General features: G+C 42.9%; 2 protein-coding genes across 2 annotated transcripts; one reads left to right on the top strand and one right to left on the bottom strand.

Moving 5' to 3' along the window:
• Positions 1-3,779: 3,779 nt before the first annotated feature.
• zgc:158868 (uncharacterized protein LOC791147 homolog) lies at positions 3,780-6,313 on the bottom strand. The gene is made up of 6 exons (XM_064928941.1): positions 6,128-6,313; positions 5,760-5,814; positions 4,908-5,122; positions 4,451-4,618; positions 4,218-4,328; positions 3,780-4,080 (listed from the first exon to the last, which is right to left on the bottom strand). The coding sequence occupies exons 1-6, from the start codon at positions 6,266-6,268 to the stop codon at positions 3,967-3,969; spliced, it is 804 nt and encodes a 267-aa protein (XP_064785013.1). The 5' UTR covers positions 6,269-6,313; the 3' UTR covers positions 3,780-3,966.
• Positions 6,314-24,381: 18,068 nt separating this feature from the next.
• On the top strand, positions 24,382-61,220 carry LOC135509386 (partitioning defective 6 homolog alpha-like). Its single transcript, XM_064930009.1, has 3 exons — positions 24,382-24,625; positions 33,466-33,688; positions 56,698-61,220. Exons 1-3 carry the CDS (start codon positions 24,530-24,532, stop codon positions 57,603-57,605), a joined length of 1,227 nt encoding a protein of 408 aa, XP_064786081.1. The 5' UTR covers positions 24,382-24,529; the 3' UTR covers positions 57,606-61,220.
• The last annotated feature ends 10,869 nt before the right edge of the window (positions 61,221-72,089 follow it).

Raw genomic sequence — 72,089 nt, 5'->3', positions numbered from 1 at the left:
TGGAGTCTTACAATGTTTATTAATCCAAAGGGGTAGGCAAGAGAATGGTTGTGGACAGGCAAAAGGTCAAAACCTGATCAGAGTCCAGGAGGTACAGAGTGGCAGGCAGGCTCAAGGTCAGGACAGGCAGAATGGTCAGGCAGGCGGGTACGGAGTCCAGAAACAGGCAAGGGTCAAAACCGTGAGGACTAGAAAAAAAAAGGAGAATGTCAAAAACAGGAAAACCTCTGGTTGATTTGGAAACATACAAGACAAACTGGCACAGAGAGACAGGAAACACAGGGATAAATACACTGGGGAAAATAAGCAACACCTGGAGGGGGTGGAGACAATCACAAGGACAGGTGAAACAGATCAGGGTGTGACACATTTTGCTGTAGGTTTGTATTTACTAGTTAACAAAAAATCATGTATGTCACATAAAATATATTCACCCCACCCTGTATTGTAATCAAAACTTACCAGAAAGCATGTAGTCCTTGGTTCAGACAGTGTAGTAGTGTGGGCTCAATAGCATCTCATTAGTGTGCAAGATCTTGAGAATCAGCTGTACATGTGATTCCATTGAATTGGAGATAGTTTAACCAAAATATGCCACAAGACCTAGAATTGCCTTATGTGTATCCCACAAAAAAGGTTCACTGTTATAAGCTTTTTTAAATGAATTTAAGCAACATTCCCAAAATTCCGGGGCTTAACTTCCTATAGAAAAAATTTCGTAAAGATTATCACACCCAGGGCCTTGAGTTTAGTGACGAGCAAGAGATGTTGTGCTGCCGGAGTGTGAGGTCGCAGCGCTCCCTTACTATTTTCAAGTTGAGAATACAACTGGTAAAAATATTTATATAATATTTCTATTTCCATATAATAAGTCCGTATTATATAATAATATTCAATAGGCTGATCGAGAAATTTTTTGGCGCTCCCGCATCTAAAAAAAAAAATAGTACTACTGTCATGACTCCCGCCGAAGTTGGCTCCCCCGCCTGTTCGGGTGGTGCTCGGCGGTCGTCGTCACCGATCCCTTTTTCTTTTCGGTTAGTTTTGTCTCAATTGTTACACCTGTTCCTATTTTGTGTGTGCTTGATTTGCTTCCCCATTTCGCGTGTGGAACCCGCCCCTTTATTGTGCGGGATTATTTTGTTATTCACGTTGTGTCGTTGGTGCGTTGGACCTTGTTACCCGTTGTTTTGGGTTGGTCAGTGGTTTGCGCATTTCATTTTGGTGCCGCATTAAAATGCATCTTTCTCCTGGACCTCTCTGCGCCTGAGTCCTCGCTACACACCTAGCCAGCCGTGACAACTATTCCACTGGTGACGAGTTTAGAGGGCACTAACCTAGCTTCCTATCCAGGAGCGATAGTTGACTTTCTTGGTCTCAGGCAAATTATACACACACTGTTATCATTTGATCAAGGAATCAATAGCCTTGCAAAACAGAAAAAGTTCAAGGTCTTGATTGGTTGATGGCTGTAAGTAACGTTAAACAAACATTCCACAGCTGAACCACGGAATGATCCAGGATTATTTATTTTTTTGAACATGGTAGAGGCGGGAAGCTGAACCTACAAGTAATGGTGCATAATACTGTCTTCAGATACAGTTTTCATGGATACAATACAGATTCCCTGGGTGAGAGATTCCTTTCTGAATGTTAGTTTGTTCATGTGGGAGGTTGGAAGACAGGCGGCCACCCTTTCTCTTCCATGAAAGCCCTCCTAATATAGAGAAACTCTGCCAAAAACAATTGGACAACGAGAGTGCAACACCGAAAGTCGGGGGGGAGGTGGGCACTGTCAGTCCAGTTTCTTCCACTGGCCAACTCCAACTGGAATATCCAAGGCTGGCTCCGAACCACCCAAAACCAGTGAGCTAATGATTAAACAACAGGACCGTGGGACAGAAAAACAGTCACATTTTTCAGTTGCCACATAGTTAACACAGTGAAATGGAAAGCCATAACAAAGTGTAGGGCTTGGGTTTAAACACCCCCAGGTTTAAACACCCCACTCCTAGAATTTTAGACATTTTATTTCAATACTTTCCCTGGATGACACTTGTCTAACTAAAAATGACATTTGTCTCAAACTTTTTCGTTACTCCAACAAAATTATTTTGGGGTACACTGATCTAATATTTTGTCATTTAGAAAAAGTTCTAGATATCATCTAATTAAGTTAGATCTATAATCTTTATATATATACACTACCATTTAAAAGTTTTGGGTCACTTAGAAATGTCCTTGTTTTTCTCCATTAAAATAACATCAAATTGATACAGTGTAGACATTGTTAATGTTGTAAATGATTATTGTAGCTGGAAATGGCAGATTGTTTTATGGAATATCTACATCGGTGTACAGAGGCCCATTATCAGCAACCATCACTCCTGTATTCAATGGCATGTTGTGTTAGCTAATCCAAATGTATCATTTTAAAAGGCTACGTGATCATTAGAAAACCCTTCTGCAATTATATTAGCACAGCTGAAAACTGTTATGCTGATTAAAGAAGCAATAACACTGGCCATCTTTAGACTAGTTGAGTATCTGGAGCATCAGCATTTGTGGGTTTGATTACAGACTCAAAATGTCCAGAAACGTACTTTCTTCTGAAACTCGTCAGTCTATTCTTGTTCTGAGAAATGAAGGCTATTCCATACTAGAAATTGCAAAGAAACTGAAGATCCCGTACAATGATGTGTACTACTCCCTTCACAGAACAGAGCAAACTGTCTCTAACCAGAATAGAAAGAGGAGTGGGAGGCCCTGGTGCACAACTGAGCAAGAGGACAAGTACATTAGAGTGGCTTGTTTGAGAAACAGATGCCTCACAAGTCCTCAATGGCAGCTTCATTAAATAGTACTCGCAAAACACCTGTCTTAAAGTCAACAGTGAAGAGGCGACTCCGGGATACTGGCCTACTAGGTAGAGTTGCAAAGAAAAAGCCATATCTCAGACAGGCCAATAAAAATTAAATATTAAGATGGGCAAAAAAAACAGACACTGGACATAGAAACTCTACCTAGAAGGCCAGCAGCCTGGAGTCGCCTCTTCACTGTTGACGTTGAGACTGGTGTTTTGCGGGTACTATTTAATGAAGCTGCCAGTTGAGGACTTCTGTTTCTTCTGAGGCGTCTGTTTCTCAAACTAAACACTAATGTACTTGTCCTCTTGCTCAGTTGTGCACCGGGGTCTCCCACTCCTCTTTCTATTCTGGTTAGAGCCAGTTTGCTCTGTTCTGTGAAGGGAGTAGTACCCAGCGTTGTACGAGGAGTAGGGGTGTCGATAAATCTTTTTTTTAAGTGTAAAAAAATAATGCAAATATGTCAATCTGCATCACCTCTTTATGTTTCCATCATCTGTCTTTCACCCATCCCCACTGGGCACGCACTCGTTGAATCAACGTTGTTTCCAAGACATTTCAATGACATTATGTTGAATCAACGTGGAATAGTTGTTGAATTGAGCGGTTGGTCCTTCCATATTTTCCTGTTTTTCATTTCATTCTGCCACTGATCTGCTGTGATAGAGTGATGCCCATCACAGGGACAGTTACAGGAAAACACATCTATTTCCATTGTGCTCAACTTTAGGATGGCTCATCATTTTGCCCATTAGTTTATAGTTTAACAGTTCTTATATAGTCATAACGAGTGCATTTTTTGGATAAGCCAGACAAAGTAAAGTGACAAGTTATTGTATCAACAAATTATATGATAAATGCTGTTGGCACATTTTGTTTTGTGTCCCAAATAATGATAAGCTGTTTTTTAGAGGATTCCAAATGATCAATGAGAGTCTTGCAGTCAGTTTATTGAGTTAAGAAATTGAATCCGAATGAAAAATGAAATTACAGACTCGCCTTTAGGAAGACAAAAAATTATTCAGTCATACTAAGAGATTTTTCACAGAACTCAGAAGTCTAAGTCTATTGGTCCCAGAGACTGGACCATTGGCCTGGAACATCACCATGGGATACCATTCCCTTCCCAGTCCATAAGGCTGCCATTGTGCTTCTCTGTGAGGGTTGACATCACATGCAGAATGCCTTTGGCACTGTCCTCAGTCGTCACCGGTGCCTGTCGAACAGAAACCCATCACAGACAAACAGTTTTAGATCTGTGCCATTCTGCTATGACTCTAGTCCTACCTCATTCTACACTTATAAACAAATATGTATTTTTACACCCCCCCCCGTCCCCCCCCCGTTACTCACATTTGGGCCTCCCATGTCAGTTTTCACCCAGCCAGGGTGAATGGCCATGACCAGAATCCCATCCCTCTGGAAGTCCTCTGCCAGGCAACATGTCAGCATGTTCAGTGCTGCCTAGTGGAGAATAGGACAAAATAAATCACTTTATCCACATCTTCCTTATTCAGCATGTTCCTCTATCAGCCAGAAGAGTGTTAAGGATCAAATTAGAAGTAGGCCTACTGATGGTGGCATACCTTGCTGGCTCTGTAAGGATACATAGGGGCCATGGAGAAAGTCTCACGACACTTCTCAACCGAGGACAGCAGAGTGGAGATGTTGATGATGGCTGCCCTGCTACAGGACATCCCTGTTGTCACAGGACCTGATTGGTCAGCTGCCTTCTGCAGGTATGACCTGAACTCCTGGAAGAAAAGACAGATACAGAAGTCATTTTCTTAATCTCAGTGTCAATACAACGTCAATACATCAAAGATTTGGATCTTGTAACTTTTTCATACACCTTTGCCCTTTAGAAATTGATCCCCCCCAAAAATGTGTAGCATGTATTCATTGAGAGATTTATAGAGAGCAGATAACTCAAAGTACAACTTAACAACATTCCTGAGAAGGGAGTAATTAAACAATGAAACAGTAAGACAAAAGCCTAGTCTTCTGAAGCACTTCATGTAATAGTGCATGTACAGGATCGACCTTAGCGATGAGCATGGGTCCCACTGCGTTGGTGACAAACAAATCCACCATCTCCTTCTTGCTCGTCACTGCCAGTGTGCCAGGGGGGTTATTCCCGTTGTTCACGGCAGGGCCATTAATGGCAGCGTTGTTAATGATCAGATTCAGGCTGCCGTCAATCAGTTTATCACCGACTACCCTGGAGGCCTCGGATATACTGACTGGGTCTGCAACGTCTGTCAACACAACATTTTTTAAATGTAGACGTTTAGGAAGGAAGTATAGCTCAATCAGCTCTTGTTGTCACCCTATAAGAAATAATTTTTTTGCACCAAGTTGTCTCGTGTTATCTCTGTGTGTAAGGGAGTGCGTAACTGGCGGCAGGGAAGTTAGGCGCAGGAGAGCAAAACTGGGTAATCAACGGAGCAGTTTTTTTCATAAAACCACCGGAACCAGAACCACAAACAAATAGGTACAAAACCAGTTGCGCACCAGAGAAAATGTGCACATGCACTTACAATAAACAATTCCGCACAAAGACATGGGGGGAACAGAGGGTTAAATACACAACATGTAATGAGGGAAATGAGACCAGGTGTGTTGGAAGACAAGACAAAACAAAAGGAAAATGAAAAGTTGATTGATGATGGCTCGAAGACTGCCGAGCGCCGCCCGAACAAGGAGAGGAACCGACTTCGGCGGAAGTCGTGACACTGTGTATTTTTATGGCAGGTCACAATATGCAAAATATAAGCCTCAACATGGGACATTTGGGCTATTGGACATTTTATTTTACAACATGTTCATTGAAATTGCAATAGAGGTCAAATTTGTTTTTGTGTTTTCATAAAGCCAAAGTAGCAGAAACCTTACCCAATCTCACAATAGTGAGCAGTTGGGGATGCCTCTGCGCCAGCTCCTTCAGTGCCTTAAAGAAGGAGCAAATGTGTTGGGTCAGGGCAGGCTAAATTCTAGGATCTTGATTCACTCCAACAATTTCCATAGAGAATTAAGTGGATATACAAAGTCACGTGCTAATGAATCTTTCCAATTCAAATGTACAGTACTTAGAGAGAATCTACGTATTATATTTAACTCAAATATCTTGCTACATAAAACAGAAACCATGCTCAATTTTCTACTGTTGCCAACCTCTACATACTCTGTGCCATGCATTAGGCTCTGGAGCTCTCTGATACTTTGCTACTTTCTGTAAACTGGCCTTAGAGGCTGTGGACTACCTGAGCTCCATATAGATCTCGACACGAGGCAAAGATCTGGGCTGGAGCACTGGTGGACTCTGCCAGCTGACGGACTAGCTCTAGACCGATTCCCCGGTTAGACCCTGTCACCAGAACACTGCCTCCTATCCTAGCCGCCATAGTCGCTGTCTGCCTATTGAATGAATTTATCCCACACTGACACTGTCCTTATGATTATGTGTAATGTATGTGCGGGCGGGAACAGTATTTAGAGTTCATAGTTAATCTTTACCTATGTTAATGTTTAATCTGCATGGGCTGCACCTTAGTACCAGCGTCATCCCATTTCACAAATAATGCCCTGCACACTCACTATTCAGCAAGGATTTGGACAACAGACTCTTTAGGGCAAGACCAGTAGGAAACGAAAGATGGATAATTACCAGGAAAATGGTAGTTGTGAAATACATACAATATTTATTTTATACTGAACAAAAATAGAAACACAAAATGTGTTGGTCCCATGTTTCATGAGCTGAAACATAAGATACATAAGATGTTCCTCAAATTGTGTGCACAAATTTGTTTACATCCCTGTTATTGAGCATTTATCCTATGCCAAGATAATCCATCCACCTGATAGGTGTGGCATATCAAGAAGCTGATTAAACAGCATGATCATTACACAGGTGCACCTTGTCCTGGGGACAATAAAAGGCCACTAAAATGTGCAGTTGTGTCACACAACACAATGCCACAGATGTCTGAAGTTTTTATTTATTTTACCTTTATTTAACTAGGCAAGTCAGTTAAGAACAAATTCTTATTTTCAATGACGGCCTAGGAACAGTGGGTTAACTCATTCTGATTGGCTGGGCCTGGCTCCCAAGTGGGTGGGCCTATGCCCTTCCAGGCCCACCCATGGCTGTGCTCCTGCCCAGTCGTGTGAAATCCATAGATTAGGACCTAACACACTGTTTTAAATGACTGATTTCCTTATATGCACTGTAGCTCAGTAAAAAACATTTCAATTTCGTTTTAATATTATTTAGTTTCGGTGTTTGGGATAGAAAGTAGCCTATGCATGGGAGGCTAGGAGCTATTTATGAGTTGTATCCCTGTAGTTTCCTTGGGGTGGGGGGGGTAGTCCCTCCTTGACACTGGGGGGCAGTAAAACATAAGGTAACGGGCCAGGACCATAGACTTGGCTCGACATAACATCTCTGTATATGTGTCATGATGGTGTCTGTGAGAGGACGGGCAGCGCCATTAAGGCAATCTCCATCTTGAAATAGTAATTGTTATTTTTCACAAGTAAAATTCATTGGCTGATCCCTTTTGTCACGACTCCTACCGGGTCATCATGTCATGCCAACCCGGTCATCAGGAGGGATTAGCCAATGAAGTTGGAAGTCCCGCCCAGTTGACTAAGTCAAAATGGTGAAAGTATTCAAAGGCGCTACCCATGCTAATACAGGCTTTTGTCCAATAGAGGACTCCATACAACTGGCCAGGACATGGTTAGGTTTAAATTATAAATCAATCCTTATGTAACTTGGATTTAAAGAATAAGTACCTAGACTGGTGCAAGATATATGGTGGAAGAATATTGCCCATGTTGCCCATTTGCCCATGTTTACACCAATCCAATCCAATGCCTTTTCTTTGATTTTAGTAGTACTTGTAAGAAGAATGAAGTACCTTTACCCGACAGAAAGAGAGGGAAAATCATGGCACATTTGACATGTTATGTAATATTAAACATGTATCCCTGACTATCCCCTTCAAATAGTGTTAATAAAAACAGCTGCAACAGCAAAAGCATAAGCAATACAAAATGTCTTCACAAATCAGTTCACAGCCAGCTAATTTGCGTGTGTGTGTGTGCACGTGTGTGCGCCAAGGTTATAGTAAACAAAACCTGAAACTAAAATAAAAAATAATTGAAAAGCTAAAACTATACTGAACCAAATAAATTAGTTTTATTCTTCTATTTATGTACTGCTGGACCAAATCGGAGAGATGGATAGAAGCAAGCCCATGTAATACTTTGTAGGTTAGCAGTAAAACCTTGAAACCAGCCCTAGTCTTAACAGGAAGACAGTGTAGAGGCTAGCACTGAAGCAATATGATCACATTTTTGGTTCTAGTCAAGATTCTAGCAGCCGTGTTCAGCACTAACTGAATCCCTGGGACCATGTCTCAGGACTACCTGACCTGATGACTCCTTGCTGTCCCCAGTCCACCTGGTATTGCTGCTGCTCCAGTTTCAAACTTTTCTGCCTACAGCTATGGAACCCTGACCAGTTCACTGGATGTGCTACTTTGTCCCGGGAACTGCTGTTTTCGACTCTCTCCCTACCGCACCTGCTGTCGAACTGAATGCTCGGCTATGAAAAGCCAACTGACATTTAACCTGAGGTGCTGACCCTCTACAACCACTGTGATTATTATTATTTGACGCTGCTGGTCATCTATGAACATCTTGGCCATGTACTGTTATAATCTCCACCCAGCATAGCCAGAAGAGGACTGGCCACCCCCCAGGGCCTGGTTTCTCTCTAGGTTTCTTCCTAGGTTCCTGCCTTTCTAGGGAGTTTATCACCTGCATTGCTTGCTGTTTGGGGTTTCAGGCTGGGTTTCTGTATAGCACTTTGTGACATTAGCTGATGTAAAAAAAAGGCTTTATAAATACATTTGATTGATTGAACTGGAGAACAAACAGCCCTTTCAGTCAGGTAACCATGGTGACATTTCACATTCCAGTTACAACACTCAAATGTCAAGAATAAGACTTGTTTTCACCATTCATGTTTGGCACTTTTTAAAGTCGATGGTCAAGGAAATATGTCAGTGCAAATGAAGAATATCTAAGTTATGTAACAGAATGGAACATACAGTGGGTCATCCCGGGAGAAGATTTAAGTTGTAAATGAATCTTGAATCCTCACACAGTCATGATGAATCACATTGAAAAGTTGCAGATTTATGGATGAGTAAAAAATTTAAAAAAAAAAAGAAGCGATCAGATAAGCTAACTACTTTTTATCTTCAAGGGACCTAAACTGCTGAACAAACTTAGGTATGCTGTGGCATGCTAGGCATTTCAACCAGACAAAAAAATATTACAAGAAGGAGTGCATACAAGCCTGTATTCTCCTTTGGGCAACCTGACTGATTTTAGGCCATCCATAAGTAGTTCTCTCTCACTACTGTCTCTATGCCCTAGTTTGCCTCCTACAAAGTATATTAGAGTCGCCCATCACTGTCAAACATTACACAGAGTTGTCTCTTTATTTTGATGCTTGACTCAGAAACATCTGAATCCTCCAGTAAAAGACATGTGGGACCTCAACAGTAACTTGCCTTGCACTCGATACAGTGATATTGTTATGTCCATCGTTAGTGGTAGAATGACCGGACCAAGGTGCAGCGTGGTAGGCGTACATTTTCTTCATTAAAATGTTCCACCACCCACAAAAAAAAAATAATAAATAATAATAAATATCAACATAACGCTTCAGATTTCAACAAACAAAGACAAGATCCCACAACCTAAATGTGGGGAAAAAGGGCTGCCTAAGTATGATCCCCAATCAGAGACAACGATAGACAGCTGCCTCTGATTGGGAACCACACTCGGACAAAAACAAAGAAACAGAAAACATAGAATGCCCACCCAAATCACACCCTGACCTAGCCAAATAGAGAAATAAAAAGGCTCTCTAAGGTCAGGGCGTGACAGATATACCATACAGGAATCGTTTGAGTGAAGCCCAGAGGAATGCTAGGTAGGTAGCCAGGCTGCTCTGAGTCAGCGGGTTGGTCTGGTAACCTGCTGAGAGGTGTGGAAGTCAGAGAGCTGAGGGAATGCAGGGCCCAGAGCGGACAGGCTGGTCTGACAACATTACTCCCCCCCTTCTAGAGCACGTGTCAAACTCATTCCACAGAAGGCCAAGTTTCTATGAGTTTTCACTCCTGCCTTGGACTTGATTGATGAACTAAGGTCACTAATTAGTAAGGAACGCCAGGTGTTAATTGAAAGGAAAAACAAAAACCCGCAGACACTCAGCCCTCCGTGGAATGAGTTTGACACCTCTTTTCTAGAGCATTCCACATTACTTCCTTCAGAACTCTGAGCCCTGTACAGGATCCACCTGCATCATCCACCTTGCGTCTTTTTACTGGGGGATGGCTGGGCTATGTCTATTTACAGTACTAATATATACTTTCATTCAATGAAAAAAAGTTGTATCTTATGAATCACTTGCTGCTTGCTGTGCCACACTAACATTGGTGTCTCTCTGAAATCCTTTAACCCTGACGAGTCTTCAGCACTATTGTTACAAGTATTCTAAACTCACTTTTGCTCAGGTAGTGGTGGTGGTAATAATATGCTCCGGTAAGTTACAGGAAAGGTAGAGCATATTCAGATACTGTTCCCTATAAAATCTTTTCAGAGAAAAGGTGTGGAGACAACTTTGCCAATTAAGTAAGTTAATCATCTAATTTATAAATATTATCTTTGAGGAGGATGTGAAAATGTGAATAACCAGAGAGGTGGCAGTGAACAGGTAGAAACCACACCAGTGTGTGAGTGACAGCTGCTGAATACAGCAATAGGAATCACAACGATGAGACTGAGAACCGCCCTCCATTGTCTGTTTGGCAGCAGGATATGAATAGAGGCATCTCAAAGAAACATCTCCTGAATGTCATCACCTGTCCCATCCACCAGTCTACCAGCTATCACAGGGCTCTAGGTTTTTGTTAGTGCTCGTGCTTCTGATAGATAGGCTCCTCGAAACTCTGTAGCATTTGCCCAGTAGTTTACTGTAGTTTCTTCAAATTAGAGATGTCAGACATCACACGTAAACTAATATCATATCACTTTGTTTTGGAAGAATTTTGCATTTCAGGATACCAGTTAATTTCAGTCACTAAAGAGTGAATAACATCCCTGTTAGATGAGAATGTTTTTCCATGGCAATCACCAGAAGGACAGGGAGACAGGCGTGGGAGTATTATATATCTTATCAACATTACTGCTCAGCAGCCTGACATGGCTGACTCACATAGCTCACATACTCAAGGAAACAACCAGAGGAAAGTCTGATGGAAGTTGTCCTGAAAACAGATCCAACTTCTCTCTCAAGGGTGTGGCTATGAAGGTGAAACTGCAAACATGTAGAGTTTCTCTGACATGCACCCTTTCCTCTTGGGTGATGGAGGCTTTTCATGAGGAGAATCTGTTTCTCTGCAGCCTGTACCATATTAAATATAATATGTGTGTTCAGGTGAGTAGGTAGGCTTGCATGCATTTACAGGAAGCTTCCTCTGAGAAGAGCTCAGGAAATTGCTTGGCCCCCTTGGCAGCGGTGTGAAGATCAAAGCACTGGCAGGCGTTAGGCAACATCCACTGAGGTTGCAGGATTATTGTCTCTCTTCACTCCTGCATTCCTGCTCTCTCTATCATCTGAGACACTGTGGGACCAGTGGAGGGGGTGAAGGGTGGCAGAGCTCCACACTACTGCATATGAGTGTGCTTCTACAGATTTGGTCGGGTGAATTACATTGATGGTTTCCCTGTCAGCTTTTAGTCAGGATGTTGTCATTGTCCCAGTCTGAACAGGTTGAACTGTGAATGAAGAGATATATGGTACAAAATACAGGGGTGAAACAGAGAAGGTTCAATCACAAACGTCTCCTTAATTAATTATTGCATTAGCTATGCACAAAAGGAACAATCTAATCCTTAGTATCCTAATCTGTAAAGCTTTGAGGGATTTACATAATTTAGTAGAGGCCATGCCATACCAAACCCATGTTCCTTTGTCAGAGACACACACAGAGTGGTACTGTTTTTCAGCCTCTCGGTCCCAGCTTTGATGCACCTGTACTGACCTTGCCTTCTGGATGATAGAGAGGTGAACAGGCAGCGGTTCGGGTGGTTGATGTCCTTGATGATATTTTTGGCCTTCCTGTGACATCGGGTGCTGCATGTTTCCTGGAGGGCAGGTAGTTTGCCCCCGGTAATGCGTTGGGCAGACCGCACCACCCCCTGGAGAGCCTTGCATTTGCGAGCGATGCAGTTGCAGTACCAGGCGGTGATACAGCCCGACAGGATGTTTTTAATTGTGCATCTGTAAAAATGGTTTTAGGTAACAAGCCACATTTCTTTCGCTTCCTGAGGTTGAATAGGCTCTGTTGCGCCTTTTTCACCACACTGTCTGTGTGAGTGGTCCATTTCAGTTTGCAGTGATGTGTAAGCTAAGGAACTTGAAGATTTCCACCTCCTCCACTGCGGTCCCGTCGATGTAGCTAGGGGGGTGCACCCTCTGCTGTTTCCTGAATTCCAAGATCATCTCCTTTGTTTTGTTGACATTGAGTGAGAGGTTGTTTTCCAGGCACCACACTCCCAGAGCCCTCACCTCCTCCCTGCATGCTGTCTCATCATCGTTGGTAATCAAGCCTACTACTGCTGTGTCCTCTGCAAACTTGATGATTGAGTTGGAGGCGTGCTTGGCCATGCAGTCATTGGTGAACAGGGAGTACAGGAGGGGGCTGAGCACGCACCCTTATGGGACCCCAGTGTTGAGGATCTGCATAGTGGAGGTGATGTTTCCTACCTTTAACACCTGGGGGCCCAGTTTCACAGGGCAGGGTTCAGACTCAGGGCCTCAAGCTTAATGATGAGCTTGGAGGGTACTATGGTGTTGAATGCTGAGCTAATAAACAGCATTCTTACATAGGTATTCCCCTTGTCCAGATGGATAGAGCAGTGTGCAGAGTGATGACGTTTGCATCGTCTGTGGATCTATTGGGGCGGTAAGCAAATTGGAGTGGGTCTAGGATGACAGGTAAGGTAGAGGTGATATGATCCTTTATTAGTCTCTCAAGTCACTTCATGATGAAAGAGGTGAGTGCTACGGGGCGATCGTCATGAAGTTCAGTTACCTTTGCCTTCTTGGGTACAGGAACAATGGTGGCCATCTTGAAACATGTGGGGACAGCAGACTGGGATATGGAGAGATTGAATATGCCTATAAACACACCAACCAGGTGGCCTGCGCATGCTCTGAGGACGCGGCTAGGGATGCCGTCTGGACCAGCAGCCTTGTTAGGGTAAACACGTGAGGGTAAACTCACATCGGTCACGGAGAACAACAGCCCACAGTCCTTGGTAGCAGGCCGTGTCGGTGGCACTGTGTTATCCTCAAAGCGTGCGAAGAATGTGTTTAGCCTGTCCGGAAGCAAGATGTCGGTCTCGGCGATGTGGCTGGTTTTCTTTTGTAGTCCATGATTGTCTGTAGTCCCTTCCACATACTTCCCGTGTCTGAGCCGTTGAATTGCAACTCCACTTTATTGCTATACTGATGTTTAGCTTGTTTGATTGCCTTACTGTGGTGTGGTGTGGGGGCTGTGCTTTGGCAAAGTGGGTGGGGTTATATCCTTCCTGTTTGGCCCTGTCCGGGGGTGTCCTCGGGTGGGGCCACAGTGTCTCCTGACCCCTCCTGTCTCAGCCTCCAGTATTTATGCTGCAGTAGTTTATGTGTCGGGGGGCTGGGGTCAGTTTGTTATATCTGGAGTACTTCTCCTGTCCAATTCGGTGTCCTGTGTGAATCTAAGTGTGCGTTCTCTAATTCTCTCCTTCTCTCTCTCGGAGGACCTGAGCCCTAGGACCATGCCCCAGGACTACCTGACATGATGACGCCTTGCTGTCCCCAGTCCACCTGGCCATGCTGCTGCTCCAGTTTCAACTGTTCTACCTTATTATTATTCGACCATGCTGGTCATTTATGAACATTTGAACATCTTGGCCATGTTCTGTTATAATCTCCACCCGGAACAGCCGGAAGAGGACTGGCCACCCCACATATGCTCTCTCTAATTCTCTTTCTTTCTCTCTCTCGGAGGACCTGAGCCCTAGCACCATGCCCCAGGACTACCTGACATGATGACTCCTTGCTGTCCCCAGTCCACCTGGCCGTGCTGCTGCTCCAGTTTCAACTGTTCTGCCTTATTATTATTGGACCATGCTGGTCATTTATGAACATTTGAACATCTTGGCCATGTTCTGTTATAATCTCTACCCGGCACAGCCAGAAGAGGACTGGCCACCCCACATAGCCTGGTTCCTCTCTAGGTTTCTTCCTAGGTTTTGGCCTTTCTAGGGAGTTTTTCCTAACCACCGTGCTTCTACACCTGCATTGCTTGCTGTTTGGGGTTTTAGGCTGGGTTTCTGTACAGCACTTTGAGATATCAGCTGATGTACGAAGGGCTATATAAATAAATTTGATTTGATTCGATTTTTTTGATTTACTGTTTATGTTCTGCCATTTTACCAGTCCCCTTGCCATTGTTTATTGTGGTGGTTCGCGCTTTCAGTTTTATGTGAATCATACTATCTATCCATGATTTCTGGTTAGGGTAGGTTTTAATAGTCACAGTGGGTACTACATCTCCTAAACGCTTCCTTATGACCTAAGTCACCGTATTCGTGTATGTGACTATTTTCGCTCGCTACCCAAAACATATCCCAGTCCACGTGATCAAAATAGTCCTGAAACGTGGACCAGCGTTGAATTGTACGAAGCACGGGTACTTCCTGTTTGAGTTTCTGCCTATAGGATGTTGAGGAGTAAGATGGTGTCGTGGTCAGATTTGCCAAAAGGTGGGCGGGGGAGGGCCCTGTAAGCATTCCGGAAGTTTTAATAGCAATAGTCGAGAGTCTTATTAGCACGAGTAGGACAGTCAATATGTTGATAGAATTTTGGCTGAGATTTGCCTCAGATTTGTTTTGTTAAAATCCCCACCTACAATAAATGCAGTCTCAGGATATGTGGTTTCCAGTTTGCATAAAGTCCAGTGAAGTTCTTTGAGGGCCGTCGAGGTTTCAGCTTGAGGTGGGTTGTAAACGGCCGTGGCTATGACGGAGGAGAATTCTCTTGGGAGATAATATGGTCGGTATTGAATTGTGAGGTATTCTAAGTCGGGTGAACAAAATGACTTAAGTTCCAAGAATTACACCAAGGGTCGTTAATCATTATGTATTCTGTCTCTCTGTGTTTCATAAATGTCCTTCAATTCGCAAGAGGCTGAATGTATCTCACTGGAGAAAGCATCCGAACAAACGAAACAGCGCCCCTCTGTCTCAGTATGTGTAGACAATCTAGCTGATGCTGTCTGGTCCAAAAGAGTAGGACACTGTTGTCGCCCTGTGCAAATGCAAAGGAAGACGGCGAGCATTTGGCCTCCCTTGACAAAAAAGTATAAAACAATAGCCAATCAACATTGAGCTAAACTGAGTGAGCACAGCTGTGAATGATCCTGGTGGTTTCACACCAATCACATCACATCTGAAGCTAAACGTCATTTACAGATTTTTTTTTAAATTGTTGCATCTCTAAATCAGCCATGGATGGAGATAGGGATTAGGACTTTTAAAAACGTAATTATTTGTATTGGCCAATGATTATAACAGTGATTCTAATCCAACCATGTGTTCATACATTGTACCCCTGGCCTGAGAGTATGGAGGTTCAACATGTAACTAGATGTAGGAGGCTAATGGCCTGGCGCATCACTGCCCATGAAAGGAAGTTAGGCTAGCAAGCAAAAATTTTGTCAGGTAGGATAACAAAAACTAAAAGCGTGTACTGTGTGAAAGAGCATTTAAGCATCATGAAAGAGGAGGGTGGTATTGGCGATTCTCTACAAGTACTGTAGGGTGAGTCTACATGTTTTTTTCTACTTGCACACACGCACACACACAGAAATTAGTAGCTAACAGGGACAGCCACATCATATTTAGCTTACGTTGGGGTGGAAAAACCTTGGATCATTGTTACTCTAACTTCCACGACGCATAAAAGGCCCTGCCCCGCCCCCCTTTCGGAAAAGCTGACCACAACTCCATTTTGCTGATCCCTACCTACAGACAGAAACTAAAACTAGAGGCTCCCACGCTGAGGTCTGTCCAACGCTGGTCCGACCAAGCTGACTCCACACTCCAAGACTGCTTCCATCACGTGGACTGGGACATGTTTCGTATTGCGTCAGATAACAACATTGACGAATACGCTGATTCGGTGTGCGAGTTCAGTAGAACGTGCGTTGAAGATGTCGTTCCCATAGCAACGATTAAAACATTCCCTAACCAGAAACCGTGGATTGATGGCAGCATTCGCGTGAAACTGAAAGCGCGAACCACTGCTTTTAATCAGGGCAAGGTGTCTGGTAACATGACCGAATACAAACAGTGCAGCTATTCCCTCCGCAAGGCTATCAAACAAGCTAAGCGTCAGTACAGAGACAAAGTAGAATCTCAATTCAACGGCTCAGACACAAGAGGCATGTGGCAGGGTCTACAGTCAATCACGGACTACAGGAAGAAATCCAGCCCAGTCACGGACCAGGATGTCTTGCTCCCAGGCAGACTAAATAACTTTTTTGCCCACTTTGAGGACAATACAGTGCCACTGACACGGCCTGCAACGAAAACATGCGGTCTCTCCTTCACTGCAGCAGAGGTGAGTAAGACATTTAAACGTGTTAACCCTCGCAAGGCTGCAGGCCCAGACGGCATCCCCAGCCGCGCCCTCAGAGCATGCGCAGACCAGCTGGCCGGTGTGTTTACGGACATATTCAATCAATCCCTATACCAGTCTGCTGTTCCCACATGCTTCAAGAAGGCCACCATTGTTCCTGTTCCCAAGAAAGCTAAGGTAACTGAGCTAAACGACTACCGCCCCGTAGCACTCACTTCCGTCATCATGAAGTGCTTTGAGAGACTAGTCAAGGACCATATCACCTCCACCCTACCTGACACCCTAGACCCACTCCAATTTGCTTACCACCCAAATAGGTCCACAGACGATGCAATCTCAACCACACTGCACACTGCCCTAACCCATCTGGACAAGAGGAATACCTATGTGAGAATGCTGTTCATCGACTACAGCTCGGCATTCAACACCATAGTACCCTCCAAGCTCGTCATCAAGCTCGAGACCCTAGGTCTCGACCCCGCCCTGTGCAACTGGGTACTGGACTTCCTGACGGGCCGCCCCCAGGTGGTGAGGGTAGGTAACAACATCTCCTCCCCGCTGATCCTCAACACTGGGGCCCCACAAGGGTGTGTTCTGAGCCCTCTCCTGTACTCCCTGTTCCCCTACGACTGCGTGGCCACGCACGCCTCCAACTCAATCATCAAGTTTGCGGACGACACAACAGTGGTAGGCTTGATTACCAACAACGACGAGACGGCCTACAGGGAGGAGGTGAGGGCCCTCGGAGTGTGGTGTCAGGAAAATGGTGTCAAATTTATTTGTCACATACACATGGTTAGCAGATGTTAATGCGAGTGTAGCGAAATGCTTGTGCTTCTAGTTCCGACAATGCAGTAATAACCAACAAGTAATCTAACTAACAATTCCTAAACTACTGTCTTATACACAGTGTAAGGGGATAAAGAATATGTACATAAGGATATATGAATGAGTGATGGTACAGAGCAGCATAGGCAACATACAGTAGATGGTATCGAGTACAGTATATACAGATGAGATGAGTATGTAAACAAAGTGGCATAGTTAAAGTGGCTAGTGATACATGTATTACATAAGGATGCAGTCGATGATATAGAGTACAGTATATACGTATGCATATGAGATGAATAATGTAGGGTAAGTAACATTATATAAGGTAGCATTGTTTAAAGTGGCTAGTGATATATTTACATAATTTCCCATCAATTCCCATTATTAAAGTGGCTGGAGTTGAGTCAGTGTCAGTGTGTTGGCAGCAGCCACTTAATGTTAGTGGTGGCTGTTTAACAGTCTGATGGCCTTGAGATAGAAGCTGTTTTTCAGTCTCTCGGTCCCAGCTTTGATGCACCTGTACTGACCTCGCTTTCTGGATGATAGCGGGGTGAACAGGCAGTGGCTCGGGTGGTTGATGTCCTTGATGATCTTTATGGCCTTCCTGTAACATCGGGTGGTGTAGGTGTCCTGGAGGGCAGGTAGTTTGCCCCCAGTGATGCGTTGTGCAGACCTCACTACCCTCTGGAGAGCCTTACGGTTGAGGGCGGAGCGGTTGCCGTACCAGGCGGGGATACAGCCTGCCAGGATGCTCTCGATTGTGCATCTGTAGAAGTTTGTGAGTGCTTTTGGTGACAAGTCGAATTTCTTCAGCCTCCTGAGGTTAAAGAGACGCTGCTGCGCCTTCTTCACGATGCTGTCTGTGTGAGTGGACCAATTCAGTTTGTCTGTGATGTGTATGCCGAGGAACTTAAAACTTGCTACTCTCTCCACTACTGTACCATCGATGTGGATAGGGGGGTGTTCCCTCTGCTGTTTCCTGAAGTCCACAATCATCTCCTTAGTTTTGTTGACGTTGAGTGTGAGGTTATTTTCCTGACACCACACTCCGAGGGCCCTCACCTCCTCTCTGTAGGCCGTCTTCATGAGGTAGTCACCTAGAATGCGTTTTAATTAACAGGTGTTCCTTGTTAAAAGGTCATTTGTGGAATTTCTTTGAGACAATCAGTTGTGTTGTGACAAGGTTGCGGTGGCATAGAGAAGATAGACTTATTTGGTAAAAGACCAAGTCCATATTATGGCAAGAACAGCTCAAATAAGTAAAGAAACAACAGTCCATTATTTTAAAACATGAAGGTCAGTCAATCCAGAAAATGTCAAGAACTTGAAAGGAACGAAAACCACTACTAAAGGACACCAATAAGAAGAAGAGACTTGATTGGGCCAAGAAACATGAGCAAGGGGCATTAGGACGGTGGAAGTCTGTTCTTTGGTGTGATGAGTCCAAATTTCCGATTTTTGGTTCAACAGCTGTGCATTTGTGAGAAGCAGAGTGGGTGAACGGATGATCTCCGCATGTGTTGTTCCCACCATGAAGCATGAAGAAGGAGGTGTGATGGTGTGGGTATGCTTTGCTGGTGACACTGTCAGTGATTTATTTAGAATTCAAGGCACACTTAACCAGCATGGCTACCACAGCATTCTGCAGCGATACGCCATGCCATCTGGATTGTGCCTAGTGGGACTATCATTTGTTTTTCAACAGGACAATGACCCAACACACCTCCAGGCTGTGTAAGGGCTATTTGACCAAGAAGGAGAGTGATGGAGTGCTGCATCAGATGATCCGGCCTACTCATTTACCCGACCTCAACTCAATTGAGATGGTTTGGGATGAGTTGGACCAAAGAGTGAAGGGAAATCAGCAAACAAGTGCTCATCATATGTGGGAACTCCTTCAAGACTGTTGGAAAAGTAGTCTAGGTGAAGCTGGTTGAGAGAATGCCAAGAGTGTGCAAAGCTGTCATCATGGCTAAGGGTGGGTCATTTGAAGAATCTCAAATATAAAATATATTTTGATTTGTTTAACACTTTTTTGGTTACTACATGATTCCATATGTTATTTCATAGTTTTGATGTCTTCACTATTATTCTACAATGTAGAAAATGATAGAAAATAAAGAAAAACCCTTGAATGAACAGGTGTGTCCAAACTTTTGACTGGTACTGTAGGTTGTAATATGGCTTTTTTTTCCCTGGCTTGGCTTCCCCAGTGTTTTTAACCACGCACCACTACTGCTGCTTAAACAAACCACACTGAGAAGAATTGGCAATCCAAAATGGTGACCTATGGAACACTCATTTTGAAGAAATATTAAGACATAAGCTTTAATTTGTGGGTAATTTCATCCATGTCGGGTGAACCGTTTCGAAATTACAGCACTTTTTGTAAATAGTCCCCCCAATTTAGAGGACCAAAAGTATTGGGCCAAATGCACTTATATGTGTATTTAAGTAGTCAAAAAGTTAAGTCTTTGATTCCATATTCCTAGCACGCAATGATTACATCAGGTTTATGACTCTACAACATTTTGGGATGCATTTCCTGTTTTTTTTGTTGTGTTTAAGATTATTTTGTGCCCAAGAGAAATGAATGATAAATAATGTATTGTGTCATTTTGGAGTCACTTTTCTTATAAATAAGAATAGAATACTTATCTAGACACGTCTACATTCATGTGGATGCTACCATGATTAAGGATAGTCCTGAATGAATCGTGAATAATGGTAAGTGAACAAGGGAGCAGAGGTTAGCATTTTTTGGAGGGGGGGTATGATATTTGTGTGTCTAACTTTTTCACTCATCATTATTCATGATTGATTCAGGATTATCTGTAATTGGCAAAAACACTAGAACAATAAACTGCCACCGGTCTCACTCTTAACGATACAGAAATAAAATGGCTCCTGTATGCAGATAACCTGGTGCTGTCCCCCACAGAAGAGAGGTTACAGCAACAATTAGATCATCTGCAACAGTTCTGTCAGATGGGCCCTGATAGTCAATCTCAAAAAGACAAAACGATGATATTCCAGAAAAGATCCAGATGTCAGGGAAACCGATATCCATTTTTACTGGGAACCACTCATATACTGAACAAAAATGTAAACGCAACATGCAACAATTTCAATGATTTTACTGAGTTACAGTTCATATAAGGAAATCAGTCAATTGAAACAAATTAATTAGGCCTTAATCTATGGATTTCACGACTGGGCAGGGGCGCAGCCATGGGTGGACCTGGGACGGCATAGGCCCACCCACTTGGGAACCAGGCCCACCCACTGGGGAGCCATGCCATGCCAAGCCAATCAGAATGAGTTTTAGACAAAAATACTCTTCAGTTTCATCAGTCATCCGGGTTGCTGGTCTTAGATGATACTGCAGTTGAAGAAGCTGGATGTGGAGGGCCTGGCGTGGTTACATGTGGTCTGCTGTTGTGAGGCCGATTGGACGTACTGCCAAATTCTCTAAAACGACATTGGAGGCAGCTTAGGGTAGAGAAATTAACATTCATTTGAACATTCATTTCTTTGGCAACAGCTCTGGTGGACATTCCTGCAGTCAGCAGAGTCAATGTGCGGGTGTACAAGGTAGTTGAGGTAATTGAGATAATACAGTATGTAGATGTGGGTAGGAGTAAAAGTGTGGCAATCTGGATATATACTGAACAAAAATGCAAGTCGCATAAAACTTCAGACATCTGTGGCATTGTGATGTGTGACAAAACAGCACAAGTTGCACCTGTGTAATGTTCATGCTGTTTAATCAGCTTTTTGAAATGCCACACCTGTCAGGTGGATGGATTATCTTTGCAAAGGAGAAATGCTCACTAACAGGAATGTAAACAAATGTGTGCACAACATTTGAAAGATACGCTTTTTGTGCGTATGGAAAATGTCTGGGATCATTTATTTCTGCTCATGAAACATAGGACTAACACTTTACATGTCCCATTTACATTTTTGTTTAGTAGAGAACCAACACACACCTACACATATTTGGGACAACAACAAAAATCAGCTCCACAGGGAACTTCAACCTGGCCGTGAATGAACTAAAAGACAAGGAGGGCTTTTTATGTCATTAAAATATCTATCAAATTAGACAAACCAATTAGGATCTCAGCTCAAAATATTCAAATTAATAATAGAACCAACTGCACTATATGGCAGCGAAGTGTGGGGTCTGCTTACAAAACAAGAATTTGACAAATGGAACAACACACAATTGAAACCCTGCATGCGGAATTCTGTAAGAGCATCCTCAGAGTACAGAGAAAAACTCCAAACAAAGCACGCAGAGAGGAATTAGGCCAATTCCCTCTTCTTATTATTATCCAAAAAAGAGCCACCAAATTGTATAATCATTTAAAAACAAGTGACCCCCACTCCTGCCATTTGTATTTGTATTTTTTATTTGTTTTTATTATGGATCCCCATTAGCTGCTGCCAAGGCAGAAGCTACTCTTCCTGGGGTCCAACCACACCAAGGCACTTATATTACACATAAAACAAAAGATACAACAGTACATCATATAACATTTTTACACCACTACATATCTACAACATAAAGTATACGATACAAAGCCCTCAATTGCCATGAGATGACCATAGAGAAGAGTCCCCTACGCCAGCTGGTCCTGAGGCTCAATTCACTAACGACTACCAACCCAACAAAGCCTCGGGACAATACTCAGCAAATCTGGCCCAGCCAAATTATCACAAATAAAAAATAAAAATATATCACCTATTGGAAAGAAACCACAAAAAAATCTAAGTAAACTTCAATGATATTTGTCTCTAAACAGACTATCTGACCACTGTAACTGACAGAAAACTGAAGAAAACACTAACTATGTACAGACTTAGTGAGCAAAGTCTAGCCATGGAGACCGGTCGTCACAGACAAACTTGGCTGTACAGAGAGGACAGGCTTCTTCCAGGAAGAGATCGAGACAGAGCTGCATTTTCTGTCAAACTGTGACAGATATTCTGACATAAAAAATACATTCCTCCCCAAAATTATAAAACAATATGAATAATTTGAATACCTAAATGAGGAAGACAAACTTAAATACATGCTGTGTTATAGCAGCCAAATTTGTGGCCACCTGCCACAACCTGAAAGACAGCTAGTGAGAAGTGTATAGTGTGATTATTCATATTTGCCTATTCTTTATTATTATTTGTTGTAATTGTTGTTAATATGAGTATCACTATCATTATTATTGCTTAATTACAAACAGTCTACTATATTCAAATCAAATCAAATTGTATTAGTCACATGCGCCAAATAAAACAGGTGTAGACATTCCAGTGAAATGCTTACTTACGATCCCCTAGCCAACAATGCAGTCTTAAAAAATATAACAAAATATTAATAAGAATAAGAAGAAGTAACAAGTAATGAAAGAGCAGCAGTAAAATAACAATAGTGAGACTGTACAGGGGGCACCGGTACAGAGTCAATGTGCGGGGGCACCGGTTAGTTGAGGTAATTCAGCTAATATGTACATGTAGGTAGAGTTATTAAAGTGACTATGCATAGATGATAACAACAGAGTGTAGCAGCAGTGTAAAAGGGGGGGGGGCAATGAAAATAGTCTGGGTAGCCATTTGATTAGATATACAGGAGTCTTATGGTTTGGGGGTAGAAGCAGTTTAGAAGCCTCTTGGACCTAGACTTGGCGCTCTGGTACCGCTTGCCGTGCGGTAGCAGAGAGAATAGTCTATGACTAGGATGGCTGGAGTCTTGATCACGTTGAGGGAGAGGTTGTTGTCCTGGCACCACACTGCCAGGTCTCTGACCTCCTCCCTATAGGCTGTCTCGTCGTTGATCAGGCCTACCACTGGTGTGCCATCGGCTAACTTAATGATGTGTTGGAGTCGTGCCTGGCCATGCAGTCATGAGTGAACAAGGAGTACAGGCGGGGATTGAGCACGCACCCCTGAGGGGCCCCTGTGTTGAGGATCAGTGTGGCGGATGTGTTGCTACTTACCCTTCCCACCTGGGGGTGGCCAGTCAGGAAGTCCAGGATCCAGTTGCAGAGGGAGGTGCTTAGCCCCAGGGTCCTTAGCTTATTGATGAGCTTTGAGGGCACTATGGCGTTGAACGCTGGGCTGTAGTCAATTAATAGCATTCTCACATAGGTGTTCCTTTTGTACAGGTGGGAAAGGGCAGTGTGGAGTGCAATAGTGATTGTATCATCTGTGGATCTGTTGGGGCGGTATTGGAGTGTCTAGGGTTTCTGGGATAATGGTGTTGATGTGAGCCATATTCCTATCTTTGATCATTGTAGCTATGTTGATTTTGATAACGTACGTGTTTACTTTCCAAGTCAATAAAGTATACTTAATTGAATTGAGAGAGAAAGAGACAGAGAGACTGGTGAAACTGGATGTCAATGCATGGGTCATCGCTGATGAGATAAATCCACATGTAGAAATGTTTTTGCCAAGTCTTTTTCCATGGTATACAGTGTGAGAATACTGCAGTGGCAGCAAAGACCATTTCCCAATATTACAAGCAAGGGTAGGCCTATTTAAGTACCACATTGCCACTTTTTCTATTTGCATATATTTATTTTGTAAAAATCCTGTCCATTACCGTTTTGTCATTGAATGACCTCAGGGAAAATCTCATCGTCACATTAATTGAGTTGAATAATAGGGATTCTGTTCTTAGTCACTTCCTAAAAATTACTTGTGACACTCACTCATTGGAGAAATGTGAGTCAGTGAACCTTGTCTCACCTTCTTTGTGCCTCCTGGTCTCCTGGGCAACACCGACTGAAACATTTCAGCTGACCCCACGCACGACCCCATCCCCGCCTTCAATCGGCGTGTCTAGTTGACGTCATTGTTATTGAGGCGGTGTAGCTCTGCCCATCGCGGGGACAACATTTTCCATCACAGATCTGATTCCTACTACAGAACCAGGACTGTTTAAGGACTGCTGTACCTGTGCGTCTATCAGCTCTCATGGTGCTGCGAGCAAATGCGCTTACGACGAAGTGACTGACTGCCTGCTTCAACCTGCTTCGAGGAAAGCCTGTGGATGGTCCTATCCACTGGGGTTCAACGCGCTAACATGTCAAGGTACCAGAGGACCCCCTTGAAAAACACTGACAATGTGGTCGAGGTCAAGAGCAAAGTAAGTGGCTGGTTTATTAATTTCACATTCATAATGCGGTTACCGTGGACCGCAGTGTATTTGCTGATAGGTTACCTTATCAGGCACGCGCATGGATAACACCTGCGGTGCTCAGGGCTAAACCAAATCAAGCCGTATAAATTGGATCTGTCGGTATTGCGCTATCCGCTCTTGAATTCCCCACGTAACTAATCATAATCAGAGCGGGAAACACTGATGTTGGTGCCTTTGTCGCCACGACGTTCTGAGACGGAGCAGCTTGGAACGTGTCTGCCTCTATTTCAATATGTAGTAGCCTAGGAGGCAATGACAGTTCGCGTTGTCGCTCTCGGCTATGAAAGTGCTGTTGCTGTTGTAATTTCTTTGATGCATGTAGCGCGCTGTTATGCTGCAGAATAGAGCGTAGCTGTTCGTGGTTAATTATAACATTAGGCCTGGCTGATTAATTATTCATGAAACATGGTATTAGTAGCGATAAACCATATGGCTTAGTAAGCTCACTGTCAATGAATTCACCGATTCACCATAACTGAATAGACCACATCGGCCATAGCCTACCTGTAAAAAGAATATTGACAATTGACAATAAATTATATATGTATTTACATATGTATTATCAGCCTACACGGGTGATTATTCGTTTAGTATTGTTATCATCATCATCATCATCATCATCATCAGTGTAGCACATTAAAATGAACTGTCTGTCAATTATACTCAGTCACAATATGTTTTTTAAATAAAAACAATAGCGATGACAATACTTTGAACACACATTGTCTTTCATGGCAACACATATGTTTTTCAGTAAAACCCATGTGTCTCTATGGACGTCTGTCACAAAGAGCAAACATTGTAACTGCGTGTATGGAAAGTGTTTAAATGGAGTTAATGACTCTGATTATTACTTTTTCAATGTTTTACTATTTTTGTTCGCTACAGGTCAGAATCTTTAACAATCTAGTATGCTCAGAATGCTCCATACTAGTGTGTATGTCAAATTCTGACAATATGCTACGGATTGTGGTTTAAACTCTAAATTGGAGATATCTATACATGTATTCTCTGTGCAGTGCAACTGCCTCACTGTCTGTCTCTCCTCAACAGTGATTTTTAACAACTCGTTGACAGTGGATTCTATTCTAATCATGTTTGTATCTCAAGTATGTGCCTCAGCTGCAGCACAGCGTCTTAAAATGTATCAGAGGCAATGTCTCGAAGGCAAACAGGTTCTCTCTTTATTTTCAGTCTCTTCTTATTCTCTCTAATAGCTATGTGTTTGGTGGGAGAGAATATATGAATTAATAATGAAAAGAAAACACTCCAGCCTTTCACATGGTTCTACAGGCGGCTTGATTCTCCAAACAAGTACAGACACTCATGACTCAGCAAAGTTGTTCTGCCTATTGGAGCCCTGGGATGGTGGGGGACATAGTAGGATCCGCTAAAAACTAATAATCAAAATTATTTTCCAATCATTTCGTTCTGAACAGAACCATACTTTTTTTTGTTCTGTTCCGACCAGCAAAATAAAGTTCTCAACTGGTTAGAACAAAAAACAGGTAACAGTTAAAAAAGGTATATCGTTCCTTTTTAAAACTGGATTTATATTTCATTTTTACATTTAGCTTGATATTAAATTACTTCACCAATCAGTGCGGATAGAGCAGCTTGCTATGGAGTGGCTAAGCGATAATTGTTTACACATACATTGGACAGATGTCAGACAAGTGTAGGGTGCGAAATACGACTGAAATTTTGCACGTGTGAAGAGAGAGGGTGGAGGACGATGCTTAGCTTGAAGTGCTGGGCATCTTGTTATGACATGCATTATCTGAATTAGGCCCACAGAATTATACCTACGGAGGAGCAGCTTCAACGGAGGAACTTTTAATGTCTTTGACCTTCAGAGAGTTGGCTTAATGTTGGACCAAGATAGCTAACAAGCTTGTGTGTGCAGAGTGGCACCAGAATTAAAATAAAACACTTCTTACCTTTTTGTAGTTAATAAATCCAATGTTAAACGTGATACCTATAGTATCCTTAAACTTTTCACACGTACCAACAAACAGGTGTGATAATTCTACAGTGGTCCCTGTTGCGTATAATCAAACCGGTGTGATTAGAAGGCTTGATTAGAAGGATAATTTAGAACGTCCATTTTCGATTGACGCAACAATCATCATTTGAGCTGGTCATACTTTTTTTTCACAGAAACATTTTACACAAACACAGTCCTTACAAAGTTATGTCCAGAATATGACCAGTTTATTATAGGATGGAATAATCAGACATTCACAGAAGTAGCTACACCATAACACAATCATCCAATTGAAAAAATGTAGGCTACATTTGTTCTAGCGCTAACTGAGGAAGGATTGAGGTAACACAAGCGGTCATATATATCGAAAGTAAACAGACATGGGTAGATGGGTAGCCGCCATGCTTGTTTTTGTCTCATCAACCAAAGACAATGACCTCTGCCAACAAAGGGTATATTACAAAGTATTGAGATAAACTTTTGTTACTGACCAAATACTTATTTTCCACCATAATTTCCAAATAAATTCATTAAAAATCCTACAATGTGATTTTCTGGATTTTTTTCTTCTCATTTTGTCTGTCATAGTTGAAGTGTACCTATGATGCAAATTACAGGCCTCTCTCATCTTTTTAAGTGGGAGAACTTGCACAATTGGTGGCTGACTAAATACTTTTTGGCCCCACTGTAGCTGGCAAATAGCTTAGCTCATTATAATCAGTACAACCATCAAAAGTATTTTACACAGATCATAGGTGTCCATTACAATATATGCAATATTCGGAATGCATTATTTGTCACCAGTAATTGAAAACGTGAATAAAACTGTAAATACATTATGCTACATACATACATACTGTATGCGCCTACAGTAGAAATGACAACATGATATACAGAAAATAAGGAGCTTACTTTGATAGGAATGCACACATGTCCAAAGTTATTATGTGTACGGAAAACAACAAGGAAGGCAAAACGAGCACCAGCAACAAAATGTTCCAATTCTTGCAAGACTGCGCAAATATATGCATACTTGATCTGCACAAACATGAGTGAAGTGCGGTGGGCTCTTCTGGAAGAGAGAAGTTTAGCCGGCTCAGTAAAGCCTCAAACATAAAATGTCCACAACACTGAAATGGGCTACTTCTATGTGAATTAATGAGGAGGCAGAACACACCTCAATTCAAACTGTTGTTAGAAAATACAACTTGTTAGAAAATAATTAGAAATTGACAAGATGAAACAGCTTATAGATAATTAGCAGGCAGCGCGTGTTAACTGTCCTGTTGCGTAATAATCACATTTTGGAACAGTAAGTGCATTCTGACATCACGTGCATAAAATAACTCACGCTGGGGCGACCGTTAGAGATACTTAAACTTCTAATAAAACATTTTTTTCTTAATTTCTGATTTGCAGTTGTAACGTCAGTAGGCTATGGTAGCCTATGGGAAGGGCAGGTAACCTGGCCACACACACACACACACACACTGGCAAAGATTTTCTGAGTGACAGAGTGAGGGCTTTGCAGAGGCACTTTGTGTGTGTTTGGGGGGACTGGGAAAAATGACTGGAACGTAAAATAATATTATTAACGGTTCTCATGCTTTTAAAAATAAGGGTGCTGTTCTGTAATAGTATGGATCACTTTTGTTCCTGGTTCTGATTCTGTTCCCCAAAAAATGTAGCTCTGAATTATATATTTAAAAAAATAGTTTTTAAAATATTTTTATAGAATATTTAAAACATTCAATATACTTTATTGTTTATTGAACCTTTATTTAACTAGGCAAGTCAGTTACGAACAAATTCTTATTTACAATGACAGCCTACCCCGGCCAAATCAAATCAAATCAAATTGTATTTGTCACATACACATGGTTAGCAGATGTTAATGCGAGTGTAGCGAAATGCTTGTGCTTCTAGTTCCGACAATGCAGTAATAACCAACAAGTAATCTAACTAACAATTCCTAAACTACTGTCTTATACACAGTGTAAGGGGATAAAGAATATGTACATAAGGATATATGAATGAGTGATGGTACAGAGCAGCATAGGCAAGATACAGTAGATGGTATCGAGTACAGTATATACATATGAGATGAGTATGTAAACAAAGTGGCATAGTTAAAGTGGCTAGTGATACATGTATTACCTAAGGATGAAGTCGATGATATAGAGTACAGTATATACGTATGCATATGAGATGAATAATGTAGGGTAAGTAACATTATATAAGGTAGCATTGTTTAAAGTGGCTAGTGATATATTTACATCATCTCCCAGCGTCGTCCCTAACCCGGACGACGCTGGGCCAATTGTGTGCCGTCCTATGGGGCTACCAATCACTGCTGGAATCAAACCAGGATCTGTAGTGACGCCTGTAGTGACACTGAGATGCGGTGCCTTAGACCGATGCGCCACTCGGGAGCCCATACATGTAGTGAAGCAGCACAACAACTACATCACATTAGTCATCTAACAGCAAAGACATCAAGGACAACAAGAATCATAACAGCAAGGACAACTGAATATGTTTGAGTGCATGTATGGCACTATTTACATGTCAGTGTATGTGCACATGTGTGCATTTGAACGAGCGTGTGTGTATATTGCATGTGTACAAACACCTGCACAGCATCAGCCTCAGGCAAGCCGGCATTAACTGTAACAATACTGCCCCTCATTGTCATTCAAACGTACTTTTTGTTATGTTTTATTTAGATTTTTTATTTTTTTTACTTTTATCTTTGAGTGTTTCAGAGTTCCTCTGTCCAGTGTCTGTGTTCTTTTGTCCATCTTAATCTTTTTTTCTTATTGACCAGTCTGAGATATGGCTTTTTCTTAGCAGCTCTGCCTAGAAGGCCAGCATACCGGAGTCGCATGGAATTTCTCGCATCGAATAGCCTTCATTTCTCAGAACAAGAATAGTCTGACGAGTTTCAGAAGAAAGTTATTTCTTTCTGGACATTTTCAGCCTGTAATCAAAACCACAAATACTGATGCTCCAGTTTTATTGCTTCTTCAATCAGAACAACAGTTTTCAGCTGTGCTAACATAATTGCAGAACGGTTATCTAATGATCAATTAGCCTTTTAAAATTATAAACTTGGATTAGCTAACACAACGTGCCTTTGGAACACAGGAGTGATGGTTGCTGATAATGGGCCTCTGTACGCCGATGTAGATATTCCATAAAAAATCTGCCGTTTCCAGCTACAATAGTCATTTACAACATTAACAATGTCTACACTATATTTCTGATCAATTTGATGTCATTTAAATGGACAAAAATGTGCTTTTCTTTCAAAAACAAGGAAATGTCTAAGTGACCCCAAACCTTTGAACGGTAGTGTATACCAACTCATTCACCCTGTACTATGGAATCGGTACATCAAAAATCTCTTCCCAACTATTTTGCAATCTGTATGGCACAGCTGTCAACATCCTGGTCCTCAAATGAAACTGGTATACTTTCCTATTTATGCCATTTTTATTCTTCTGCCAGTTTGATCCTTTATATTGGGCAGACAGACCAGTTCCCTACCTCCTATTGCTGCCACCTGCCTCCTCCATTTTTTGGTGTAATGCTGTAATCAATTAGTTGCAATCTTGGATTGAGCAGACCTTCTGATACAATTCTGATAACTCCATGAGATACATAACTCTACCATTCCAATTTACAATATCATTTAAAAACAAAATACCCTATTCAAACATCTTTCCCATAAATACAGGTATTTTATCAACCAGCACATTTGAGTTCAGTCATAATATTTGCTCTATATTTTCAGAGAGATGAAATTGAAATTGTAGCCAGCTCTGCAATACTTGTTTGAAAAAGAGAGACACTTAAAAAAAAGTATAATTTACAATTAATCGAAAATGAGACATAGCGATCATCAGGAGTAGGCAGCACCATAAGTAAGTGAGTAAACTGAGATATGACTAAGGAGTTCATCAGGGAAATGTTTCCATAAATAGACAGGTATTTACAGTTGAAGTCAGAAGTTTACATACGCTGCCAAATCCATCGTCAATCTGTAGACTACACTCACACAAACTCACACCTTGCTGTAGCTAATAGCTATGAGAGGGGAGAGAGACAAGATAGATGCTAAATATATATATAACTACTAGATTGATAGAGAGATACAGTTGAAGTCGGAAGTTTACATACACTTAGTTTGGAGTCATTGAAACTAGTTTTTCAACCACTCCACAAATTTCTTGTTCAACAAACTATAGTTTTGGCAAGTCAGTTAGGACATCTACTTTGTGCATGACACAAGGAATTTTTCCAACAATTGTTTACAGACAGATTATGTCACTTATAATTCGTTGTATCACAATTCCAGTGAACCAGAAGTTTACATACACTAAGTTGACTCTGCGTTTAAACAGCTCGGAAAAGTCCAGGTAAATTATGTCATGGCTTTAGAAGCTTCTGATAGGCTAATTGGCATAATTTGAGTCAATTTGCGGTGTACCTGTGGATGTATTTCAAGGCCTACCTTCAAACTCTGTGCCTCTTTACTTGACATCATGGGAAAATCAAAATAAATCAGTCAGGACCTCAGAAAAAATTGAAGACCTCCACAAGTCTGCTTCTTCCTTGGGAGCAATTTCCAAACGCCTGAAGGTACCACTTTCATATGTAGAAACAATAGGTTGCAAGTATAAACACCATGGGACAACGCAGCCGTCATACCGCTCAGGAAGTAGACGCGTTCTGTCTCCTAGAGAAGAACCTACTTTCGTGCGAAAACTGAAAATCAATCCAAGAACAGCAGCAAGGGACCTTGTGAAGATCCTGGAGGAAACCGGTACAAAAGTATCAATATCCACAATAAAACAAGTCCTATATCGCTGCTCCAAAACCTCCATTAAAAAAAGCCAGACTACGGTTTGCAACTGCACATGGTGACAAAAATTTTACTTTTTGGAGACATGACCTCTGGTCTGATGAAACAAAAATAGAACTGTTTGGCCATAATGACCATCGTTTTGTTTGGAGGAAAAAGTGGGAGGCTTGCAAGCCGAAGAACACCATCTCAACCGTGAAGCACTGGGTTGGCAGCATCATGTTGGGGGGTGCTTTGCTGCAGGAGGGACTGGTGCACTTTACAAAATAGATGACATGATGAGGAAGGAAAACTATGTGGATATATTGAAGCAACATCTCAAGACATCAGTCAGGAAGTTAAAGCTTGGTCGCAAATGGGTCTTCCAAATGGACAATGACCCCAAGCATACTTACAAAGTTGTGGCAAAATGGCTTGAGGACAACAAAGTCAAGGTATTGGAGTGACCATCACAAAGACCTGACCTCAATCCTATGGAAATGTGTGGGCAGAGCTGAAAAAGCATGTGGGAGCAAGGAGGCCTACAAACCTGACTCAGTTACAGAAGCTCTGTCAGGAGGGATGGGACAAAATGTATTGTGGGAAGCTTGTGGAACGCTATCTGAAACGTTTGACCCAAGTTAAACTATTTAAAAGCAATGCTACCGAATACTAATTGAATGTATGTTAACTTCTAACCAACTGGGAATGTGATGAAATTAATAAAAGCTGAAATAAATAATTCTCTCTACTATTATTCTGACATTTCTCATTGTGAAAATAAAGTGGTGATCCTAACTGATCTAAGACAGGGATGTATTTGGTTAAGGTATACGTAAACCTCCGACTTCAACTGTATCTCTCCATGGTTGCAGGATCTTGTCTATTTTTACAAGTTTTCTATTTTAATTTATGGTGGAGATCTCATATCTTTTGTGATATGAATACCAAGTATGTCTACCCCAAGTATGTCTACTCCAATGTCCTTGTTCTGATATCTTCCCTTTGCTTCCTCTCTTTTCTGTTTTTGGGTGGAAATGGCATAATCAGTCACCCCTCCTGCTCAGTAAAGCATGCCATGTATTCTTCTTCAATGGAGAGGAAAAGATGCGCAGAGTAGACCCACTCCTTTTCTGTGAGAGTCCACAATCACTGAGTGCATATCCCATTATTTGTTTCAGACTGTAAATATGGTTGGACACACAAACCAGCAAATCATGTTATCATAAAAACAGCCAATGGATTTTAAGCGGGTGGTGCACCATGCAGTACTCTACTCTATACTGTCTAGCACTGTTTGCTCATCCTGCCTATTTTTTCTTTACTCTGTAATCTGTCTCCTTCGCCTGCCAATCTGTCATATATTTGTCTCCCTGTCTTTGTGATTGGGGAAGTAAGTGGCACCAAACATTGATGGGATTGCACATCGTGTTAGGGAGAGGAGTGACAACCTGCGGTGTGTGTTTCTAATATGTGATACGCACCCCAGAGAGAAATTCACTGGCTGTGCAGGGCAGCATCTCCACACAGTCAAGCACAGCTTACATCTTGTGTTGCCTCCCACAGCGCTCTTTATGTATTTGTGCTACACGGCTACCTCACAATGATCAACAATCCACTGTGTTATCATTGGGCTGTGCCCTGGTCCCTGCTGCATCTAATAGGAAGTCTCAGAACATGACTCCAGTTGTTACATACTGGACAATGTCTACATGTCAAGCTCTGTGATGTAAAAGTAATACCTAGGTTGTGTTTTGAAGAATGCAGAATGCATGCAAGATAATGAAAAGCGATGGTGGAATATAGGTGAATTGTGAATGGTTGGGTTAGCAGTGAATGGCAATGTCATGGCCGAGGCGTATGTTGGAGTCTGTTGTTTGTTGATATCATGATGCACCATTCTTCATGAGTTTGCTTTCATGACACAATATTCCCTGACCTTTTGTTTCCCAGTTTGAGGCGGAGTACAGACGTTTCGCTTTGAAGATGAGCGGCACCTGTGGCTTTCAGGAGTTTTACCGGCTGCTGCAGACCGTTCACCACATCCCCGGTGTGGAGGTGCTGCTGGGATATGCTGACATCCAGGGTGACCTGCTGCCAATCAACAATGATGACAACTTCTACAAAGCCCTCTCCTCAGCCAACCCACTGTTCAGGATCATCATCCAGAAGAGAGGTGAGGCTGCATCATGGAGAGAGGGATGGGATGGGAGGGGGCTAAGAGTATATATATTTATAAGAGAAACCTCATTGGTAACTTACATTGTTGGTTAAAGCTCTCTGCTATTGATGTTGACCTTATTGAAGTTGGAGTCCCTGTATTCTTGCTCCAAAGCCTGTTGGCTGTTGTGTTGAAGTGGGCTTGTCACTCTTGATGCTTGTTCGTTATCGGCACTGTCCTTGGTGTGTTTTTTAAGTTTCAGTTGTAGATCATGAAAAGGAACTTTGAGTTGAGCTAGCAGAAAATCATAGTGTGTGTTTATGACTAAATGTTATGTCTTTTGTTATTGTGCAGTCATTAGCAATAGTGGCTCTATTGTAATGTTGTTGAAAGCTGTGTTTCTTACTGTGACTGATAGTGGAGGTATGAGAGTCAGTCAGTGTGGCAATGGTGATGACGTTGCTTGTATTGTGAGGGGATGAGTGTCTGGGGCTGTGCTCATTGTTGCCATTCTGGCCTGCCTCAGTGGGTAGGACTGTCTGGCGCTGGGCCAGCCCTCAGGAATGCGAAGGCACAGCGCTGAGAAGGGATGGAGCTGGGGTTGGCGCTAAGGCTAAGGGACTGGAGCTGGGGATAGGGGCTGGAACTGGGGGTCGGGCTGGCTCCTCTCCCTGATCTCACCCCTAGCCTCACACACACACACACACACACCTCAGATGCTCCCTTCTCTTCCCCACCACATGCTCTCTGTCCCTCTTAATCATCTCTCTCCCCTCTCTCCGTCTGTCTGTCTCTCTCTCTCTTTAGCTCGCTCTCAATTCCTCCATCCCTAATGCCCCATCACGGTCAGCGAGTTTGATCAAAACCAATTCTGCAGGGCAGCATTCCGTAAATGTGCCACTAATACTCTTAAAAGTTGCTCCCCCATTATTTATAGTCAAGTCTTTCTATGTTCTGTTGTTTTATTGTTTTGTTTGTTTGCTTAATTCAGTTGGAAATGCTAATCTGGAAAGAGGAGAATGGTTGCTATTGTTCCCAGTTTTAGAATGCCATCCTGTTTGTAACAAAAAAAATAGCTTACATGAAATTCCCATTATTATGCTTCTTTATTAGCCATGTTGAGCTGCTTTGTGATTGCTACAGGAAGGTATCGATGACTCAATTAGCACTTTACATAATTATCCGTCAGGCTCACGATGTTATCCAGGTCAGTGGAGATAGATGGGTATTGTAGTTAACCATCTCTATTTTGTAACTAAACTTAACAAACATAAGAAGAAATTATATTACCAAGCCAAGATAAATGACAAAATACAATGGAAGATAGCTTTTGAGTACCTTAAATTATATCTTGGCCAGAAACCCCAATTCATCAAGATCGTTCATTGAAGTTAATGGTCATTTATTTAAAAAACTTTTGATATTGCCAGTAATTTCAATGACTACTTCACTAGTAAAGTGGAAAAACTCAAAAGTGAAATGACAACATTGAACAGTGAACCACTGTATTTTTGTATAAAAGATCTAATAATGAAAGAGAAGAATTGCTGTTTTGAATTTCTTGCTGTTATTGTGGGAGAGGTGGAAAAACTATTGTTATCCATCAATATTGATAAGTCACCAGGTATAGACAACCTTAATGGGAAACTATTGAGAATGGTAGCAGACTGTATTGCCACCTCTATTTGCTAAATATTTAACCAAAGCCTAAAGGAGTGTGTCCACAGGCGTGGAAGGAATCACCCTTTGTTGCCTCTAACAGCCGCCCAATCAGTTTGCTGCCTGGTCTTAGTAAACTGATGGGGAGAATTGTGTTTGACCAAATACAATGCTATTTTTCAGAGAACAAGTTAATTAGTGACTTTCAGCATATATATCGAAAAGGGCACTCAACTTGTACTGCACTGATGACTAATGATTGGTTAAAGAAATGGATAATAAGATGATAGTTGGAGGTGTAATGTTAGATTTCAGGGTAGGCCGTCATTCTAAATAAGAATTTGTCCTTAACTGACTTGCCTAGTTAAATGAAAAATACATAGATTAAATAAAGATTTCAGTGCAGCCTTTGATATTATTGATCATAAATTGCTATTGAAGAAACTTGCTTGCTTTGACTTTACATCACCTGCCATCACATGGTTGGAGAGTTGTATTTATCCAATAGAACCCAGAGAGTGTTCTTCAATGGAAGCTTCGCTGATATGCATCTGATATGTACAGTGCGGTGTCCCTCAGGGCAGTTTTCTTGGGCCATTACTCTTCTCTATTTTCTTCTTCTTACTCTTCTCGATTAATAATAAACTGATCTTTAAATATGTTTTTGACACAAAAATTGCATATACTAGTTGTTCAGGCTCTGGCATTGTCTCATCTTGATTATTGTCCAGTAATATGGTCAAATGCAGCAAAGAAAGACCTAGCAAAGCTGCAACTGACTCAAAACAAGAGCAGGATGCCTTGCCCTTGACTGCACATACAGAACTAAGATCAACAGCATGCATGCCAGTCTTTGCTGGTTGATGAAAGATTAACTGCTTCTCATCTAGTTTTTATGATAAATATTACTGTGATGAAAATTCAAGATTGTTTGCATAATCAAATAACATTCAGCTCAGACACCCATACATACCCCATAAGGCATGCCACCAGGGGTCTTTTCACAGTCCCCAAGTCCAAAATAAATTCACAGCAACGCACAGTATTATACAGAGTTATGATTGCTTGGAACTCCCTTCCAATTACTCAAGCAAACAGCAAAATTACCTTTAAAATTGAACAACATCTCATGGAACTTGCAGCGCATCAAGCATCAAAAATAGAACCAAGTTCTATTTTAGCGCCTGGCTACTCACACATGCGCGAACAGTTTGGATGAAATGATTGAATAACACGTATGTGTACATTTATTTTGCTACGCTCGCGCACGTAACGCGAGCAGTGTGGTCAGCATGTTACATACACATTATTTTTGTGTTGTATTGTTGGATTTTAAATTTGTGTGACTGTTCTTGGGTATCAGTGTTTTGTTACTGGTCATTGTGTATTTTTGTGGACCCCAGGAAAAATTGCTGCTGCTTCTGCAAAAGTTAATGGGGATCCAAATAAACAAATATGTGCTCAGCTGTGTATAGAGAGGAGAGAGGAGATGTGCCCTGTAGTTCAACCCCCCTCTGTGTGGTCGCTGAAGCTCTAACGGTTTAGTGTGCTATGTGTCAGTCAGAATAGAGATAGACAGTGCAGCTTAATGCTCTATCCATGGCTCTCTGTGGGAGTGGCTCCTGCTGCATCAGCACCAGGCACTGCTCTGCCTGTCATGGCTGGGGAGCACAGTGCCTTGCTGGGGCCTGAGATGAGGTCAACACAGGTGCCGATGGAACTGGGCGCAACAACACTGGATGGGGAGAGACTAGGGTGGATGTATAGAGTGACAGAGGCTGCAATAGTAGATTTAAAGGAAGAGCAATAGTAATGCCATTTGTGAGGTACAGTGAGTGAGTGAAGCTCAGAGGGTGCCTTCCATTCAGCACAGACCAGGAGAGCAACGAATGCAGCTAATGAGATCTAGTCTCCCCAGTGCTCCTGGAAGAAGACTTCAAGAGAGAAACTCAGATGTGAAGAGAAAAGTTGAAATAGAAAGCGAAGGAGAGAAAGAGACTGCTATAGGAAGTTCATAGTAATGTGTCTTTTTCCATTTCCTCTTCCTGTTTTCTCCCTGTGCTCATCTATACCACATGCAGTATATGTTTGGAAGAAAGGCCTATTTGGATAACAAAGTCGTAGCTTGCACCGTGAATGTCTTTCTGTATACAGTGCTGTGAAAAAGAATATGCCTCCTTTCTAATTTTCCCTACTTTTGTATATTTTTGATACTATATGTTATCAGATCGTCAAACAAAACCTAATATTAGAAAAAGGGAACCTGAGTGAACAAATAACACAACATTTACATATTTAATTTATTTCATAAAAATGCAACGTGTGAAACATGTGAAAAAGTAATTGCCCCCCCTTACACTCATTAACTGGTTGTGCCACCTTTTAGTTGCAATGACTCCAAACGCTTCCTGTAGTTGTTGATCAGTCTCTCACGTCGCTGTGGAGGAATTTTGGCCCACTCTTCCATGCATAACTGCTTTAACTCAGTGACGTTTGTGGTGTTTCAAGAATGAACTGCTAGTTTCAAGTCCTGCCACATCATCTCAATTGGGATTATGTCTGAACTTTGACTCGGCCGTTCCAAAACATTAAATGTGTTGCTTTTTAGCGATTTTCATGTAACTTGATTGTGCGTTTTGGATCATTGTCTTGCTGCATGACCCAGTTGCCCTTCAGTTCACATACGGATGGCCTGACGTTCTCCAGTATAATTATGACACAGACCAGAATTCATTGTTTCTTCTATTAAGGCAAGTTGTCCAGGTCCTGAGGGAGAAAAACATCCCCAAACCATCACACTACCACCACCATGCTTGTCTGTTGGTATGGGGTTCTTACTGTGGAACACAGTATTTGGTTTTCGCCAGGCATAATGGGACCCATGACGTCCAAAAAGTTATACTTTTGACTTATCTGTCCATAGAACATTCTTCCAGGAGTCTTGAGGATCATCCAGGTGCCTTTAAGCAAATATGAGTCAACTGTTTGGATGAGATGTGTCCCATTTATGTCTGTCGAAAACAAACTACAGGAAGCATTTGGTTGGAGTCATTGCAGCTAAAGGTGGAGCAACCAGTTATTGAGGGTAAGGGTGCAATTACCTTTTCACACAGGGGAATTGGGTGTTGTATAATTTCATAAAATAAACTTAATTCAATAAATTAAACAAGTATAAATGTAAATCAATTTTTATTCAGGTTCCCTTAATCTAATATGAGGTTTTAGTTGAAGTTCTAATAACATTCAGTATGAAAAATCTGCAAAAATAGAGAAAATCTGAAAGGGGAAAATACTTTTTCATGGCACTGTATAAAGAGGAAGCCAGCATCCGTGTATGCTCCAGGAGGTCCAGCACACATGCTAATTACTCATTAGCTGAAAAAGCCTCCTCGCTTTACAGACAAAGCTCTGATCAATAATTTTAATGGCTCTGGAGGCAAACGCAATCAGATTTTTTTTGCTCTATTTGTTCACCCAGTGGGATTTGTTTTGTTTTGCTGCAACCGACTGACAACAGAGCTACTTCCCCTGTTTTTATAGGGATGCTCTTCAGAGCGCTGAACAGCTGAACACCTATCAGGCTTTAAACGGGCTATGTACAGTATGTGGCTATAGATCAAATTACATTTTATTTGTCACATACATGTGTTTCGCAGATGTTATTGTGGGTGTAGTGAAATGCTTGTGTTTCTATCTCAAACAGTGCAGTAATATCTAACAAGTAATATCTAACAATACACACAATCTAAAGTAAAGGAATTGAATTAGGAATATATAAATATTAGGACGAGCAATGTCAGAGTGGCATAGACTAAGATACACTGTATCTGTAAAGGTTTGTGAGGGTTTTAGGTGCCAAGACAAAATTTCTTTAGCCTCCAGTCAGGAAGTCCAGGACCCAGTTGCACATGGCGGGGTTCAGAGCCAGGGCCTCAAGCTTAATGATGAGCTTGGAGGGTACTATGATATTTAATGCTGAGCTATAGTCAATGACCAGCATTTTTACACAGGTATTCCTTTTGTGCAGTGTGATGGCGATGGCATTGTCTGTGGATCTATTGGGGCGGTAAGCAAATTGAAGTGGGTCTAGGGTGACAGGTAGGGTGGAGGTGATATGATCCTTGACTAGTCTTTCTAAGCACTTCATGATGACAGAAGTGTGCTACGGAGCAATAGTCATTTAGTTCATTTACCTTTGCTTTCTTGGGTACAGAAACAATGGTGGACATCTTGAAGCATGTGGGGACAACAGACTGGGATAGGGAGAGATTGAATATGTCCGTGAACACACCAGCCAGCTGGTCTGCACATGCTCCGAGGACGCGGCTAGGGATACCGTCTGGGTCAGCAGCCTTGCGAGGGTTAATACGTCCTTGAAGGCAGACCGCGATGGTGGCACTGTATTATCCTCAAAGCGGGCAAAGAAGGTGTTTAGCTTGTCTGGAAGCGTGACAAAGGTGTCCGTGACATGGCTGGATTTCTTTTTGTAATTCGTGATTTCCTGTAGACCCTGCCACATACGTCTTGTGTCTGAGTCGTTGAATTGCAACTCCACCTTGTCCCTGTACTGGCACTTCGCTTGTTTGATTGCCTTACGGAGGGAATAGTTACACGGTTTATATTCAGACATATTCCCAGACCTCTTTCCATGGTTAAATGCGGTGGATCACGCTTTTCATCCATCCACGGTTTCTGGTTAGGGTAGGTTTAATAGTCACAGTGGGTACCAGATCTCCAATGCACTTCTTTATAAATGCACTCACAGAGTCAGCAAACTACCTGCCCTCCAGGACACCAATAGCACCCGATGTCACAGGAAGGCCAAAAGGATCATCAAGGACATCAACCACCCGAGCCACTGCCTGTTCACCCCGCTATCATCCAGAAGGCGAGGTCATAACAGGTGCATCAAAGCTGGGACTGAGAGAAGCTGGTTTTCAGTCTATCTCAAAGCCATCAGCCTGCTAAACAGCAATCACTAACTCAGAAAGGCTGCTGCCTACATTGAGACCCAATCACTGGCCACTTTAATAAATGGATCACTAGACACTTTATACAATGCACTCTAAATAATGCCACTTTAATAATGTTTACATATCTTACATTACTCATATCACGTATATACTGTATTTTATACCATCTATTGCTCCTTGCCTATACCGCTCAGCCATCGTTCATCCATATACTTACATGTACATATTCTCATTCACCCCTTTAGATTTGTGTGTATTAGGTAGTTGTTGGGGAATTGTTAGATTACTTGTTATCCACCAGATCAGAGGCAGTAGGAATGACCATGGATGTTCTCTTAATAACTGTGTGAATTAGACCATTTTCCTGTCCTGCTAAGGCATTCAAAATGTATTGAGTACTTTTGGGTGTCAGGGAAAATGTATGGAGTAAAAAGTACAGAATTGTCTTTAGGAATGTAGTGAAGTAAAAGTACAGATACCCCTACTTAAGTGGTACTTTCATGTATTTTTACTTAAGTACTTTGCACCACTGCCTGGAAGTATTCTCATTTTCTATTTAAAGGAGAATTAGAAAGCAGCTCTCTCACTCCCTTCACTCTTTCTCTGTCGCTCTCTCCCTTTCTTTCCCTGCTCTCTCTAGCATTGGCCAATATCTGTTAGCTTTGGCTTTCTCAGAGGATATATTTAATAAAACCATGAGGGGAACATAAATGCACATTTCCAGAGAGGGCTTAGCACTGTCAGTGACAGACGTACCCGTTCAGGGCCTGGCGCTACGAGATTACAGCTTCACCTTCTCCATGGAAGGAATGTTATTTTTCCACAGTGATGCCTTTTCATATTTCTCATTTATTTTCAAGTGAGAGCAAATCATTAGAGCAGTGCTCTTCATTCATTTGAACTGGTCTTGACTTCCAGTCAACCACATTTCCCTCAACTCTTACTCTCTATTCTTTCATCTCTAGAGACCATCTATTTAAGGAGACTATTGATCCTTGCCATACTGTACAGTACACATGGCATATTTTCGTTATAACCTCAGAGGACTATGGACAATCAAACCAGATGGTGATCAACACGGGGGTGAAGTTTCTGTTAGTGCTATCTTAATGTAAAGGTTGTAGTGATGCTAACAGACTGTAAGTAGTGGTGATGCTAGTCTAAGACCACGCCTAAGAAACTGGTCAATCGCTCAGACCAGCACAACTGGCCAGTCTGGCTATTGAAAGCCCAATAAGCTGCTTTCCAGAGATTGACTCTTATCTAACCTCCCCCCAGAGGTGCCCCATGATGGACACATTGTGCTGGTGGAGCCATTTAAAGCCTCTGACCAGATCCTCCCTCCACCACTCTCCCTCTGTGGGACATTAATATCACAGAGTGCTGTTCCACTGAAACACTGATGAGATTGATGGGGCTTTTAGCATGAGCTCATCTCACAGAGTGGCCATTGAGAGGCTGGCTAATGTGATTCTATAGCAGATGAGATTCAGCGCTCGCCTCCATCCTCACCCAGAATCCCAGCACAAAACACCTATGGTGTCTCTCAGCCCAGTGAGACCACTAGCCCATCCTTGTCATTGCCATTCTCAACTAGCTAGCTACCATGTCTGTCCTAAATCTCCTGGTACAGTCATAAGAAGCCAGTAGCAAAGGTCTGTGGAATTAGCTGGGCAATAGCTGGCAGTCTGAGAAGCATGGATTAGTGAAAATAATATATCTTTTGTGGTTGCTAAATCTACTTCCTTGAAGATTTATTTCAGCAAACTGCTTTAAAAGCTGGGGTTTATTCAGCTAATTCACATCGACTGAGAGGAAGCAGGAAAAGGGGGGATAGAGATATAAAGAGGGAGAAGGGAAAAGAGGGAAGAAAGCGTTTCAATGTTAGCTAGAGGAGATCTTCCTGGATGTGTCTTCAGGGCCTTCTCTGGAGATAGTGAGCAGGGAGAAGAGAACCCTTTCTTCCCTCATTTCCCCTCTCCATGCTCACTCTCTCATGAGAGTGCCCTGAAGACACATCCAGGAAGATCTCCTCTAGCTAAAATTGAAAGTCAACCTCCTGTCTCCCTTACCTGAACAAACATAACCACACACTACAACTAAGTTCAAAACAATTTGCACATTCAAACCGTGCTCCAATGTAGTCATGCAGGAGTGCTTTAGGTAGTGTATCAGAGGTGTTACTGTGGGTCGGCATGCTGGTGCAAAGTCCATTGGCTGTGCTGCTGTTTTTTAGCAGAGTAGGAGAGATTCCCTTATGTTCATCCAACACACGCACAACTGAGGCTGCATCAGCTGCTCAGTACCCCGAGGTGTGTGTGCGTGTGTGTGTGTGCGTGTGCGTGTGTGTGTGTGCCTGAGAATGCATTTGAGTTATGTATAGGACTGGGAGGAAGACAGAGAGCGAATGTATTTATGATGTGGTTGTAGAAGACATTCCCCCAATCCTGCTGTGTCTTTGCACACTTAATTGCATGATAGCATCTCCACTGTCGTTACAGACAGAGTGAAATCAAATATTCCTAGGTTTGGAGATCGAAAGATAGGTTGTATCAGGAAAGCAGAGCAGAGGAGCGAGAGAGGAGGGAATGAGGAAAGTAGGCAGAGTGTGAGTACTGCTAGGAATATCTGCTATGCAGGTGTATGTACCTGGGCAGGGTTCTCTGTAATGTACCTGGCCGGGGTTCTCTGTAATGTGCCTGGGCGGGTTTCTCTGTAATGTGCCTGGGCGGGGTTCTCTGTAATGTGCCTGGGCGGGGTTCTCTGTAATGTGCCTGGGCAGGGTTCTCTGTAATGTGCCTGGGCAGGGTTCTCTGTAATGTGCCTGGGCAGGGTTCTCTGTAATGTGCCTGGGCAGGGTTCTCTGTAATGTGCCTGGGCAGGGTTCTCTGTAATGTGCCTGGGCAGGGTTTTCTGTAATGTGCCTGGGCAGGGTTCTCTGTAATGTGCCTGGGCAGGGTTTTGCATGCCATATCCGATCAGAAGATAAAATATTTGCATATATCACCCATTGTTACTTAGGGCAGCCTCTGAATGTCTTCTCTAGCCAAGTCATTCTCCATGTCTTTCAGCCTCTGAGATTCCTGAGAGCTGCTGTGATTTCTTGTTTCTGTGAAACAGCCAGCCTGGTGCGTTGCTTGTTTGTTGCATTCTTGTGTCTCTAGAGGCTGGGGAAGGAGTGGAGGCACTGGCAGGGATGTACTGGCATGCATCGGGTACACTGGAGGCTTGAAAACAGGATGTTACCAACCACAGGTTGGCGTGGTAGGTGGGTAGATGCCCAATGCCACTGAGGGTCAATAGGTTGTCAGCAGTGTGAATACAGGGCAGTATAACCCAGGGCTGTTGACTGATTTCCTGGGCAATATTGACTAGTTGATATAGAGGTGCAGTTACCAAGTTGATTGTAACATTAACAATGGAGCAACTGTAAACCACTTTGTAGTGTAACAGAGTAATGTAGAGTTTTCAATTTCCAGTTTCCCACTCCAGATTTACAAGATGAAATTCCTTCCACATACTGCATGACTGTTTTTGGTCTTATTTCAGTGGTTTGTGATCCGGCCTTCAATCTAAGCGCCAGTGGTTTATTGAGCATCACATATATAGCAGGACAGTCCTTTTCAGATGTGTTTCTTTCCAGAGACTAGCAGTATGGATGTGTAAAAACAGAGCACCCACAAATAGAAACAGAGGCTAGAGGAGGAGAGGGCCTTTGAAGGGACAGTTGTGAGTCTGAGCGTGCTGCCTGCTGAGGTCAGAGAGAAGGTGTGGGCATTGTTTGAGGGTTTTAAGAATGCTTGCTGGTTTTGGCAGCTGTCTACAGTCCATTTTTGGATTCTGAATGGAATGTGTACGTATGTACACTACAGTACGCCTACCACGAGGATGACTCAGCTCATATTGATGGTGACATCATACTGTCTCGTGATCCAGCTCAGTGTTTACACTGTCACATATACATGAAATAGCAGACTAAGGGAATAGGCAGCAGCAGGTGGTACAGAAGACAAGAATAGAATGCTGCCAAAATGACAAAGGAACATGGAACTAATGAGAAGTTTCAACAGTAAACATCCCTTTACCTGTTACCTGTTCCCAAACACAGGGGGGGGGGCCTTGTGTCTGTGCCTCAGTAATAATCCTGGGATAGGAAAAGAGCTGCCCTCCATTTTAAAGAGTAATCCAAGACAAGCCCCATTAGTTATGTCCCACTGATCAGTACACACTTACATACACACACAGGTACGTGGCCTACTGCTGATCCGGCCTCCCGTGCAGCACGTGATTGCTGATCTGATCTGCTGCTCCACTAACAAACTATGTTGTCTTTCAATCAGAATAGAAGTGTGTTTGTGTGTTGATACTGTGTTGCCTGTATTCGTTTAGTTAGGCTATGCTGAGGCTCCTTTCTAGATGGCAGTGGGAAGACCCATAGTTGCTGTTTATATGCGATGGAAACAGTGGGGTGTTTTTCTTTACCTTGTGACCAGGGCTGTATCCACGTAACATCACAGAGTAGATAATTGGTTGTAAGTGCTGAGAATGGAGCCATTTTACTCCTACTTGTATGAGTCTAAATAAAAGCTATGTATGAAGCCTCTTTAGTCATGAGAGGAAACCTCCTTAGGAAACTTCATGAGCTTAACCAGTTAAGAGTTACCAGCAGGTGTCTTGAAAAAGGCAGCAAGATAGTGGTTTCTGCGCTATAGACAGGCGATGTTTTGATATTTCTATATGATCGACCCATAAATAATCTACACCTACATGCAACAATATCTCTTTAGCTTTTGACAACGATTTAACGAGGCCTAATTCACATGATAGCTACTTATAACCACTGGGTTAATAAATTATCACTTTTTATTATTTCAATTATTTAATGAACCTACATCCTATTATTTCAAGTTGTCCATTTGGAGCGCAATATCCCATTGTTAAAAAAATATGCCTAAATTGGGTAATTGAACACATTTTAGGCCAATGTTAACTTTGATTGTGTTTGGTAAAAATGATAGACCTTTCAAATGTTTTATATAATATTATCAGCAAGTGACTTGATGCCTAGCCCACTGTGCCAAAGCGTGATATTATCAGAATTCCTCTTAACAACCAATATAATATATGATTCATATGCCTATCACATTATTCATAATATCAGAATTGGTCCAAAAAATACACTGCTCAAAAAAATAAAGGGAACACTTAAACAACACAATGTAACTCCAAGTCAATCACACTTCTGTGAAATCAAACTGTCCACTTAGGAAGCAACACTGATTGACAATAAATTTCACATGCTGTTGTTCAAATGGAATAGACAACAGATGGAAATTATAGGCAATTTCAAGACACCCCCAATAAAGGAGTGGTTCTGCAGGTGGTGACCTCTCAGTTCCTATGCTTCCTGGCTGATGTTTTGGTCACTTTTGAATGCTGGCGATGCTTTCACTCTAGTGGTAGCATGAGATGGAGTCTACAACCCACACAAGTGACTCAGGTAGTGCAGCTCATCCAGGATGGCACAACAATGCGAGCGGTGGCAAGAAGGTTTGCTGTGTCTGTCAGCGTAGTGTCCAGAGCATGGAGGCGCTACCAGGAGACAGGCCAGTACATCTGGATACGTGGAGGACGCCGTAGGAGGGCAACAACCCAGCAGCAGGACCGCTACCTCTGCCTTTGTGCAAGGAGGAGCACTGCCAGAGCCCTGCAAAATGACCTCCAGCAGGCTGCTCAAACGGTCAGAAACAGACTCCATGAGGGTGGTATGAGGGCCCGACGTCCACAGGTGGGGGTTGTGCTTACAGCCCAACACCGTGCAGGACGTTTGGCATTTGCCAGAGAACACCAAGATTGGCAAATTCGCCACTGGCGCCCTGTGCTCTTCACAGATGAAAGCAGGTTCACACTGAGCACATGTGACAGACGTGACAGAGTCTGGAGACGCCGTGGAGAACGTTCTGCTGCCTGCAACATCCTCCAGCATGACTGGTTTGGCGGTGGGTCAGTCATGGTGTGGGGTGGCATTTCTTTGGGGGGCCGCACAGCCCTCCATATGCTCGCCAGAGGTAGCCAGACTGCCATTAGGTACCGAGATGAGATCCTCAGATCCCTTGTGAGACCATATGCTGGTGCGGTTGGCCCTGGGTTCCTCTTAATGCAAGACAATGCTAGCCCTCATGTGTCTGGAGTATGTCAGCAGTTCCTGCAAGAGGAAGGCATTGATGCTATGGACTGGCCCACCCGTTCTCCAGACCTGAATCCAATTGAGCACATCTGGGACATCATGTCTCGCTCCATCCACCAACGCCAAGTTGCACCACAGACTGTCCAGGAGTTGGCAGATGCTTTAGTCCAGGTCTGAGAGGAGATCCCTCAGGAGACCATCCGCCACCTCATCAGGAGCATGCCCAGGCGTTGTAGGGAGGTCATACAGGCACGTGGAGGCCACACACACTACTGAGCCTCATTTTGACTTGTTTTAAGGACGTTACATCAAAGTTGGATCAGCCTGTAGTGTGGTTTTCCACTTTAATTTTGAGTGTGACTCCAAATCCAGACCCCCATGGGTTGATAAATTTGATTTCCATTGATAATTTTTGTGTGATTTTGTTGTCAGCACATTCAACTATGTAAAGAAAAAAGTATTTAATAAGAATATTTCATTCATTCAGATCTAGGATGTGTTATTTTAGTGTTCCCTTTATTTTTTTGAGCAGTGTATATATTAGGCACGCCAACAAATTAGACAACAATTAAGAGTAGGCAAAGTGATTGTGTCAGTCAGAAGTTATATAAAATGTTTTACCATTGCAACATTTGATGTACAGTCACATTCACCATGGTTTGTCGGAGTGTGCTATACATTTCACGTTTCATTAAAACAATGTCAATGAGCGTCATCACTATCTTTCCTTTGTAGTACCTCAAACTGTCGTGATTACCAGCTGAGAAACTTTTCTGAGTTGATTTTACTCCTGGCTCAGAGTTTGTCTGAGCAGTATCTTAAGATCATCCTAGAACTCCGAGCTGGGAGGTTTCTTTTGTCTGGAAGGGGCAATCTGGAGTTGTTACATCCATTTTTAAAATGTACCCATTAATGCTTGAGAAACACAACTTATAAATATCTCGTGAAACATAATATAGCCTCAAAACATGGTTGGAACTATAATGTTGATATCATGGATGATTAGTCCTTGCATCCATAGCTCTGCCGATGAATTTGAGCGGTTGTACATCTCCAGCCCCATCCCTCAGCTTTTTACCGAAACTTGGGCAGGGATGACACTATCATTTTTTTCAACTTCTGATTGCCACTTTAAAATAGGTTTGAACAGGATTCCTAGGAACTTTTCTGAGATGCTTTGTGGATACAGGCCCTAACCAGGAAAAAACTCTAAAGTACTAGAGTTTTTCCTAGTTAGATCACAGGATTAATATAACTCCTGGATCATATATGATCTTTATTTGGAGAACATTTTTAAAGATGTTCCTATCTGAACATTGATGAACAACAGAGCTCAGCTGTTGGAATGTTGCGACAGGAATAGTTTATTCTTGGAGCAGCGCTGCAATGCGGCCAGTGGCCAGACGTTGTAAGGGGATCCAGGAGATGTGGTGCCAAAGAGATGCCTCCACAGTACTCTGATCTGCTTCCTGCTGGCAGCATCAGGTGTCCATTACTCAAATCCCCTACCCTGGAGGACGGGGGCTCGCTGGTGCTGGTTCTGCCAGGCCATGCTTTCCATTCCACTGCCTGGCCTGCTCACTCTGGAATAATTCATGTGAAAGCATGCCTGGGCCAGCATGACAGCCAGGGTAGGACAATGAGCTCAGAGTGGGACCCGTGTTCATGGTGATGATCGTTTTCATAATCTAGAATGAAGGATACAAGAACAATGAGGGTGAGGAAGAAACAACCCACCAGCATGGCTGGTGTCAGGGCAAGAGGGAGTAGAAGTGCCTGTTTGCCCCGAAGGCAGGACTCTCCCAGACAGATTTATGTGATGTGACGGTACAGTTACTAAGTCATTGGACCATTGCTGTCTGTCTGATTAGAGCGTGAAATCAGCTAGCTGTTTCCTCAAAGGAATCCAGACAGCTAAATAGTGCTAAACTCAGCACTACTTATCCCAGCTGTGGTGGGTTCTCACTCAATACAGAGGAGTGCCAACTGGTCCTAAACAATAGAAAAAAGGCTAACGGTGCTGCAGAAAAATGCATGACATTTTTAGTATTTGTATATATGGTCAGAAATAAGCGACTAGATTTCAGCAGCCTTACAACACCTGCAGACAGCCAGTCAGTCAGTGAGATCTGTTATTCTGTAATAACCTGCCATTGTGATGTATAGCTAGTCAATAAGCTGTTCCACTCTGCAATAACACAGCATTATGAAGTGCAAACTCAACCAATAAGCTGTTACACTGCAATAACACAGTACAGAGGTGTAACTCCACTGTCAATAAGCTATCATATTCTGCAATAGCATGTCTGTCTGAACTATAGACAAGAAGGCATTGTATCAAAATGGAGGCAAACTAAACCAGTTCAAATGCCCTTTTCACCCTATTTTATTTGAAGGAGGCAGCATCATCTGCTTATGGCTGAGCAGAGAGACAGATGTTGACTCCATACCCATAGATACTTAATACACACCTCTCTGTGTAGCTTTCCTTGTGAGACCAACCCCCTCCCCCAGGTCCTGAGGACAGGGTCACAGTGAATTCTCTGGGGAAACCCTCCCAGGTTAGCATGGATGGCAGCACAGAGGGATCTGTCACTATAGGCTAGACAAGGGCAGGAGGCACATTGATGGGTCTCTCTGTGTTTCTGTCTCTTTCTCTCTCACACTCCCACTCTCTCAACCCCTCTGCTCCTTGTCCTCTGTGTGTGAGAGTCAGAGAGGCTCTTGGGGAAGTGGGGTAAAGCAGCATTTCTATAGGATCCAGTGGGAGAGGTTTGAGATGTCTGAGAGGATCAGCAGTGTCTATACCTGAAGGCTGCAGACGTCTAGCTGTATTATAGTTATTTCCAATTCTGGTAGAGTCATGAATACTATAAGCCCATCTCTCCACTGCTGGCTTCACTTTAATGTCCTCCCCCAAGGCCCAGTGCTACTGAACTCACCCACCTCAGCCCTTCTCAGTGTTTCAATCTAGTGACTGCCTTGTTGTCTTGACATGCAGCAATCTCACCTTTATAATCCCAGCTTTGTTGCAAATAATGATTGTATGAAACTCAACATGCTCAAGGATATGTAAGATGCCAGCAGTTATTCAGAAGTGAATTGACCTCCTGGCGCTGGTTATTAACAGGTATTTACTCTCTCCTGTGCTGCAGTAACGTAATGCAGTGTATAACATGAGTCAGGTGATTCATGATGTAGCCTACAGAGATCACATGATCTAGCGAGGTGGGTAGTTGATTCAGTTGATATAGTGAGGGAAGCACAGGGGGAATACGTTGCTAGGAGATCAGAGCAGTTAGTTCTGGAATGTGTTGGAGCCTCCCACAACCCCTCACCACAGGGCAAAGATTTTCCAAGTTGCCTGTGTATATTACAGGCAAACAGGTATGCCTAGAAATGTGTAAAAATAAATTGTGTGTGTTTGTTCTTTCCTTTGTAAGATAAGTGGGAGTATAGATGGTACAGGACTTGGTGAAGGGATGGTTTCGGCACTAATGCAGGCACACACACACACACACTTAGACATTTACACTAGGGAGACAGTATCCCTGTAGCTAGCCACTCTGCACATTAGCCTCTGATCTCACTCACCATTAAACCACATTATAGCCCAGTTGGTCAATAATACAGCTCAGCCCAGTAGAAGAACTCATAGACCACACAGACCCCTGGGCTAGCAATGCTTACACTGTGTACCGATACAACCACACAGACACCAGGGAGAGAAGGAGAGAGCGGGAAAGAGAAGTAGATATTGAAATGTAGAAAAAGGGGAAATAGAGACATTTTACTCCAGATGGGTTATTTCTAGTAGCAGGCATTTCCCCCGTTCCTCTATAGACAGTAGCTGTGGTCTTGCCCTCAATCTCTGTTAACCTGCATGTCTGTGTGAGTTAGCTGTTATGTCAAGACTCATTTACAGACCATTGTAATGAACTCTGGCATTCTCTCTGTGGGGATATTGTGCACAGTGCAGAGGAAGCACCATTCAGAAGGTATTGCAGTGCTCCCTGTACTGCAGGCTCTTTAAAAAAAGTTTTATTGACACCTACTATAGATGATTGAGCAGACCCAACCCTCCTGGTCTGTAACCCTGGGCCCCATCCATCCCTTCCTCCTGACCCAGCCCCGCACGTGCTCTCCGGTTGGGCTCACCCTCCAGCCCGCCTCCTCCAGCCTATGAGTGGGTTTAATAACAGAGGCTGCTCTGCTCTCTGTGGGGGTCCAGACAATAAAACTAATGAAGGGGGACAGGGAGGGAGGCAGGGCTGACTACAGCTCTGTGAGGACTGTGGAACAATCACAAACAGAACTACACAAACAGACCTACACAAACAAACACTTGAGTTAAACCCACCCAGGCACACAAACATGTACAGTTGAAGATGGAAGTTTACATACACTTAGGTTGGAGTCATTAAAACTCATTTTCAACCACTCCACAAATTTCTTGTTAACAAACTATAGTTTTGGCAAGTCAGTTAGGACATCTACTTTGTGCATGACACAAGTAATTTTTTCCAACAATTGTTTACAGACAGATTATTTCACTTATAATTCACTGTATCACAATTCCAGTGGGTCAGAAGTTTACATACACTAAGTTGTCTGTGACTTTAAACAGCTTGGAAAATTCCAGAAAATGATGTCATGGCTTTAGAAGCTTCTGATAGGCTAATTGACCTAATTTGAATCAATTGGAGGTGTACCTGTGGATGTATTTCAAGGCCTACATTCAAACTCAGTGCCTCTTTGCTTGACATCATGGAAAATCAAAATAAATCAGTTAGGACCTCAGAAAAAAATTGTGGACCTCCACAAGTCTGGTTCATCCTTGGGAGCAATTTCCAAACACCTGAAGGTACCACGTTCATCTGTACAAACAATAGTACGCACGTATACACACCATGGGACCACGCAGCCATCATACCGCTCAGAAAGGAGACACGTTCTGTCTCCTAGAGATGAACGTTCTTTGGTGCGAAAAGTGCAAATCAATCCCAGAACAACAGCAAAGGACTGTGTGAAGATGCTGGAGGAAACAGGTACAAAAAATATCTATATCCACAGTAAAACTTGTCCTATATCGACATAACCTGAAAGGAAGAAGCCACTGCTCCCAAACCGCCATAAAAAAATCCAGATTACGGTTTGCAACTGCACATGGGGACAAAGATCGTACTTTTTGGAGAAATGTCCTCTGGTCTGATGAAACAAAAATAGAACTGTTTGGCCATAATGACCATCGTTATGTTTAGAGGAAAAAGGGGTAGGCTTGCAAGCCGAAGAACACCATCCCAACCGTGAAGCACAGGGGTGGCAGCATCATGTTGAGGGGGTGATTTGCTGCAGGAGGGACTGGTGCACTTCACAAAATAGATGGCATCATGAGGAAAGAAAATTATGTGGATATATTGAAGCAACATCTCAAGACATCAGTCAGGAAGTTAAAGCTTGGTCGCAAATGAGTCTTCCAAATGCACAAAGACCCCAAGCATACTTCCTAAGTTGTGGCAAAATGGCTTGACGACAACAAAGTCAAGGTATTGGAGTGGCCATCACAAAGCCCTGACCTCAATCCTATAGAAAATTTGTGCGCAGAACTGAAAAAACGTGAGCGAGCAAGGAGGCCTACAAACCTGACTCAGTTACAGCAGCTCTGTCAGGAGGACTGGGCCAAAATTCACCCAACGTATTGTGGGAAGTTTGTGGAAGGCTACCTGAAACGTTTGACCCAAGTTAAACAATTTAAAGGCAATGCTACCAGATACTAATTGAGTGTATGTAAACTTCTGACCCACTGGAAATGTGGTGAAATAAATAAAAGCTGAAAGAAATCATTCTCTACTATTATTCTGACATTTCACATTCTTAAAATCAAGTGGTGAACCTAACTGACCTAAGACAGGGAATGTTTACTAGGATTAAATGTCAGGAATTGTGAAACACAGAGTTTAAATGTTAAGGTTAAGGCTAAGGTGTATATAAACCTCCGACTTCAACTGTATGTTATTAACACAAACATACAGATAAATGTAAACTGTACCACACACACTTTCCATAACTGGCAAATGTTTTTAGTATTGGCATATATACTGTATACACAGTGAATATACTGGGTTTTCTGTGTATTCTCCATGTTGGAAGAGCTTTTCTGTTGTGACCAGAAGATTGTTTTCACTTCATAGTGTTGAGGTCAGGGTTCACAGATAGTATGGCCAGACTGTCACCCACTTGTTATGTCTCATGCCCTCTAGTTGAGCCTGGATATACATAAAATCCTAATTTTATCCATCCCTTCATACAACAGCATGTGGCTTTGGTCAAATCTGTTTGTTGTCATCCATAAAACCTATTGGAAATTACTAGCCACTAGCTAAGTGTGCTTTTACCAGTGTTGAATGTTAGGATCATATCCACTGCATCCTCCATGATACACATTAGTCATACAGTGATCTCCCAAAGCTCTAACCAAACAGGGAAAAGTTCTCTTTCTTTTGCCATGGCCTCTCTAAGGTGTTGATGACTTCCTATGTTTCACCCTCTCAGCAGGCAGTGCTCCACATAACCACATCCAGACCTCTCCTCCGTGTCTTTCTGAGAAACAGGATCACACAGCACATCCTTCTCCGCAGTTTAAAAATAACTTAAAATATTCTCTCCTCCCCAGCAAGTGTCGCTTCACATTTAGAACAGAGCCCTGAGTGGTTCCTCCCTGTGCTGCTACCTGCCAGCTAGCACTAAAAACAACACATTTTGTTTATTTCTGTCACACCAGAGAATGTGTCAGGTGGGTGTGATGATAGAACTAGGCTGTCTTGTCTGTTTAATGTAAACAGTGGGGATTGAAGCGGTGATTCATCTGACTGGTATGCAATCTGATTCTGTTTCACAACCTCTGACCCCTCAGTAGGGGTTGAGAGTTATGGAAATCCTCACTGTGTCCTTACACATACCCCACTACCCCTGCTCCATCTCTGACTGACTGTCTGTCTCTGGGGCAGGTTCTGAAGTACTGTTCTCCTGTTCCCAGCAATCTCTGCTCTCAATCAGCACAAGGTTGCTCTGTTGTCCGGACCTCTGGCAGTCTCTATGGGGGTGCCACAGGGTTCAATTCTCGGGCCGACTCTCTTCTCTGTATACATCAATGATGTCGCTCTTGCTGCTGGTGATTCTTTGATCCACCTATACGCAGACGACACCATTCTGTATACCTCTGGCCCTTCTTTTGACACGGTGTTAACTAACCTCCAGACGAGCTTCAATGCCATACAACTCTCCTTCCGTTGCATCCAACTGCTCTTAAATGGAAGTAAAACTAAATGCATGCTCTTCAACCGATCGCTGCCTGCACCTGCCTGCCCATCCAGCATCACTACTCTGAACGGTTCTGACACAGTCGTGGCCAAAAGTTTTAAGAATGACACAAATATTAATTTTCACAAAGTCTGCTGCCTCAGTTTGTATGATGGCAATTTGCATATACTCCAGAATGTTATGAAGAGTGATCAGATGAATTGCAATTCATTGCAAAGTCCCTCTTTGCCATGCAAATGAAGTGAATCCCCCCCCAAAAATTCCACTGCATTTCAACCCTGCCACAAAAGGACCAGCTGACATGTCAGTGATTCTCTCATTAACACAGGTGTGAGTGTTGACGAGGACAAGGCTGGAGATCACTCTGTCATGCTGATTGAGTTCGAATAACAGACTGGAAGCTTCAAAAGGAGGGTGGAGCTTGGAATCATTGTTCTTCCTCTGTCAATCATGGTTACCTGCAAGGAAACATGTGCCGCCATCATTGCTTTGCACAAAAAGGGCTTCACAGGCAAAGATATTGCTGCCAGTAAGATTGCACCTAAATCAACCATTTATCGGAGCATCAAGAACTTCAAGGAAAACGGTTCAATTGTTGTGATGAATGCTTCAGTGCGCCCAAGAAAGTCCAGCAAGCGCCAGGACCGTCTCCTAAAGTTGATTAAGCTGCGAGATCGGAGCACCACCAGTACAGAGGAATGGCAGGAATGGCAACAGGCAGGTGTGAGTGCATCTGCACGCACAGTGAGGCGAAGACTTTTGGAGGATGGCCTGGTGTCAAGAAGGGCAGTAAAGAAGCCACTTCTCTCCAGGACAAACATCAGGGACAGACTGATATTCTGCAAAAGGTACAGGGATTGGACTGCTGAGGACTGGGGTAATGTCAGTGTCTCTGATGAATCCCCTTTCCGATTGTTTGGGGCATCTGGAAAAAAGCTTGTCCGGAGAAGACAAGGTGAGTGCTACCATCAGTCCTATGTCATGCCAACAGTAAAGCATGCTGAGACCATTCATGTATGGGGTTGCTTCTCAGCCAAGGGAGTGGGCTCACTCACAATTTTGCCTAAGAACACAGCCATGAATAAAAAATGGTACCAACACATCCTCCGAGAGCAACTTCTCCCAACCATCCAGGAAAAGTTTGGTGATGAACAATGCCTTTTCCAGCATGATGGAGCACCTTGCCGTAAGGCAAAAGTGATAACTAAGTGGCTCGGGGAACAAAACATCAATATTTTGGGTCCATGGCCAGGACACTCCCCAGACCTTAATCCCATTGAGAACTTGTGGTCAATCTTCAAGAGGCAGGTGGACAAACAAAACCCCACAAATTCTGACAAACTCCAAGCACTAATTATGCAAGAATGGGCTGCCATCAGTCAGGATGTGGCCCAGAAGTTAATTGACAGCATGCCAGGGCAGATTGCAGAGGTCTTGAAAAAGACGGGTCAACACTGCAAATATTGACTCTTTGCATCAACTTCATGTAATTGTCAATAAAAGCCTTTGACACTTGAAATGCTTGTAATTATACTTCAGTATTCCATAGTAACATCTGACAAAAATATCTAAAGACACTGAAGCAGCAAACTTTGGAAATTAATATTTGTGTCATTCTCAAAACTTTTGACCATGACTGTAGGTGTCTGGTTAGACTGTAAACTCTCCTTCCAGATTCACATTAAACATTTCCAATCCAAAATTAAATCTAGAATTGGCCTCCTATTTCACAACATAGAATCTTTCACTCATGCTGCTAAACATACCCTTGTAAAACTGACCATCCTCCCGATCAAAATAGCCTCCAACACTCTACTCAACAACTTGGATGCAATCTATCACAGTGCCATCCATTGTGACACCAAAGCCCCATATATTACCCACCACTGAGACCTGTATGCTCTCGTTGGCTGGCCCTCGCTTCATACTCGTTGCCAAACCCACTAGCTCCAGGTAATCTATAAGTCTTTGCTAAGTAAAGCCCCGCATTATCTCAGCTCACTGGTCACCATAGCAGCACCCACCCGTAGCACTCGCTCCAGCAGGTATATTTCACTGGTCACCCCCAAAACCAATTCTTCCTTTGGCCTCCGATCCTTCCAGTTCTCTGCTGCCAATGACTGGAACAAACTGCAAAAATCACTGAAGCTGGAGACTAATATCTCCTTCACTGGCTTTAAGCACCAGCTGTCAAGGCGGCTCATAGATCACTGCACCTGTACATAGCCCGTCTGTAAATAAATAACCCATCCAACTACCTCATCCCCATACTGTATTTATTTATCTTACTCCTTTGCACCCCAGTATCTCTACTTGCACATTCATCTTCTGCACATCTACGATTCCAGTGTTTAATTGATATATTGTATTACTTCGCCACCGTGGCCTATTTAGTGCCTTACCTCCCTTAACCCACCTCATTTTCACATGCTGTATATATACTTTTTCTACTGTATTATTGATTTTATGTTTGTTTATTCCATGTGTAACTCTGTGTTGTTGTATGTGTCAAACTGCTTTGCTTTATCTTGGCCAGGTCGCAGTTGCAAATGAGAACTTGTTCTCAACTAGTCTACCTGGTTAAATAAAGGTGGAGAAAAAAAGAAACAAAAGTGTGTGTGAGGGACAGACAGACCGAGAGGAGAAACGGGTTGAGAGCTATTGGGAGTGGTAACTATGAAAACAGTGGAATAGAGACTCAGACTCAGACCAGATTTAACCCAGGTTAGCTGTTGACATCTTGAACATAATGCCCTTACTGTCTCAGAGCATACTACCATTATTTGATGGACCATATTTGGAATGAACTGAGACTCTGGTGCTGCCTTGTCATTTTATGTCTTTGTCTGACATGGCTTTTGTCTGTGCTTCTCTCTGTCCTGTAGATGTGGATGAGCCTGTGGTCTTTGCCACCAACTCCTTGCAGAGGAGGAAAAAAGGCCTGGCAGGGTTGCGCCCAGCTCAGCAGAAGTCCAAACCAGGCCTGATGATTGGCCTTCCCCAGGATTTCCGCCAGATCTCCTCCATCATCGACGTCGACATCCTGCCCGAGACACACCGGCGTGTCCGCCTACACAAGCACAGTACCCACAAGCCCCTAGGTTTCTATATTCGGGACGGCGTGAGCATGCGAGTCACGCCTCAGGGCGTGGAGAAGGTGCCTGGTGTCTTCATCTCGCGGCTGGTGCGTGGAGGCCTGGCTGAGAGCACAGGCCTGCTGGGGGTCAACGATGAGATCCTGGAGGTCAACGGCATTGATGTGGCTGGCAAGTCTTTGGACCAGGTGACAGACATGATGGTGGCCAACAGCCACAACCTGATCGTGACGGTGAAGCCGGCCAACCAGCGCAACAACGTGGTGCCCCGGGCAAGCAGGGTCTCGGCAGGGGGGAACAGCTCCTCTGGATCCGTAGGCTCCGCATTCTCCCATGACTCAGCCCCCAGCACTGCCTCTCAGAGTGTCAGTCACCATAGCAACAGTAACAGCATGGCGGAGGGCGACAGCGACGAGGACGGAGACGGAGACCTTATCATTGAGACTGACAGCCTGCCACCTTACCTGCCCCATCGCTGTGTGTCCAATGGTAACGGCAGCCACAGAGAGTCTCCGTTGTCCTCGTCACTGGGGCAACGGCCCCTCCCCCAGAGCATGTCCCTGCCCAGCAGCGGCTCTCTGTCAGACAGCAAGGCCTCCCTGAGCTCCATGACCACCCCTACACACAACGGCAGCCCCACCAAGACCAGCAGCAGCCAGGAGAGCATGAGAGAGGATGGGAACATCATCACACTGTAAAACCCAGACATTAATAACAGAAGACAAAACATCACAATTGGAGAAAATCAACACATGAACGTTATCTGAACATAAAACAACAATTTTAATTGTTACCTCATAACGGAAAACAACTCATAACAATGATAAAGGCAATGATGATGGCTTTAACTTAAAAGTATCTGATGTGTATTCCATGCAACTAAACACTGTGTAACCAGCAGTCGTCATGTAATGAACTCAGTGGTCAGTGTAGTGTTTAGTTGATGATCGCTGTCACCACCACCATAATGGAAGTGCCTTACGGCTTTCCGCACAACTCGCCTTATTTTTATCACTTATATTTTACTTTCAAACAAGACCACCTCTCACTTCGATTCTAAACAGTGCCGTTGGGTGTCAGTGCAAAGGTAAAGATTGGCAGAAGGAGAAGCAGACAGAATGTGAAATGTTATGTCTGTCTGTCTGTGTGGAACATAGCCCTTTTCTCTTGCTCATCCTGCATTCTGCAATACTTCCTCAGCATGTCCAAACAGTGTGTTCTCTTCCGTGTCTGTGACAATCATTGCTGATTGTGCTGTGCTGCTGGTTGTTCGGCTGCTTAGCTGACAATAGCTTTTATCATAGAGGAATAGGCGACGCGAGGTTTTACAAAATCTGTCCACGAAAATAAGCCCACAAAGTGAGGAATTTTTGTATGAAGGTGCATGAGAGTTGAATTTGGTCATCAAAAAATGCAATTGCTAATTTGCTAGGTGTGGCTTATTTTATCGAATAGAAATTTTGTAATGGTTCGGTTGTTACGAATGCACTGATATGAGTGGACGCACGTAGCATTTCGGCAACTTACCCAAAAACAACTTTATATCAGAGAAGTGCCTGTTGTCATAGAGATAGAGGACTCATCATGGATATAACCCGTTTTACCATGGACATTGCCATTGAGGGCTTCCACCATTTTAAAGTAATCAATTGGGTTGGGATTTTTACGAGTTGGAGGCAATAAGCCAATGAAGAAAACAAACTATGGTGGCACAAATACAAATAAGTGTCCTCTTTCTATCTCTATGGTCTGTTGTTCACACGAGTCTGCCCGCTTATTGGCTAGAATGGTCCCACCTGATCTTGCCTCCCATCTTTGAGGACATGTATTTCCATTGTTAGTGCTCACTCAAATATCTTGTCAATATAATAGACAGTCTTTGCTTTTATTCCTCTGATTAGAAGTCATTGTGAATTGGATTCACATACAGCACATCTCGAAACATACCGGTCTTCCTCTGCTCATCCCCAGGAGGAATGTCATGGTATTACTGTACACACAACACAACAAAGTCAAGTGAGGCTTTTACAATGTGTGCTTTGATCCCTGAGTCCCTTCTGAACATCCCTACTTCAATTCAATACACAAAGTTATGGCATATCATACTCTTTTCAAGGAAAATATGTAATGGGGCTGTTAATCATCACGGTGTTAGTATAGGAAAGAGGAGGGAAATATGGTCCCCTGTGTCCCGATGTAGAGGTAAAATCATATTTATTTGACTTTCAGATAGTGACAAAGTTTACACACTGACATGGGGTTGCATTATAGCAGTATATCCAACCAATTGACTCTTCAAGAGAATACCACTGTCTTTTATTTACTTTACAGCCACCAAACACTTGCCGAATCTAAAACATAGTCAGGTGATTTGGCTTTGTATTCCTCTCTCATAATATCTGCTTCAGTGAAGTCAGGGGTTGCTTGGAGTTATAGAGGTCCCAGGATGAAACATTAGATCCTGGAGAATTTCCCTGGCAGACTTGCTGTCTTGCTTTTAAGAAACCAATTCCATTTTCCTTCAGGACAAGGTTTCTCTCCCCTGAAAATTTGACAGAGGGGGAACACAACAGAAATAACATGGAGTGCTGTTGCTCCAGAAGGTCACGGCCTCTTATAGACCCAGCTGTCTACAGGCCCACTTGTGACTGCCGTGTTTTTGTGTAAAATAAGGAAATTCCTTTCATGTTTGAAAAGCCTAGAGCTCTGCACATTGGGACCTTGTTCATACAATTAACTCCCTTCTTGATATCTAAACCAGAGGAGCATGGGGAGGGAAGGAGGAGAGTTCCTCTTACTTTTGAAGCTTTGGGGATCATCTTGCAGGGAGTGCTGTGAGGCAGACGGTCTAAAATCTACAAGCTTGGCCTCCCGAGTGGTGCAGCAGTCTAAGGCACTGCTTCGCAAAGCTTGAGGCATCACTACAGACCTGGGTTCGATCCCAGTCTGTGTCACAACCTGCCATGACCGGGAGTCCCATAGGGCGGTGCACAATTGGCCCAGCGTTGCCCGGGTTAGGGGAGGCTTTGGCTGGAGGGGCTGTACTTGGTTCATCGCGCTTTAGCGACTCCTTGTGGCAGGCCGACTTCGATCGTCAGTTGAATGGTGTTTCCTGCAGCTGTCTTCCGGGTGTTAAGGAGGTCATGTTTCAGAGGACGCATGACTCAACTTTCGCCTCCCGATTGAGTTGCAGCGATGAGACAAGATCGGAATTGAAATTGGGAGAAAAAGGTGGTTTAAAAAAAACCTCCAAGCTTATGGTTGTTGGTTCTGACCCTCACTACTCCTGAACACAAGGGCCCCCTGACCCTCTGTTAGTACTGGAGTGAAGGAAAACGTTGACTGCCCTCACAGCTAGCAATGCCCACGACCTCCAGGCTAGTTGATGGGCTGTGTCTGTTTCTGGCTGTGTCTTAATGTCTGGAGTGAATCACAGAGACAGCAGGAGCATCAGATGACCTACCACACCAGAAGGACAATATTGTGTTTTACATGGACATGATGTAGCTGTAGGTCAGCACTCAATCTGGAACCAACTGGAATATCACTGGAATAACACGAGTTCATTAACTCCCCATCTTAATGTTGACTTAGATTATTGAATTGACCAATAAGACACAACAAAACCAGCAGAGCATGAAGACCTCCTATGGCCTGGTTGTTATTGTTTTACTAGAGCTGCAGTTGTGTGGGTCACTGGCACTGCTGCACCAGGTGGCAGCCAGGTAGCATGGCACATTAATTAACCTGAGAATGAAGATGTTCACTTTGATAAGAGGGGAGGGGCAATTATCTATTGAAAGAGGCCATCATAAGCTGCATTTTTAAAACTTGTTCTCTTTATAATCCAAGAAACACAAGTACATAGTCCTTGGACATCCTTGTAGAAAATACAAGAGAATCACCTTCACAGATACAGTATGGTCTTTTAATCTACTTACAGAAATCTGCACTCATCTATAACAGAAAAGCTACCACGTACTGTACTGAATAATATTTTCATGTATGTAATTGTATATGTATAAATACAAATGAAAAATTATATAAACGGGATTTTTTTTGATTCACTGGGAGATTTTGTTGGAAAATAACATTTTATAAATGTGTAAAATATGGAGAGTATTTTTCTTATTCTTGTACTTGTATTTGTATATGAGAATCCTGGAGAGGACATTTCTATTTCTTTGAGTACCGGGAACCAAACGGAGGAACAAAGTGTTTGTATGAATCCGATGGGTCAGGGTGTACAATACTGTGAATGTCATATAGAGATATGCTGTTTGTGAAATTACATATTATAATAAAATATTATTTAAAAAAAACAATATTCTGAAGTTTTTTTGTGGTCTCATAGGCCCCACCTCTCTCTCTCTCTCACTAACTCTTATCTCAATATGCTTTAAAGGCCCAGTGCAGTCAAAAACATGATTTTTCTGTGTTTTATATACACTTTCCATGACATGGACTGACCTGGTCAAAGCTATGATCCCTTATTGATGTCACCTGTTAAATACATTTCAATCAGTAGATGAAGGAGAGGAGATTTTTAAGCCTTTATACAATTGACACATGGATTGTATATTAGATTGTATATTATCAGAGGGTGAATGGGAAAGACAAAAGATTTCAGTGCCTTTGAACAGGATATGGTAATAGGTGCCAGGTGCACTGGTTTAAGTGTCAAGAACTGCATTGCTGCTGGGTTTTCACACTCAAAAGTTTCCCATGTGTATCAAGAATGGTCCACCACCCAAAGGACATCCAGCCAACTTGACACATCTGTATTTGTATTTTGTATTAATATTTATTATGGATCTCCATTAGCTGCCAAGGCAGCAGCTACTCTTTCTGGGGTCCAGAAAAATTAAGAGAATTATACAAAGATTTCACAACACATTAACGGCCCATGTACACTAGCACAAGATGGCATGTGGTGAAACATCGCTTCCCATTCATTTCAATGGAAGGAAACGGAGAGGGCTGGGGACCTTTGGGCGGCGCAAGGTGGCGTGGGAGGTGGTGAAAAATAAACTTTTCCCAACTTTATGCAAATCACCAGCAGCGACTGCTGGGCGATGACCAATCATATCGAGTGGTTCCCATGACGAATTTGATGCTATGCGACCCAAGGCTGGAGACTTTCTTCAGCAAAGATGGCTGACAAAAATACTAGGATGGAAGCAAATGTAAGTGATCATAACGAATCTTTGTAACGGTCTTTGCTTCTATCCTAGTATTTTTGTCAGCCTTTCGGAAAAGCCTTTTGGAAAAGCTGACCATGACTCCATTTTGTTGCTCCCTGCCTATAGACAGAGACTAAAATAGGAAGCTCCCGCGCTCAGATCTGTTCAACGCTGGTCCGACCAATCTGATTCCACACTTCAAGATTGCTTCGATCATGTGGATTGGGATATGTTCCGCATTGCGTCAAACAACAACATTGAGGAATACGCTGATTCGGTGAGCGAGTTTATTAGCAAGTGCATTGGCAATGTCGTACCCACAGCAACTATTAAAACATTCCCAAACCAGAAACCGTGGATTGATGGCAGCATTTGCACGAAACTGAAAGCACGAACCACTGCTTTTAACCAGGGCAAGGTGACCAGAAACATGACCGAATACAAACAGGTTAGCTATTCCCTCCGCAAGGCAATCAAACAAGCTACGAGTCAATATAGAGACAAAGTAGAGTTGCAATTCAATGGCTCATACACAAGAGGTATGTGGCAGGGTTTACAGTCAATCAGAAAATCAGCCCCATCGCGGACCAGGATGTCTTGCTCCCAGATAGACTAAACAACTTCTTTGTTCGCTTTGAGGATAATACAGTGCCACTGACACGGCCCGCTACCAAAATCCGCGGACTCTCCTTTACTGCAGCCGACATTAGTAAAACATTTAAACGTGTTAACCCTTGCAAGGCTGCAGGCCCAGACGGCTTCCCCAGCAGCGTCCTCAGGGCATGCGCAGACCAGCTGGCTGGTGTGTTCACGGACAGATTCAATCAATCCTTATCCAAGTCTGCTGTTCCCACGTGCTTCAAGAGGGCCACCATTGTTCCTGTTCCCAAGAAAGCTAAGGTAACTGAGCTAAACGACTACCGCCCTGCAGCACTCACTTCTGTCATCATGAAGTGCTTTGAGAGACTCAAGGACCATATCACCTCCACCCTACCTTACACCCACTCCAATTTGCTTACCGCCCCAATAGGTCCACAGACGACGCAATCGCAGCCATACTGCACACTGCCCTAACCCATCTGGACAAGAGGAATACCTATGAGAGAATGCTGTTTATCGACTATAGCTCAGCATTTAACACCATAGTACCCTCCAAACTCGACCCAGCCCTGTGCAACTGGGTACTGGACTTCCTGACGGGCCGCCCCCAGGTGTTGAGGGTAGGTAACAACATCTCCATCCCAGTGATCCTCAACACTAGGGCCCCACAAGGGGGTGTACTCCCTGTTCACCCACAACTGCGAGGCCATGCACGCCTCCAACTCAATCATCAAGTTTGTAGACAACACTACAGTGGTAGGCTTGATTACCAACAATGACGAGACAGCCTACAGAGAGGAGGTGAGGGCCCTCGGAGTGTGGTGTCAGGAAAATAACCTCACACTCAAAGTCAACAAAACAAAGGAGATGATCGTGGACTTCAGGAAACAGCAGAGGGAGCACCCCCCTATCCACATCGATGGGACAGTAGTGGAGAGGGTAGTAAGTTTTAAGTTCCTCTGTGTACACATCACAGACAAACTGAATTGGTCCACCCACACAGACAGTGTGGTGAAGAAGGCGCAGCAGCGCCTCTTAAACCTCAGGAGGCTGAAGAAATTCGGCTTGTCACCAAAAGCCCTCACAATTCTTTTACAGATGCACAATCAAGAGCATCCTGTCGGGCTGTATCACCGCCTGGTACGGCAACTGCTCCACCCACAACCGTAAGGCTCTCCAGAGGGTAGTGAGGTCTGCACAACGCTTCACCGGGGGCAAACTACCTGCCCTCCAGGACACCTACACCACCCGATGTCACAGGTAGGCCATAAAGATCATCAAGGACAACAACCACCCGAGCCACTGCCTGTTCACCCCGCTATCATCCAGAAGGCGAGGTCAGTACAGGTGCATCCAAGCAGGGACCGAGAGACTGAAAAACAGCTTCTATCTCAAGGCCATCAGACTGTTAAACAGCCACCACTAACATTGAGTGGCTGCTGCCAACATACTGACTCAACTCCAGCCACTGTAATAATGGAAAGATTGATGTAAAAAATGTATCACTAGCCACTTTAAACAATGTTTACATACCCTACATTACTCATCTCATATGTATATACTCTACTCGATACCATCTACTGCATCTTGCCTATGCCGTTCTGTACCATCAGTCATTCATATATCTGTATGTACATATTCTTCATCCCTTTACACTTGTGTGTATAAGGTAGTTATTGTGAAATTGTCAGGTTAGATTACTCGTTGGTTATTACTGCATTGTCGGAACTAGAAGCACAAGCATTTTGCTACACTCGCATTAACTTCTGCTAACCATGTGTATGTGACAAATACAATTTGATTTGAATCATGATTCTTTTTTATTTTTTTACAGTTGACAGGAATATGTTAATGTCGAGACAAACGATTATACATATTTTTATCATAAAGTTAAGTTACGAAAATCGCGATTTAGCAAGCTAGCTGACGAGCTAACATTAGCCAACTAGCTGGCTAGCTTTATGGGTGTTGTGACATGAGTATGAAATTGTAATTCTGGTTGTTTAATGTTTTAGGGACTCCTGAAACAACCAGCAAACCAGGCAGTGAAACAGTGGATGTAAAGAATCTAGCTAGGTAAAGCATTTACTGCAAATTGAATGTACAATTTTGTAAGCTTGCCTTGCTATTTCCCATGCAATACAGATAGATGAAATAACGTAGCAAGCTAACTATTGTTTATTGTGCAGTGGAAGATAAAAATACCTGTATACCTATGGATGTGTAGTTAGCTATGTAGCCGATCTGTGTATGTACCCTAAAACGTTTGTTATACATATTAGTTCAGAACTTAGCTAAGAATCTCGGCTATCATAGCCAGTTGTATCAACTTCAAAACAGTCTGAATGACAATGAAGCTTATTGGTTGAGTAGATTATAACTTTGTGCCAAGGATGCAAGTTGTATATACATGTAGTTATTACCATGCATGTGATTCCCTACATTGTAGCCTGTACATTTATATTTACTGATCATGTACTCTACCTTGGCAAATAAAGGTGCAGTTCAGGTATGAATGTCTTTGAGATAATTTGTCAGTCATATCGATACCAGGAGTATCACATTTCAGTCTTTGAATGATGCTATGTATGTATTACAATTATACACTTCAACAGTGTTTACAAATCTTGGTCCTGGGACATCAATGGTTACACATTGTAACTGTACAATAGACTAGAAACATGACTTAACTAGTGAAAGGCTGATTTGTAATTCATATATACAGAAATATAATAAAAAAAACAGTATACTACACATCCTATGCATCATGTAAATACTCTTAAACCAGTTCATTTCGAGTTCTAATTTCCTTAATCTGCATTGATCTGATAAACACAGGATAGGTGTAGTATTTCATCAAATGAGAGACTTAATTTCAACCAGTAGAGAATGTGAAATGCTTTATCGGAAGTTCATTATCCAAGTGTTATAAATTCATACTTTACTTCAATTCACATCTGTTGTGCATTATAAAAACAGAGGAAGAAAGAGGTGGCGAGAGAGGTGTAAAAGAAAGGGAAAGAGGTAAGAACACAGGAGCAGAAAAGGCAGCATATGATTAATCACAGTGCTACCCTAATATTCTCTCAGTTCATCACAATTACATAATAGTGTCTCTAGTGGTGTCTCCTAACCAGCCTTGGGCTCCCAGTCGGCCCGAAGGTTATCTTAAGAGCGGGTGAGGTGGCGATGATGGTACTGGGGGTTGGCGTCCTCTCTCACATCAAAACATACCTGCAGACGAGAGACCGATGGAGAGAGTGAAATATATATATTTTTTAAGCACAAGGCTTAAACATGCTAACACTGTCAGTCATCACAATTGTCAGGTGAAATGCAAAACTGACCTTGGATCATTAACTCTGGGACTACTGCTTCTCTATCTGTATTTCAATGTAAAGCATTTCTTTAATAATACTTCCTGTTGACCTGGCCAAGTGAGCTCTCACCTATGGTCATGCTGTGCCCTCTTGTAGCCAGTTCAGATGTGTGAGGGGTTCACCAACACAGCTGATATAACCTAAATGATTTAGGGAGAAGGGGAGAGAGACTGTTATTGAGAAAATAAGGTAGTTAAAGAGAGTGTTCAACATGAATCTGTGTGTGTGGCCTCATCTGGTGTCTACACTAAGTGGCTTCAGAGTACTTTATGCCGAAAAACATGAATGGATACACGTGGACAAACAATATAGCATCACAAATTAATACATAAATACCACTTGAAGCTTGGTGATGAGTTGACCATTTGAATTAGCTGTGCAGTGCTAAGGCAAAAACAAAAATGTGCACCTCTTTGAGTCTCCAGGACCAGGACTGAGAACAACTGCTCTTCATTGAGACCTCTTCATCTGTAGACAGGCTTTCATAGCCTTCTTTATCCGAGGACAGAAAACCTCACAAGAAACAGACTTCATTATACTCAAATTACACTGCACTGAATATTATGTTACTATTATCTATGATACTAGTTATTATTATTATGTTACTAGTACCTACCCTATCCAGAATAGCCTTCTTGCTCACATTGAAAGTTGGGACTACTAATGTTAATGTTATCCTTACACCCTCCTCCATGGCTGTTAGCTAGCTACCTACAAATGCATTTGGCGTTTGTTTTTTACATCAAGATAGCTAGCTAATATTTAGTTAGGTAGCTGGTGATATTTCATTAACTTAGCTATCTATCTATACAGTATGTCAAGTTGGTCAGATAGCTAGATAGTTAACTAGCTAAGTTAGCTCATTTAGCAGCTCATTTGAGTTAGCCTGTACTGTAACGTTAGCTAGTTAGCTAATTAAACAGTTTTTTTTTACATTTTCAAAATGTATTGACTTACTTGAATAGGTTCACCCAGCCTTGTGGACAATTGGAAACAGGGCAGCAAAGTGTGTTTGTCAACAGAGCGTTTTAGAGCATATTACTATTGAACTATTTACCCATTTAATAACCAGACCTTCATACAAACTTGCTATGCTGAATTATTGACGCACAATTGAACGTGCTACTAAACTCAGCAAAAAAAAATGTCCTCTCACTGTCAACTGATTTATTTTCAGCAAACTTAACATTTGTAAATATTTGTATGAACATAACTGAGACATAGAGACACCCCACTCTTCCACCAAGGCACCAGCAAGTTCCCTGACATTTCTGGGGGGAATGGCCCTAGCCCTCACCCTCCGATCCAACAGGTCCCAGACGTGCTCAATGGGATTGAGATCCGGGCTCGTCGCTGGCCATGTGCAGAACACTGACATTCCTGTCTTGCAGGAAATCACACACAGAACGAGCAGTATGGCTGGTGGCAATTGTCATGCTGGGGAGTTATGTCAGGATGAGCCTGCAGGAAGGGTACCACATGAGGGAGGAGGATGTCTTCCCTGTAACGCACAGCGTTGACAACAAACTCAGATGATGCTGTGACACACCGCCCCAGACACACCGCCCCAGACCATGACGGACCCTTCACCTCCAAATCGATCTCGCTCCAGAGTACAGGCCTCGGTGTAACGCTCATTCCTTCGACAATAAACGTGAATCCGACCATTGCCCAGGTGAGACAAAACCGCGATTCGTCAGTGAATAGCACTTCTTGCCAGTCCTGTCTGGTCCAACACGATGGGATTGTGCCCACAGGCGACGTTGCCGGTGATGTCTGGTAAGGACCTGCCTTACAACAGGCCTACAAGCCCTCAGTCCAGCCTCTCTCAGCCTATTGCGGACAGTCTGAGCACTGATTGTGTGCGTTCCTGGTGTAACTCAGGCAGTTGTTGTTGCCATCCTGTACCTGTCCCGCAGGTGTGATGTTCGGATGTACCGATCCGGTGCAGGTGTTGTTACACGTGGTCTGCTACTGCGAGGATCAGCTGTCCGCCCTGTCTCCCTGTAGGGCTGTCTTAGGCATCTCACAGTACAGACATTGCAATTTATTGCCCTGGCCACATCTGCAGCCCTCATGCCTCCTTGCAGCATGCCTAAGGCACGTTCACGCAGATGAGCAGGGACCCTGTGCCTCATTCTTTTGGTGTTTTTCAGAGTTTATATATCTCTTTATGCATCTTGGCATGTCTCAGGAACTCTATTGGAGGGAACCGCCACCATTCATCCACAAGAAATTCCATAATTTGGTGTTTTGTTGATGTCGGTGGAAAACAGGCCGCCACTCCAGAATCTCCCATAAGTGTTCAATTGGGATGAGATCTGGTGACACACACATGTAGAAGCACCTGATTTCAATATACTTTGTATCCCTAATTTACTCAAGTGTTTCCATTATTTTGTCAATTACCTGTATGTGCTTATATAACAAATAAAACACAAATATCCAATACAGAATGTAATAATGTTCAGAACCTAATTCAAAAAATACAAATTGAAAAGGACTGACTGACTTATTCTCTCTCTCTGTTTGATTGTGTCTCATAACATTCCAAAAGCTGCTGCCCACATCGAGCAAATGGGAGTCACACAACCCACACCAATAGCACAGTCACTACCAATACAAACCCTCAGCGACCCCTGTGGGTCATTAACTCTAATTGTGGAGGATAGAACAGTGTCCCTCCCATAGACGTTTTAATATCCTGTGACATTATTTTATTAATTTAGGATGATTATTTACTGCTGGTATAGCTGCAGTTAATGCTCACAAGGGCAAGAAGTGATTGCAAAACCAGATAATGTCAATGTCCTTCTTGCCTATCACTCTGGATGTTTATATTAAATCTCAGACACTAAAAATGTCCCAGACTGAACAATGAATGTTTGTATCTTTGTGTTAAAGAGTGTATTCAAGTACTCCCCAACAGCTATTCACTCGTAGGCTACTTGAGTAATTTTCTATTCAGTTATCTTCACTTTTACTCAAGTTTGAGAATTGGGTACTTTTCCTACCGGTGGCACAGTATACACTTTATAGGCTACATTGTATAAACCACGACATGATTGGATTTCTTCATGGTTATAATCTCATTCCAACTGTTCAGCAACGTTTACCGCACACTCTTCAACATCCTCGCCTTATCTGCCTTTATGTTTATGTGGTTACTTTTGTCACTCACTGGCTGCAGTGAAAATCTCTCCCAAAACCAAGTAAATATGGCACCAAGAGAACATTGCAAATATCTCTAGGAACTGAGGATTTTCTAACATATTTCCATGTTTCAAATCACAGTATATCAACAAAATAACCTATTATCTGATTACATCATCACTCCACTGCAGTGGATTAAAGGCTGTGATGATCAACTGCAAGTTATGAAGATTAATGAAAAGAGCATGCAGATCTTTCCATTTTATGGAACTGAGGAATATGTTTGCTCTTTGTGGGTTCCTCTGCACCCATGGCTCTGCACCCATGGCTCTGCACCCATGCATTTGTGATATAAGTATTGCAAGGGAAACGGCACAACATTCACTGACCATAAAAATGTTTTTGTTTTATTTTAGCAAGGTTTCGGCCTACAATGCCCTTCATTAGAATAATCACACAAAGTGAATGGCCCTCCATTTCAAAGGGAGGACACTCGCTTTGTGAGTTATCTTGGAATTGAAAAAGTTAGCAAACACAAAAGCATTAGCAATGTTGCCAAACACCAAAATCGAGAGAGACGTTCTGGATCCATTCCTCAGACCCTTCAGTACCCAGAAGTCTTGTCCTAGAGAAGGACTATAGTGTTAGCCCATTGACAACCCCCTCCTCCCTTTGTACTTCTTGTTCATTCCTGAAAAAAATAACTGTTGTGTTAGTCCATTTTGCTGATGCTTTTGATGTTGTTTGGTTATCCCTAGTTTTGCTTAGCCCGGTTGTTCATTTCCTAATACCTAACATACAGTAATGCTTTTACATCAATTATATCTACTGCAGTTGAAATATGCTTGCTCTGTTTTACTGGTTCCATTTCTGCCCTTACAAACAAAAACTTGAAGTCAGAGTGCAATATAACTGCAGCATGCTGCAAATACTGCATATAAAATAAGTTTGATTTACTGCAGTAAATTCTCAGTGTAACTGCAGTTATTCTGCAATTACTGCGTCCAAAATACCACAGTCGACAGCAGTTACTGCACTTATACTAGTTTCAAAACCCCACTAGGTGGAGACAGACCACAGTAGCCCTCACCTTGAGGCTCAACCTGTATATTCTACCACACCCTCTCTCATTAGCACCACCAGCTGAAAAGTTTGCATGGGGAAGAATGTTCTTCATCAATTAATAATTTCTCCACTTGCTCTTTAGTTTTGGGCTCCTGAATACCGCAGCTCCTGAAGACACTGCATCTCAGTGCAAGAGGCGTCACTGCAGTACCTAAATCAAATCATCAAATCAAATTCTATTTGTCACATACACATGGTTAGCAGATGTTAATGCGAGTGTAGCGAAATGCTTGTGCTTCTAGTTCCGACAATGCAGTAATAACCAACAAGTAATCTAACTAACAATTCCTAAACTACTGTCTTATACACAAGTGTAAGGGGATAAAGAATATGTACATAAAGATATATGAATGAGTGATGGTACAGAGCAGCATAGGCAAGATACAGTAGATGGTATCGAGTACAGTATATACATATGAGATGAGTATGTAAACAAAGTGGCATAGTTAAAGTGGCTAGTGATACATGTATTACATAAAGATGCAGTAGATGATATAGAGTACAGTATATATGAATACATATGAGATGAATAATGTAGGGTATGTAAACATTATATTAGGTAGCATTGTTTAAAGTGGCTAGTGATAAATTTGACATAATTTCCCATCATTTCCCATTATTAAAGTGGCTGGAGTTGAGTCAGTGTGTTGGCAGCAGCCACTCAATGTTTGTGGTGGCTGTTTAACAGTCTGATGGCCTTGAGATAGAAGCTGTTTTTCAGTCTCTCGGTCCCAGCTTTGATGCACCTGTACTGACCGCGCCTTCTGGATGATAGCGGGGTGAACAGGCAGTGGCTCGGGTGGTTGTTGTCCTTGATGGTCTTTATGGCCTTCCTGTAACATCGGGTGGTGTAGGTGTCCTGGAGGGCAGGTAGTTTGCCCCCGGTGATGCGTTGTGCAGACCTCACTACCCTCTGGAGAGCCTTACGGTTGTGGGCGGAGCAGGGGCCGTACCAGGCGGTGATACAGCCCGCCAGGATGCTCTGGATTGTGCATCTGTAGAAGTTTGTGAGTGCTTTTGGTGACAAGCCGAATTTCTTCAGCCTCCTGAGGTTGAAGTGGCGCTTCTGCGCCTTCTTCACGACGCTGTCTGTGTGGGTGGACCAATTCAGTTTGTCTGTGATGTGTATGCCGAGGAACTTAAAACTTACTACCCTCTCCACTACTGTTCCATCCATGTGGATAGGGGGGTGTTCCCTCTGCTGTTTCCTGAAGTCCACAATCATCTCCTTAGTTTTGTTGACGTTGAGTGTGAGGTTATTTTCCTGACACCACACTCCGAGGGCCCTCACCTCCTCGCTGTAGGCCGTCTCGTTGTTGTTGGTAATCAAGCCTACCACTGTTGTGTCGTCCGCAAACTTGATTGAGTTGGAGGCGTGCGTGGCCACGCAGTTGTGGGTGAACAGGGAGTACAGGAGAGGGCTCAGAACGCACCCTTGAGGGGCCCCAGTGTTGAGGATCAGCGGGGTGGAGATGTTGTTGCCTACCCTCACCACCTGGGGGCGGCCCGTCAGGAAGTCCAGTACCCAGTTGCACAGGGCGGGGTCGAGACCCAGGGTACTATGGTGTTAAATGCCGAGCTGTAGTCGATGAACAGCATTCTCACATAGGTATTCCTCTTGTCCAGATGGGTTAGGGCAGTGTGCAGTGTGGTTGAGATTGCATCGTCTGTGGACCTATTTGGGCGGTAAGCAAATTGGAGTGGGTCTAGGGTGTCAGGTAGGGTGGTGATATGGTCCTCG

Source organism: Oncorhynchus masou, chromosome 22 (assembly GCF_036934945.1).
Source record: "Oncorhynchus masou masou isolate Uvic2021 chromosome 22, UVic_Omas_1.1, whole genome shotgun sequence".
In the NCBI taxonomy this organism is placed as follows: domain Eukaryota; kingdom Metazoa; phylum Chordata; class Actinopteri; order Salmoniformes; family Salmonidae; genus Oncorhynchus; species Oncorhynchus masou.
Note: the sequence above shows the minus strand (reverse complement) of the source record. Positions and strands in the feature narration are given on the sequence as shown.

Excerpts from the sequence above, each read along its gene's own strand:
- zgc:158868 (XM_064928941.1), bottom strand. The coding sequence starts at position 6,268 with ATGGCGGCTAGGATAGGAGGCAGTGTTCTGGTGACAGGGTCTAACCGG. Across the intron at positions 4,619-4,907 it reads GACCCATGCTCATCGCTAAG|GAGTTCAGGTCATACCTGCA; the intron begins GTCGATCCTGTA and ends CTTTTCTTCCAG. Across the intron at positions 4,329-4,450 it reads ATCCTTACAGAGCCAGCAAG|GCAGCACTGAACATGCTGAC; the intron begins GTATGCCACCAT and ends ATTCTCCACTAG.
- LOC135509386 (XM_064930009.1), top strand. The coding sequence starts at position 24,530 with ATGGTCCTATCCACTGGGGTTCAACGCGCTAACATGTCAAGGTACCAG. Across the intron at positions 24,626-33,465 it reads TGGTCGAGGTCAAGAGCAAA|TTTGAGGCGGAGTACAGACG; the intron begins GTAAGTGGCTGG and ends TTTGTTTCCCAG. Across the intron at positions 33,689-56,697 it reads GATCATCATCCAGAAGAGAG|ATGTGGATGAGCCTGTGGTC; the intron begins GTGAGGCTGCAT and ends TCTGTCCTGTAG.